Source organism: Cibotium barometz, chromosome 9 (assembly GCF_041138505.1).
Source record: "Cibotium barometz isolate CiBa-2024 chromosome 9, ASM4113850v1, whole genome shotgun sequence".
Classification (NCBI taxonomy): Eukaryota; Viridiplantae; Streptophyta; class Polypodiopsida; order Cyatheales; family Cibotiaceae; genus Cibotium; species Cibotium barometz.
Genome location: NC_141054.1, coordinates 20,319,947 through 20,389,671, shown reverse-complemented (window position 1 = coordinate 20,389,671; position 69,725 = coordinate 20,319,947). Strand labels below are relative to the sequence as shown.

At 41.3% G+C, this 69,725-nt stretch overlaps 2 protein-coding genes across 2 annotated transcripts; one reads left to right on the top strand and one right to left on the bottom strand.

The window, feature by feature from the left end:
- Positions 1–11,364: 11,364 nt before the first annotated feature.
- On the top strand, positions 11,365–31,560 carry LOC147635323 (uncharacterized). The gene is made up of 9 exons (XM_086802567.1): positions 11,365–12,420; positions 14,451–14,649; positions 14,808–14,900; positions 14,997–15,125; positions 16,107–16,160; positions 16,287–16,364; positions 16,457–16,519; positions 16,626–16,747; positions 31,323–31,560. Exons 1-9 carry the CDS (start codon positions 11,666–11,668, stop codon positions 31,426–31,428), a joined length of 1,599 nt encoding a protein of 532 aa, XP_086658693.1. The 5' UTR covers positions 11,365–11,665; the 3' UTR covers positions 31,429–31,560.
- A 20,633-nt stretch (positions 31,561–52,193) lies between these two features.
- LOC147635322 (cryptochrome-1-like) lies at positions 52,194–58,564 on the bottom strand. The gene is made up of 5 exons (XM_086802566.1): positions 57,522–58,564; positions 56,777–56,998; positions 54,652–55,358; positions 53,735–54,562; positions 52,194–53,585 (listed from the first exon to the last, which is right to left on the bottom strand). Exons 1-5 carry the CDS (start codon positions 57,829–57,831, stop codon positions 53,517–53,519), a joined length of 2,136 nt encoding a protein of 711 aa, XP_086658692.1. The 5' UTR covers positions 57,832–58,564; the 3' UTR covers positions 52,194–53,516.
- Positions 58,565–69,725: the final 11,161 nt, after the last annotated feature.

Genomic DNA, 69,725 nt, shown 5'->3' with positions numbered 1-69,725 from the left:
AGAGTCATTTAGGAGCTCAATATGAGCCAAAGGGGTCGTGATCCCTTGATTAGGTATCATTGGTGTGATTAGCAAGATTCTAGGGTTGGTGGTCACTTTTAGGTGCTTGAATCTAGGAGGGAAGGTGGAGATGATTTAGATGATGATTAACACCTAATCTTGAGCTTAATCCTCATGTACTTCAGCCTATATAAAGAGGCTCTCATCTATTGAAATCAACACATTTTTATTGCCCCTCACTTATGTTGTCATTATGCTCATCATTATGCTAATTACTTCTTGATTAGTAGCTTAACTTCATCTTCTTCATTTCTATTCAACTATGCAATGGAGCTAGTGTTTGATCCTCCTTAGGATGGTTTTTAACAAGAGAGAGAGAAGTAACCATAGACGGAATGCCAAGCTCCTCATCAAGGCTCTGCTTAGAGCCACTAGAGTCACCATCCACATATGAGTGACCTACTGACAGATCAAGCACAAAAGGTTGATCTACCTTTTCCTTCCCTTTTCGTGATACATGTGTTCCTCAACCTGCCTAACATTGGATCTACTGCTCGAGGACTCCCCAGGTCCACTCAGCACCTATGATTGCTGCTCTACATGTGGTGCAACATCAGCAATTCTTACATGTGCATCTTATGTTGCCTTCACTACTGGTGCATACCAGCTACTCATCTCATCGAAGACAACATCTCTGCTTACTTGAATCTCACGAGTGGTAGGGTTATAGCATCTATAACCTTTTTGCTCCATAGCATAACCAATGAAGAAGCGTTTCTCTGCCTTTAGATCCAACTTTTTTCTCACTAGGAACATGTACATATACAATACATCCAAACACTTTCAAGCGAGACACATCCGGTCTTATGTGTGTAAACTTTTGTTCAAGAGTCATACCAGGAACAACTGCAGTGGGTGTCCTATTCATACTGTACACAACAGTTGCTACTGCTTCTACCCAAAAGTAATGTGGCATATTCTTTTCAACCATTAAGACATGTGCCACTTCTGCAATGTGCGTGTTTTTCCTTTCTGCAACACCATTCTGTTGTGGAGTGTACCTGCACGTAAACTGCCTCTTGATTCCCTGCTTTCTCAAAAAATCGTTGAACTCATTGGAGAAATATTCTCCCCCACCATCTGATCTTAGGCATTTTATTTGCATGCTTTTTTCTTTCTCAACCAAGGCTTTAAATCTCTAAAAGTGAGCAAACACCTAACTTTTCTCCTTCCTGAAATAAACCCACACTTTCCTAGTGTGGTCATCAATGAATGTAACATAGTACATGCAACCTGCAATTGTTGTAGTCTTGGTCGGTCCCCATACATCTGAATTTATGACATCCAATGGCCTTGCACTGACATGCTTTTCATGTGGGAAATCATGTTTGGCATGCTTACCAAGTTGGCATGCTTCACATACCTTATGCATACCGTCAACCTTAAACTTTGGCAAACTTGCAAAAACAATATTTTGGGCCTGCATAGACTCCAGTCGTTGTACATTCACATGACCAATGCACTTGTGCCATATGTCAATATCTGCAATGACACATGTTCCATGGGCAAACATGACAGCCTTTCTCTCATGCATGTTCACATCCAAAGTAAACATCATGCCATTTCTGTTATCCTTTGCAACCAAGCAACACTTATTTTTGAAGTCTTCCACAAAACATCCTTGAGGATTAAGCCTCACTTTGCAGACCTTGCTCAACCATCTATCCAACAGAAACTAGGCTCTTTGTGATATTTGAAACATGAAGTACATCAATCAAGTACTTCATTTTGCCATCCTGCATAGACAATGGCACTTTACCAACATGCGCAATGAGATGCATAGTATCATCACCTATTTCTACATAACCTAGTTTTTTCATTTTTTGCATATCTCTAAACCACTCAGCATGACTGTTCATGTGGTTAGAGGCACCATAATCCACATACCATATATCTTGAGATCCTGACACAACCCATGTTATGGAACTAATCATGCGTTGCATCACAAACAGCTGCATACTTATGTTATCACCTCCATGTTTACTAGATGATGCATAGTTGCCTTGCTGTAACTTCCCACTTTTAATGTCATTCTGCTTTTTGTAGGAGTCCTTTGCCATGTGTCCTGGTTTTCCACAATAATAACACTCTATGCTATTTGCATTTTGATTTCTTTGCCAGCCACCTCAGCCTCTTTGGCTCCTCTTGCTTGCCTGTAGATTGGCCTCTTCCACCTGTGTATGATTGCTGTTGTGAATCATTGGACTGTTGTTGTCTAGAATTCTGATTTCCTTGTCGGCCACCACCTTGGCCTCAGTCGAACACAACCTTTACCTGAATTAGAGTAGAAGGCATGTTCCGATGTGTTCTTGCTTTGTGAAGAATAATCCTCACCTAAAGCCTCTTTTTCTATGATCAGCATAGGTATCAAGTCCCGAAAGTTGGGAATATTCTCCCTAACTACAATGGAGGTCTTGAATGGCTTGTACTCTTTGCCGAGCCCATTCAGACAGACACTCACAAAATCATCATCATCCTCCACTGATACATTGATAGACCCAAGGGATTCAACAATGCTCTTGATCTTTAAGGTATATTCATTGATGGACATGCTTTTCTTTTCCACAGTATGCAACTCTTGCTTTAACTGCAACTTCCTTGCCTTTGTGTTAGTTTGGAATATCTGAACCAGATTCTGCCATGCAACTACTGGAGTGTTTGCATCTTGTATGTGTCCTATCATAGTGTTTGTGACACTAATTGAAATCCAATACATGACTTTTCTTGCACCCTGATTCCAATCCTTGAATGCCTTTATATATGCAGGAGTGGCATTCTCCTCAGATAACGCCCCGCTGGAGGCTCTTCATTGTCTTCTTCTACATAATCCCAAAATCCTTTACCCATTAGTCATTCTGAACTTTCAGGTATGGAAGTTATTCTTATCCAGCTTCTCAGTAACAATCTAATTAATTCCGTCAGACATGTTTTCCTGTAGCAATCAAATAACCTGCAAACAGACAACTTCTGTATGCAACCTGTAATACATTAGTATCTCTTGTAACTATTGCAGCAACGGTACTTCAGCACAGTCTATGTGTCACTAAATGTGACCAAAGTACATGTACATACACCCAGTATCAACAATACATGTGCAAACCCTGTCTGCACTTCCAAAATGCACTGCTACACTACAATAACTAGATTTCAAGCAGAAGCAGTTCTCTACCAGAACTTCCAGAACACTGCTAAAAATACCCTACAATGACGAAACGAGGCCCGTAACGTGCCTGAAATGCGAATCTGGCTCCCGAGAAGAAAGCTCCTCAATTGGAGATGTGTAGCTCCCAAAGCTACTGAGGGGGTGTTGTACCTAAACCAAGAAGGGAAAAGAGATGGTGGTGCTCTTACCCGTGTAGTACCGCTTCCTTCCTTGCTTGTTCTTGCCTCTTGCTTACCTCCTTATCTCTCACACGAACCAGGCTCTACTACCATAAAGAGAATGTGGGGGAGAGGGAGAGCTTCAAACCCTAGCAAGCAAACACACACACACAAGAGAGAGCAAGACATAAGAGACAGATGGATAGCTGAATTTTCTTCTATCTTCTTCTTCTCTACTCAACCAACATAACATAAAGATAAGAGTACACACTATATGGGTTAGTACTCAACTACTACAACATACAAGGGTCGGTCCATAATGTGAACCTGACTAAATGAGCTAGCGCTATAACCATGCCAGTCTCTAGTAATCCAAAATGGCTGTCACACGACCTGTCATCCCACTGGCCATATATCACCCATAATCTCGCTAACCATGCCAATGGTGTAGATATGGAATCTATCACCCAGGCAAGTTATCAATGTCCGTCGTCGTAGCACTAGTTAAGCTCGATATCTCAACAGACCCCTTCTATGGCACAACTAAATGACCACCCTCCATGCCAAGCAAGCTTTTAGTGTCAAAATTATGGGGAGTATGCACAACGGAAGCAATAGTTTATGGCAAGATAGAGCAACATATGTGAGAGAGAGAGAGAGAGAGAACACAAGATGTATAGAAAGCTTCTATTTTACCTTCTATTTCAGCCACTCCAAAGTTGGCTTGACCTTCACCTTCAAGTGTTGGTTGTGTTATGTTATTTGTGTTATAAAAAGTGAGGTTTCTTGCCCTTTATATAGGGTCCACCAAGGGCTAGGGTTGGGCCAACCCTAGGTACCTTTTACACTTTTACACCCACATGACCACTTTATTTGGGGTGTGTTCACACCTACATGACCTCTTTCTCTCGCCCTTAGCACTTGTACATCATATATTTCAACACCCCCTCTCAATGCCACCATGGAAAAATGCCAAACATGGAGCAAGGTAAGCATTGGACATACAAGAACAAAATGACCCCCTCTCAACCATAGGATAGATGACAAGGTAGGTAGCCTTTATGAATTAGGCTTTTACAAAAGTGATGAGCTAGAGAAATGTGGTTCACTCCCAATTCTAGCAAACATGCTTCACTCTTCAACTAGAAGAGTTGCTTATCATGTGAGGAACTTACAAAATTCCCCTCAACCGTAGAGTAACATCTTTGGTACCATCTCTTCCATAGTGGCTTCGTGCACCACCCTTGTTGATCCTTCGCTTTGATGAAACCATCTTCTTGAAAAAAACAATCTTTAAGTGGGATTTGGATGTACCATTCTTCATTACATTGGCTTCATTGGTTGCATCTTCGTGCTTCTCCAATCCTTTCTCGTGGTAGACATGCTTCATGCGTACATGTCTCCTTCCAATCATGCTAGCTTCCTTAGTCCACTTGCCACATAAACCAACACATGGCTGCCACCCACATTTTAATACCTTATGCATGTGCTTCTCAATATGCTTCTTGCTTCCACCTTCCACTTCATCAAGATGAAAAAATACATACACCAATGTGAACATTGATTTAGGAGAGGTCTTACCACTTGTTTATCAACACAAGGGCAGTGTCTAACTCCATTACAATACAGAAGACAACTTTTATGCATATGAGTTCATTAAAAAATTATAGGATCAGATTTTATACTTGATGTGTCGATTTGCTTAGTTTCAAAAATTATGCATACCTTGCACTTCCCAAGCGCAAACGACACAAATAACTTCTTCCTTCGCTTGCCTCGAGCTTGAAAGAAATGAGGAATAAAACCTTGAGTGCTTTAGACAAAACTAGCCGTAGAGCAAAAGGTTTAAAGAAACCCTTGTAGAAGGGTTAAAAAGAGACTTTTGAAAGGTTTCAAGAACCTTAGAAGAGACGTTAAAAAAAAACCTTAAAGAATAACTTTTGAGGGTTTGATATTAAATTTTTTTTTCTGAAGAAAAAAATTATAAACCATGATCTGTGCTACTTAAACTTCACGTCCTCTATTCTGTAGACTAGTGGCTTGACCCGTCCCCCTGACGGGCAAGAGTATTCTTATTTGTCGATCACAAATCAGTGTAGTAGAGAGAGGTGTTGCTCTAGAGTCCCAAGATCACGGGTTCAAGCCCTCATTGCGAAAGTGATGGCACGCACGGATGTGTTTTTTTTCTTACTTTCTAATTCCAAACAACTGAAAAAAAAAAGAAGAAATGCTCATCTTCGAAGGGTAGGTAGGGATAAGCCTTATATTTAAAGCCCATGATAGGCCCCATGGTCCCTAAATTGCCAACCTATATATAAACACACCATGCTTGCCATATATATACTCCTAAAGCTCTTAATCTCATTGAATAAAGCACAAAACTTGGCATTAATAAACACCCAAAATAATGTTGACAATCTCAACACACATGAACAAAGCTTTAAAACAATTTGCGGCGGACAACTGGATTATCTCTCATTGGAAGCCTATACTCCTTGCCTCCATCTGGCAAAAAAAACATTAGCTAGTGTAAGATTAACTTTTCGTGAAAAAAAAGAAGGAAAATAACAAAACCATATAGAACTCATTTAGTGGATCAATATTTGAGGCGAATGGGGTTTGAACAGGCTTGTAGACAACAAATCGAAAAATTTTGTATTGTCCAATGCCTATGACTCAAAAATCTAACCTATCAGGCTTTTCATAGTCTACAAGCATTACATGCACATGAAGTTGATCCGCGATCTTTTGTAATCTCATACTGTAGCCCAAAGCTCTCGTTGCGTAAGGGTCTCGACCATACAAACCCAACAATAATTTGGGCTCTAAAAAATAAAGATATTCCCTGTTGCAAAAAGAATGTATCAACAGCAATACAAATTCACCAAACAAAACGCAAAACCCACATAAAAACAGGTTTCTACTTATACCGTAAAACACCGGTGCTCTCTAACAGTTCGATAATTAGAGATGCTGTTGCTTGTCCTTCCCAAAATGGAGGGTCTACAATTCAGCCATGAATACAACATAGATTATGGAAAACAAAAATACATGAACTATAGCAATCTCAAAAATAATTACCTTCAATATCTTGGCCATCACTATAAACAAATGAAAATGATCTCCTTGCCACCTCCATCCTAAGAAATATACCCCTGATATCAAATATAACACTCACAACACTAATAATTTACATAACACTTTAAGGTCTCCCTCTGTCTCTCTCTCTATATATGTTTAGTATTTTGTGCGAAGTAAGAAAAATAAATAAAAGCAAGTTAAAAGTAAACGTTTGCTTATCCAAATGTCCAAAAATAACAAATAGGAACTCACCAACACCCATCCGCCATGTCAACAATTAGAACCACCTCTTAAGCAATGACGGGGCACTCTCTTTTGTGGATCTACATGGTATATTTAGCTAAATGCAAGTAAATTTATACACATGAATTCAATAATACCAAAGAGAGAAGCATCAATGTGAAAGATTGCATAGAAAGACAACATAGATTACACATGTTACATAATTGGAAACATTTTTTTCATTGATACAGATATATCTATGATTGTAGTCTCCAGCGTTTATAAGCTGCTATATCAATAGCTTGTTCTCTACCTTTTAGGCATAGATTAAACTTACATCCTGGTTTATGCCATTTGGAAAACCTCCTTGTAGACAACATTGGTTGTGAAGACCTCGCTTGAACCTTCTATGCTGCTTTCCTGTTCCATATGATGATTTACACACACTTTCACTGCATCAGATGATCTAGCACGTGACATAGCAACGTACAACTATCCATGTGTGAGTACTTGGGTGGCCAAGTAAAGTCCCAATACACTCAATGTTTGTCCTTGGGACTTGTTTATTGACATACCAAAGGCTAAACCTTACAGGAAATTGTCTCCTTCTCATGTCAAAAGGTAATTGTAGCACAGTAGGTATGAATGTTATCCTGGGAATAAAGACCCCGTCTCCAATGTTGGTACCTGTAATGATTTATGCTTCTATCACCTTTGAGTAAAATTGCTTACATATCAATCTGGTACCATTACAAAGTCCCCACCGAGGATCCAAATTACGAAGCAGCATGATAGGAGCATTAATCTTTAGAATCAAGTAGTGAGGAGGGTAACCACCACCTAAGTTCAAACTGTTCAAGTACTCAATTGGGTACAATATCGCATCATTCTCGAAAGAAGCAACTGAATCAGCACTGAGGTATTCTCTTTTAAGACCCGGGCAATGCACTCAAGGCTAGTTCATTAACCTCATCAAACTTTAGATTTCGAGGTGCAAGTATAGCACGATCTTTAAAGAAACATCCATATTCCCCCACCCTCTGACGATCTTTGTATACCCATTCTACCAAACTCAAAATGGAGTTCCCATGGATCAACATTTGTGGTAATATTACCACTCTGCCTTCATTGTTTGGATGGCCTATAGAGCCGTCTTCAATTTGTAATGTCCATTTGACAAATTCTTGTTCCGTACAATCATAAGAATTGTGTCCAACCCGCATGTTTTGGGTGAGCTTTAAAACTTTCACATATCTCCAAATATGTGACCGGTATAATATTACATCAACAATGTCCTCACACGATCCCTTTGGCACAACTGATAAGATTTTCCTAAAGTCACCACCAAAGAGCATAACTTTCCCACCAAACACTGAATCACTCTGCATAGTGTCTTTCAATGTCCTATCCAATGCTTCATATGCGTACCGATGCATCATTGGAGCCTCATCCCAAATAATTAACCTTGCAAGCTTCAACACCTTCACTAATGGGTTGTTAGCTTTAATTCCACATGTGCCAGAAGCATTGAGCACTAATGGAATTTTAAAACATGAGTGCGCTGTACGACCGTTTGAAAGCAACAATGCAGCTATTCCAGATGATGCACATGCCAATGCAACTTGTTTCTCTCCACGTAATTGTGACAGTAAGGCATTATAAAGATAGGTTTTGCCTGATCCACCTGGTCCATCAAGGAAAAAAACTCCATCCTGGTTCAAAGAAACAGCCTTAAGGATAGTGTCAAATGCTCTTGATTAACAACTATTTAGACTCCTTTCCATGGAAACGGACAAAACAGCCTGCTGAACAGAATCAAAGATCATCTCTTCCATCAGCAAACCATTGTTGAAACTGGCAACACTTGATTTATTGGGAATAGCAATCCTTCAAAATCATGCAACCGCTTTCCATACTGTTGTAAGAGGTCTTACATTTGCACAAGAGAGCTTGATTCATTGCTATAGAATGACAAACACCAACATCTGTACACCCTCTCTGCTGTGCAAGGTATGGAAAAAAATCATCTGAAAGCTCGGTGGAGAATTCATTCCAAAGGTGTCCAGGGGATATAGGCTCACAAAAAACCATTATAATGACAAACAATTGACGCAGCTAGAATCCTATTTTCTGAAATGCAGCTTCTTGTTGTTGGAGACACATATACCACTCCTCATCGCTCTCTAGCATTCATCTGGCTTCACATGCAGCCTTAAAACACGGATACAAATGTCCATCCACCATTTGTAAATCCTCAAAAGATTTAGAATCTTTGCACACAGTAAGTAACATGCGTAAGTAATATTTGCACATAGTAAGTAACATTGCTCACCTACACTCGGAGTAACATTATACATACGTCCGATCACATTTCCCCTTTTCCTTTTAGTCCATGAGCGCAAAGCTGAATTCCACACTCACTTGCAAGGGAAATCAACATATAGCACGCTACTTGCATCCGTATACAATTGATTAGCTTTGAACCATTCAGTCTCAAAGATGTTCTTTGGTTTCTATCACAACTAATCACATCACGCAAATCATCCTGATCATTGAATATCACATTGTTATGCATTAGGAGATGGATATGCAACCTTTGTATATCATGCTTTTCATCATGCAAATCATATTGGTATATGCGTCAGCATGCCTCTGACACACAGACACATACCGTGCATCCAAATATTGACTAACCTCATCAATAACCTTGTGTGAGTCTTGCAACTCTATAGTAGCTCTATCATGTCCTGGAACAAAAAGGTGCATTACCTATATTTACATTGATTTAACCATGTGGATCTACATGCTTCTGTGAATAATGAAACTTAATTCTTGATTAATCTTTTCAAATATTGGATTTCATATTATATTATTGAAAGCATATAATCTTCATTACATGAGTAGCATAACATCGTTTTATCAAATTCTTGAAGTACATCAAAACATGTGGCATGTTATCTCCTCTCATCTATGCAGTCCATATCTAGCATATAGCTCAATCTACTTTCTAGCTCTTTTAGGCATACTTTGTCTACCTCAAAAGCATCCAAAACTTAAGAGCATCCTTATGACAACATAAGTTCAATGCTTCATCTTATGTAGTACTATAAAAATGATTCACTCTTTGAAAGTGTCTTCCTTAAATGGGAGAAGGGCATATTCTCCTATAAATTTTAGAAATTGTGCCACCTCTCTACCATACACTTTGTATGATCTTTTTTTTTCACACATCACAAAGAACACATAATCTTTTAATGTCGAAAAAAGTTTTAGATGACTTGAATACTTTCTTGATACATATATTTTTCTCTTACAAGGGTAAGCTAAAAACAACCTGCATTATCTTACAATTTCAACAATACAAGGATCTTTTGTAGGGATAGTGCTCTGTGAAAAAATAGTTATCCACTTTGGCGTACATCCACAAAACCATATTTTTTGAGACTTATTTATTATTAAAAAATAGCATGCATTGCACTTACAAAATGCATACTCTTTTAACTAAGACATACACTAGCCTTAGAGAACTTGCTAGTTGTTTCATGTCATTTCACTATACTTGGAGAAAAAAAAATGAACCTATGAATTTTAGAGCTTGGAACAATGCAACCCCTATATAAGAACCGATTAGCAATGAGAAGAGAGAGAGCCAAGCAAAGAGCTCGTAGCAATGAGAAGAGAGAAAGCAAAGCAAAGAGCTCTTGCAAGAAAGAAGAATTTGTTGAAACCTTATATTTTCTTTTGTACCTTTGTGAAATAATAAAGACAGATAGAATCGTCAATGTAACTCAATTTTAAGTTGCATTGAAATGTGCTTAAGCTACAGTAATGTTGCTTTTGATTCTAGGCAACTTTTTTCTATATTAGTGTTGGCTAGTTTGAGTACTTTACAAGTCATGCATACAAGTATCATTACTTTTGTTTGGCATGTAGTGAGGTTATGTTTGTGAGCAGCTTGCAAGACGACTACTTTAATAACAACTTGGCCTTGCAATCCCATGCAATAAATACGTGGCAATTGTAGTGGTAACATAACTAGAATGACCAAACAGCTTGGAATTTTGTCATCCAGATCTCATCACATAGCAAAGGGGATATCAATCGATAATCCAATTACTATCAAAGATTTCCTTATAGTTTGTAAAAATAGTTTTGTTTTACTTGATTTTTATCTTCTTCTTTTTTATGTGAAGGATGGGTATTTGTTGGGGAGCGGAGTTCAACTTGGGCTCTTTATTTGAGAGCCAATGAGCCATAGCAAATTGCCCCAACTCACACACCCTACTTGATGTTTGTCATTTGAAGAGAGGGTATGCCAGAAGGGAGAACCTGCACCCCCCTTTTGAGAGCCAACATGGTGAGGCAAAGTGCTATATAGTATATATTTTTATATAACACATTGTTTATTGTTTATGTTTACTAGTACTCAACCCGCGCATTGCTGCGGTATGTAAAAGACATTAAGAAGCGAAACGCAGGAATGAAAGCCTAAATACAAAGGGTTTATCGTCGAGGATTTCTTTTTTCTCTTATCTCCTTGTACATTGGTTGTCGATGGTTAATAATATGTAATAGATAATAATAAAAATCTCAGCTAGACAAGGTGGGTCACATAAAAAGTGAAAGGAGAGTGGGGGTGCCACGTGGGAGATAGAAGGGATGCAAGGCCAGTTCAAAAATGTAGAGCGCGTTTGTGTTTGTTGTTGCTGTCAGCGGCGAATTGCCAGCCCCCTCCGCCCGGGGGGTGTGCTGCATTTTCTGTTTAACCGCATGAGATTATCTAAGTGCTAATCAAGACGAGTCTTTCCTAATACAGGCACTTCAACCTCTGTGAATTGAAGAACATGTTTTCTTGTAGCAGGTGTTGATACTCTACCTAGGAGCACAAATTGAAACCATAATTAATGGAGGTGATTAGACCCTAATTGACCCACTTCTTCAGACATCTCAATCCGTAACGGAGTAGCGAGAAGAATTCTGCATGCCTTTGCAAGCTTGGACCATGGCTTTTGGAGCATATAAACAGATCTCAAGCTCATTAGCTTTCATGCCTGATTTCAACGAGAAGCTGCAGGAGAGATACCCTGCAGGGTGGGATAGGGTCTTCTGCCTGCAGAAAAAGCCTTGTGGGAGTAAAAGGAGAAAAGGCTCTAATGGAGCTTCAACACCACCAAAGGCTATCAGAGAGCATGCCTCTGCATCTTCATCACATCTTGCTTCTTCCCAACAAGGGTTTACTGTACTTTTTGACAGAGAACCCCCAATCGCTCCACCCATGCAGGCATGGCCTGCCCTGGAAGAAAAAGGAGAAGGAAGAGACCTCTTGACAGAACTCCAAAGATCCCTTCTGGAAAGCCAATGGGCCTTGACAGATGAGCTTTGTCACATCATACCTTCCAACGTTAAGGAGGCACGAGGCAATTCACCATTGCCATCCAGAAGGCTTTCAGCTCGGCAACGCCGCATTCTGGGCAGAAAACTTGAAAACACCAGCAGCACTGTGCCACCACCATCACCACTGCTGCCACGGGTCAATGTGATGTCCACTTCCCCGGCTCCTCTGAGCCCTAGGGCTGGAAACGGGAAGAATCCCACTATACTAGAGGCTCTGCAGACTGTCAATACTCTTGGCTTCATGAGAGGCAGTGGAAAGAGAGAGCTCCTCACCAAAGAAGAAGAAGTTATACTGTCCAAGAAGATGAAAGTGGGTCAGAATCTAAGAGCTGCTAGAAAAAAGTTAGCTTCCTATGCCCTTGACTTTGATTTAAGTATGGATGTAGTGCATACTGTTTTGTAATTGGGGCTCTTCTTTACTATGTGTTGTACATAGTGATGCCCTTTGACATTTTGTATATCACTTCATGTAGTATTGTTAACAATGGCCACTAAAGCTTTAAAAAAATGGTTGAATTATCATTTTGAGGCTGGCTACTCAACAACACCTACCTGTCAGCAGGGACCCATCCAGGGTGCCCCTCGCCATGAAGGATGGGTGGGCAATCTTTCCTGTGCAACTCCCATTGTCACATGGGCGGAGAACACTATATTACTTTGAAATAAGAAAGCATCACGTAAGTTTGCCGATCGGCAGCCTACAAGTCCGAGCCCACTAAAGAGTTGTACACAGTAGATAACCTCTGCCTTCTCAGTGATGTATTTCCCCACCTTGTTGGTTACTTCATTTAGCTCAGTAGCCAACGTGTACTCAATGGCCCTGCCTGCTTGAACCCCCAATCCATAAAATTGGTGTAACCAACCCAGGAGGCACGCACTTCATCCTCTTAAAACCACAGGCACACATAAGAATCTTACACCACATTGGGACCACAATGGGCTGGCTTTTCCCTTGGAATCTATGTCATATTATCAAGAAGTGTTTATCTGTTACAAGCTTTGGGGGTGCTTCATGTGTCTAGCACTAGGTTATTCCAGTTTACAAGTACAATGTTGTCACATGTCCATGGATTCAATCTGCAGATCTCTCATGAGATCCTATCGAGGTTCGGGCAGCTGCCAAGAAAAAGGCAGCCAAGAATATCTCCAGTAAACTCCACCTAGCGTGAGAGTAAGGCCACCCCCCCTCAAGCCAAAGAGTCATGGTGTTCCACTCAAGAGGCATAGGTACCAGCCCCAAAGGGAATCCATAAGGCAAGGATGCCTCTAACATGTTGGTCTTCGAATTCTTCATAAATTAGTCCCATCCTCAATCTGAGTCACAAGACGAGAGTAGCCCATCATGTGAGTAGAGAAACTATCAAAGAGCTGGTTTGACAACACTTGAGAAATATCCTCCTCCCACGAGTGGTGTGTGAACACTAGTAGCAAGATAGAAGCAGGTACAACCACATCACCACCATCACCATGGCATGCTGTACACCTGATTCTGTTGCTCTGCTGTACAGACTGTGTATGGACAGCCTGGACAGCTAGAACAGGGTCACGTGGGGTGCACCTGGAGAAGGGGGTCAGATCACCGTCTTCTCATTATCCTCATCATCGTCTTCTCCACCAAGAAAAGAGCACCAACCTGACAAATCTGTATAGTGGGCCCTGCTGAATCCATGTAGGCCATTGACGTCATCACTGCTGCGCCTGGAGATTATTGCCGTACAGCCATTTGCTTGCTGTCCGTACCTTTCTTTATGGCCTGTTCTGCTGCTAGTAGCCGCTTTTCCCTTGTACCTGCTGGTGGAGGGAGCTGTGAGTTATACCGTGTGTACTTGTTGTACATACTGTACTGTCCCATATTTTCTGCATGCTGGGGGTTCACACACAACTATTAGTTACAATTGGCCAAACTCTGCAAGGCATCTGGAAGGGCCTCTTGTATCACGCATTCATTCTCTGAGCACTCTATGTTAGCGGCCCACCAATCTTCTTGCCACCAGATCAACTGCATGCCTCATGGCCGCTCCTCTGTCTACCTTTTTGTCCTGCAGTTCAATGAGCATCTGATGCACAATCTCATCGATCTGCCTGTTCATCCTGTCTGCGGTTGCCCTGCAGAGTCCCAGATCTGCCCACTCGCTTCTGTGAGCATGCTGACTTCCATTTCTAAACATGATTATAAATATTTTTGATTCAAGTCATGGGACAAAAGGGAACACACACAATGGTTGTGGAGAATTTTGTTATCGAGCATATTCATATTTTTGCCATGAGAGGTTCTGGATGGCATCTAGACAGGGTTTAAATACACCTCACAATCACCACTAAGTGTGCTTTATTTAGCTCTAGGAACTTCATTTATCATTGTATGGATGCAGGCTGGCAAAGACCTTAGGACACGAGCCTTCGGATGAGCTATGGGCCATGAGTGTGAAGCTTTCTTTCAGAGAAGTGCAGGCAAAGCTAATAGAAGCAGACAGAGCCAGAGATCACATGTTTATTTCTAACTTACGGCTTGTGGTGTCGGTTGCAAGCAAGTACTCTAGCCTCGGGGTTAACTTGGCAGATCTTATTCAGGTACTCCTTTGCTCCATTTCCTTTGGCTTGCAATTTCTATGAAAATACTGACATTTGTGTTGGATTTTTTTCCCCTTTAGATTAAAAGTCAAATTAAGGCTAGCCTAGACCTTAAATTCTTTGCAAACTTACTGAGAAAGGGTGCTGCCTTATGCTAGGAAGGTGCCGCGGGGCTTCTTCGAGGACTTGAAAAGTTTGATCACAAGAAAGGTTTCAAGTTGTCAACGTATGTGCATTGGTGGATTCGGCAGGTAGAATGATGCCTCTGTATGTGGGGAAAATAAAAGTTTAGAGTTTCTCAGTCTCAATCAAGAGCCTTGTGTAAATGGTTACATTGGATGCTGCAGGGTGTAACACAAGCCCTCGCACAACATTCCAAAACAGTGAGAGTACCGGCATATATGCATGGAAAATTAAGTCTCCTCAAGAGAACCGTGGCTAGATTTATGAAGGAGGGCACACCTGTGTCAGTAAGGGTATGTTGATTTGTCCATGAGACTTTCTGTGCATGTTTTTGGGAAATAAGACATAAAAACTCACTGACAAATATGCATATATTATCCCCATGAACTTGCTTTTTTACTTCATAGCATTAGACAAAAACGAGTCAAGTCAGTATTTCAAGGAAATGATAGGATTCAGGTAATGATACAATCCCCCCCCGTCCTCCCCCCATGTGTGGGGCACAATTCTTTCTTTTTTTCCCCCCCCGAAAAAGAGACTTCTATTAAGTATGAAAAAAATTTACAAGAACGGAGACTTCAGACCAAGCAAGGGGGAAATCTCAACCAATCGGGTGCCTTGTGCTGCCAGCAAGGCCCCATATGAGAGTGAAAAAAAAGCCATGATCCCATTCTCTCATGACTTGTCCATGTTTTCTCTCTGCAGCCCTTGAAGATCCCTGAATCCTGGCCCAAGTGGCCATGAGCATGTGGTTAATATATCACCAGATTGTGCAAATTCACTGTGTATCATAAACCAAAGTGCCCTTCATGGCCTCAGTGCATCTCGCCCTCCATATGTGCTAGACTGTGATGCTAGCAATGATCTCCCATGCAATGTCCAATGTCTGTGCTGGAGGCTTGACTCTGGCATGTCCTGAAGACAACACCACCGTAGTACCGACCCAGTCCCTAGGTAACCCACAGGATCATATTTCTGTCATTCCCGACTGTGTCGACTAAACAATAGCACCAAAACAAGGCATCCCTCCTCATCCTTCCAAAAAGGTGTGCTATTGCAGTCCAAATCCAGTCTTTCTTGCTGGTGGGGTGCTTCTGTTTCGAGTTCTGTATTTCTTCTCTAAACTATAAAGTAGGGGAGATGTTTGACCTGAGCTTTATTTGTTGGCTTGCACTTTTCTTCTTGCGACTTAAGCTTGAATGCAGGTTTTGAATTGGCTCTAAAGCTACTTTGAGCAGATACTGATGGAACCTGGTGGGATGATGTCTGTGCAGAGCCTCGCCAATGCCTTAAATATGCCAGACGAAATAGTGTCTGTTGCATTGAAGGTATTCTGAATGCTTCTAGAAAAATAGTTAGTGATTACTTGTATCTATCTAGTGTTAATATGGTGGTTTTTAATCTTCTTAGCTCCCTGAACGCTTGCTGAGATTAGCATAGTGGTTTCCCTGCAGGCTACGAAGAAGATGATATCACTTGACAAGCCTAAAAGATGGGGCAACTTCAATCCTGAAGAGGATTCTATGCATAATGTAAGGCCCTTGGTGGAGAGGAATGTTAATTCTTATTAGAATACTTTCTCCTGGTTGTTCAGTCTTTGATGATGTCGTGGACCTTATTGCAGTATGTTGCCGATCCATGTACTGAAAACAACCCTTGGGATGTTGTCGACAGGATGTCTTTGTGGGTAAGTACATATAGTGTTTTAGAACCTGGGACACAAGACACTGCCATACCAATGAAACTTCCTTTGTTTGTGAAACTACCTCCTGATGAGTGTCTTCTTTCTTCAGGAGGATCTAGATGCACTTTTGGCCTCTACACTGGGCAAGAGAGAGCAGGATATTGTCCGGCTATATTATGGATTTGATTGTGCAGGCGGACAGGGCATGTCACTGCAGAAAATCAGCCACAGGTAACGCGACATTGAGTAAAAAATCGGAAACTTTGTATATATTTTTGAACATAGGGTATGCCTTATGATTGAGCTTGGTTTTAAATATGCAATTTTTTTTCCCTGAAAACATCATCCTTCCATTAGCATGGAGAAAACACACATACAGATATCAATGCTCACAAAGTGGAAAAGCCCGTAAAAAAGGAGGGATGGACTCTATCCATGGCTGGCTGATCTCAGGGAGGCTACAGCAGTACATCCATACCTACATCCAAAGGAGTGAAAACCCTCCGAGGAAGAGATTTGCCACTTCATGCTCGGAATCGTCTTGGCCTTGCTGAGAAGCACGAGCCTCAGTAGAACCCAAATCTGGAACAATAGGCATGCGGGGCACCATCTCTAGCCTATTGAGACAGATAGACATGGCCTCCATATTTGTGTTTCAGGTGGCGCTGGAGCAACTCTGCAAGATGTTCAAATTCCATGGCAAAGAACTAGGATCCCATGAGAAGAGAAGCCCAAACCCAACCTTGAGCACTCCTGGAAGCTTGGGGCTCTACCCTATCCAAGCACCAATGCACGGGTGCCTGAAAAGGAAAAATTTGCATGTTCCCTAAGCTCTGATACCAACTGTAAAGCTCTTGTGCCTATGTGCTAGAGTTGGAGAAGAGAGAGCATCAGAATTCAAACACACAGCACACACTATAACCCTAAACTACTGATTTGTATTATGTACAAGAAAAGGTATTACAACTTTATTCCACGTACAAAAGACAACTGTGAATGTTGACCATGATTCACACCCAGCGCTCTGCTGTAATTTCCCCTTGGCCAGCCCTTGCACCAGAGAGTCACTTTGTAGGCTCTAATGCTGAGTCCAATGCCCTGCTGTAATTTCTGCTTGGCCAACCCTTGCACCAGAGAGTCTCTTTGTAGGCTCTAATGCTGAGAAAATGCAGATGAGAATGATGTTTTCCACGCACGTACACATAGCACCTTCTAGTGCTGGTCAACCTATAAAAAGACTATCAGCATGTTCTCAGGACTGCCCACAACCTGTATACACCTCGCTGACCTGTTGTTTGCTGGCCGACTGCCACATGGCACCTGCACCTGTCCAGATGGCTGCACCTGCTGCCTGACCAAAGTGATACAATAATGTCCATGGCATATCTCATCATGGAATGGAAAATAAAACAGAATGAGAACATAAATATAGCTATCTCACTGGGGTGATACAAACTGTCCATGGAATATTGAGAACATAAAAACATGGGAGCAACCTCAGCTCCGAGTAGATGGTATACCACTCTCCAAAATGTCAAGCATGGGGCTGACGAGTATGGCCGAGAGGTCTCCCTCAGCTATGTCACGTGGAAAGGTAGCTTGATGGCGGTGGAGCATGTCTTGGATCTGGAGCTGATGATGTGATCATAGCCGACGGGGGGGTCGAGGGCGTCGGGCATGTTGGAGTGCAGAGGCTCGGTCCGAGGTAACTCCTCGGGCGAGGTAGGTCCGGAGCAGCTCGTGGAGGGTCCACAAGATCCACTGTGTCGGTGTCCTCCACCTCTTGGGTCCGGAAGAAACTGGTGATGGTTGGTTGTCGAGGGAGGGGGCAGGGTGGCTGGGGCTTGTGTCTCAAGAAGGTGTCCCTATGTCTGCGGAGCTCAAGCAGGAAGAGGCCCAGGCAACGCTGGTCCTGGAAGTCAATGATCCTGGAGAGTGGACCAAATCCCTCACGAAATAGACAGTGAAACCTCCCGCAGATCTCATAGTATACTGGGCAGTGGCATATGTAATGCTCCTCCGTCTCAACCTCTGTGTGGCATAGTATGCAGATCCTCTCCTCGGTGTCTGTACGAGCTTCCCGGCTTTGAAGATGCACTCAGCTCTACTTGTCTCCACTCTGAGGCGGTGGGAAGAAACCCGTATCTGGCCAATCGCAATCCGCATGGCATGGGACATGTGAACACTCAAGTAGCCCAGCTGTGCTGGATGAATCCATCCTTAGTGAGTGTGGAAGAGAGAGAGAGAGAGAGAGAGAGAGAGAGAGAGAGAGAGAGAGGAATTGCTTCTGCTATGGAGGCAAGCAATCAGCTATTGTCATGTGCACAGATGCCCATGGACAAGTTCCTCAGCTAGTCCAGAAAAGGCAGCCAGAAAAAGGACCATTAGAACCAGAAAATGGAGCACAGAGAGCTATTGGTAGTGTAGACTGGAGCAGGGCTTGGAGAGCAAGAGGAAAAGCCTGTCAGCTGTACCACAAGGGAGTCGGCTGTACCAGAGGTGGAGGCGGCTGAACCAAGTTGAAGGGGGGGCTGCAGGCGCATCATCGAAAACAAGCATTAATGCCTAGTCGGCTGAATTAAATAAACTTTAATGAAATTATGACTGGCCAGCAGTCGGCCAGCATAAAGGGGGTCCAAGACCCATATAAAAAGGCCTAAGTGCTCCTCATTGAACTCATTCAATCCCACTAGGGGTTTGGATCCTTAGAGGTCCCATAGGGGACAGATTTTAGGGTTAACCAACTTTTTTATGAAGGCAGCCCATGGCTGCTAGGTATGTACCTTTTTGTACCATAGTATATACTGAATTTCCAGCACTTCTCTCTCTCTCTCTACCTGCGTTTTTGCATCAGATGGTGCGTTTTTGCATCAGAAGGTTTCCAAGAGTGTTTAGGGCTGAAAGAAGACTATCCAGAGCTTCCGCGTGTTACATTGATATCAGAGCATCAGGCTCAGCAAAGCTAAACACTGATTCAGTCCCAGATGATGGTGTACAGGTCCAAGGTATAGGAAAGTACACAGATTCAAAGCCCAAGGCAAGGAACACAGATCGGGAAGAACTCCCAGGAGGTTTGTTGGTGGTGTTCCACAGTGCCAGATGGGGATGGCAGTTCCGTGAGCCAGATAGGTTCTCAGGTAACGGTCCCAAGGGAGGTTGATCCTCCAAGGGTGATGTGAGAGTGCCAGACTCAGTTCCAGGAATGAAGACCAAGAAGGTGTTCAGAGTCAGGGCAGGAATGGATGGTGGACTAGAGGAAACCAGATGCATAGATCTTCATCAGAGACAGAGTGGTTTGGAGAACACGCCGGGATTTCAGTGAAAAGGGTTTGCCAAGGATGGATGATGACAGAGGGACTTCGGGAAAAGGATTGGGATGATGACAGTCATCCAAGAGCAGGTTGGAATCCCATCATCAAGTTTAGCAGAGGGGGATGTCATGTGCACAGATGCCCATGGACAAGTTCCTCAGCTAGTCCAGAAAAGGCAGCCAGAAAAAGGACCATTAGAACCAAAAAATGGAGCACAGAGAGCTGTTGGTAGTGTAGACTGGAGCAGGGCTTGGAGAGCAAGAGGAAAAGCCTGTCAGCCGTACCACAAGGGAGTCGGCTGTACCAGAGGTGGAGGCGGCTGAACCAAGTTGAAGGGGGGGCTGCAGGCGCATCATCGAAAACAAGCATTAATGACCAGTCGGCTGAATTAAATAAACTTTAATGAAATTATGACTGGCCAGCAGTCGGCCAGCATAAAGGGGGTCCAAGACCCATGTAAAAAGGCCTAAGTGCTCCTCATTGAACTCATTCAATCCCACTAGGGGTTTGGATCCTTAGAGGTCCCATAGGGGACAGATTTTAGGGTTAACCACCTTTTTTATGAAGGCAGCCCATGGCTGCAAGATATGTACCTTTTTGTACCATAGTATATACTATATACTGAATTTCCAGCACTTCTCTCTCTCTCTCTACCTACGTTTTTGCATCAGATGGTGCGTTTTTGCATCAGAAGGTTTCCAAGAGTGTTTAGGGCTGAAAGAAGACTATCCAGAGCTTCCGCGTGTTACAGCTATATATCAGCCCTGGAAGGAGTTGACCAGCCATGTAGAGCTGTTGTGCATGCCAAACTGACATTTGTCCTCTAACCCTAGAGTGTTCCAATCCAAAAATAGCTGGAAAGGGGACGCCTACTTGCTTTTGGCTTCTCTCTCCCACAATAGCAACTCGTGGAGCTATTATTGCATGATGGGCTGCCCACTTTGAGTAATGGCCAAGTTTCATTAAAAACTGGTCCACTTGATGTGAACACTTTATAAACTGTCCGCCCAAACTTAAGTGTATGTGAACACTTCATAATTTGTCCGCCCAAATTTAAGTGTATGTGAACACTTGCACTCGTAAACCTTAGTATAATAAAATATAATCTGTAAATTGAGTTTGGGGTCACTTACCACCTGCAAAACACATAAGACCACCGCCTCATTCCCAAACAGGTGTGCACACACGTCCACAGGTTTCCAGCGTCCCCGGAGCCCATGGACAATCACAAGCAAAAATACCAGGCATTGTCCATGCAGCTAAGACAAGTCATTCATGCATGTCAAAACACACACAAATGCTTTATGCATATCATTTTGGATTCCATCTGCCAACTTATTCATCTTGTACAGAACTCGTCTCGGGACTAAGGAGGCTCGTGGGTACATTTTTGAATTACAATAAAGGTAGAAGGCCTAGAAAAATATAGATGGTCACGTAGCGGCTCCCCATCTCATTGGTGAGGCAGTCACTTAGTGGCAGCATTGGTCTAATCTCTATACAGACCAGACCACAGGTGTCACAGGCTGGGATACCTTTGTCCATGACCTGAAGACCAAATTCCTCCCGCCCCAGTACATGACCGGTCTGGCAAATGAGTTCTATGGACTCAGATAGAACGGATCCCCAATGCTTCAGTTTTTCGGCAAGGTTATCACTTTAGCACAACAGTTAGGGTTATCTGCACAGGCCAAGATGGAGCAATTCATTCGTGGATTGGATCCTAACATTCGGTTCACTGTTCGTAACTTTGAACCCAGTACATATGACCGGGCTTTGACTCTCTCCCAGAATGAAGATGAACGGAGGCAAGCCCAAGCAGTCATCTCAGTCCAGTACCAAACCCCAGCAGCACCAATCCACTGCACAGCCAGGGAAAGGTAACGCATCTTCTAAAGATGCTAAGAAGGACGGCAGTAATAGCTCCAGTTCAGGGGGTAAGAAAGACAAAGAATCTAAGCCTAAGAAAACCCCCGATGAAAAGGCTAAAGCAGGCATTACTGGAGGTTGTCTTCCTCCAGAGGAGCAAAAGAAGTATCAGTCAGAAAATAGATGCTTTTTCTATCACATCATAGGGCATGATAAGAAGGATTGCCACAAATGGCAAGCAGAACAAGCCGCTAAAGCCTCTTCTGCCACAGTTGCCACAGCCTCCCCAGCTCCTCCAGCCCCGCCTACTACCACCAATGCGGTTCAACTTTTACCTGCTATGCATCCTATGCCATCAGTGGTATTTGATGCTAAGCAGGAGGGTGAGAGCGATGCTACCCAAAAGAGCCTCATCCGAGCTTATGGCTCTGCCCAGGGCCGACAGTTTGTAGTCCTTTTCGATATGGGTAGTTTTGAAGACGCCATCTATCCCCAGTTGGCTAATAAATTGAACTGCACATTAGTCCCATATCATTTGGATGTGGACGGGTTTACACCTGGTCTTCACACCCACATTTCCCCAGAAGGCACAGCAATTTGCCTTTGAAGTTCAAAAGGCCTCATTCCAACGAGATTTCATCGTCTCGCCTCTGTTGGGGTGCGACATGATCTTAGGAATTCAGTGGTTCCGTCAGTATGAGCCTATTCCCGATTGGAGACAGGACACTTTTATTATCTGTAAAGGTTTTCCTGAGCCTGTCATGATTCGTGGGGATAGAAGCATTCTTGGCATCCCATTGATTTCGCATCTCCAGGCCAGACGAGCTATCCGCAAGGGAGCAGAAGGAGCCCTACTTTATGTTCGTGCTCAAACAACCTCTACCTCATTGGTAGCATCCATTTCATCTTCGGTCCCTCAGTTAGCAAAGCTCCTGTCCAGACATCAGGACATTATGCTCAGGGACGATCTCCTGCCCAGTCTCCCACCCTCTTGCCTTGAGGACCATCACATTGATTTGGTCCCTGGTTCAGATCCTCCTAGCAGGTTTTCCTATCGTATTTCCAAGACTTTAGAAGGCGAGTTAGAAAAGCAGTTATCTGAGCTTCTCCGAGCCGGATTCATTCGGCCTTCTTCCTTCCCATTTGCTGCACCTATCCTATTTGTCCAAAAGAAGAACAAGTCTGCACGCCTTTGTGTAGACTACAGGGCATTAAACAAACTCACTATCAAGAATAAGTTTCCTGTGCCAAGGATAGAGTACATTTTGGAGCATTTAGACGGTGCTAAGTTTTTCACTAAGATCGACCTCAAGAGTGGTTACCATCAGGTCTGCATTTTTGAAGCTGACATTCCAAAAACAGCTTTTCGGATAGAGCGTGGTCACTACGAGTTCGTAGTCATGCCTTTTGGACTTACAAATGCATCCGCAACCATCAATAAGATGATGTCTAGGATTTTTGCAGTCCACATTGGGAAGTGTGTTTTCATATTCCTTGATGACATACTAGTCTTCTCAGCCACTGCAGAGCAGCATGAGAAAGATGTGGAGGAAGTCTTGCAACTTTTGCGAGATAATCAGCTCTACATAAACGCCCAAAAGTCTGTCTTTGGTGTTAAGGAAGTTCAGTATTTGGGCTACATCATCGGTTCCGATGGGATTAGAGTGGATCCATCAAAGGTTCAGGAGATCTTAGATTGAGACATTCCTAAGACTGCCCAAGAAATCCGTTCATTCGTAGGTCTTTGTGAGGCCTATAGTACCCATGTCCATCAGTTTTCCAACCTTGCAGCACCTCTTACCGACTTGCTCAAGGGGGTGAAGACTCGCAAGCAGAAAGTCTCAGTTATTACAGGCAAGGTGCTTGATGCATTCCGTGCACTCCAGAAAGCTGCCTCAAAAGCCCCTGTGTTAAAGTTAGCATCATGGGACGAACCTTTCGAGGTCATCACCGATGCCAGGAATGTAGCCATAGGTGCAGTCCTTCAGCAGGACAATAGACTCGTGGCATATTACAGTAGAAAGTTGGATGTCCCCGAAAAGAATTATTCGGTATATGACAAAGAGCTTCTGGGTGTGATCACAACGCTCAAACATTGGAAGCCTTTTCTTTATGGACAGGCTTTCACAGTGAAAACAGACCACCAAGCACTTAAGTGTCTTCAGACTATGCCAAGTGCCCAGTGGAGTGATCGACAGGCCAGGTGGATTCAAATCTTCCAACAGTAGTAGCAGATGCTCTTAGTCGAAAGTCTAGCATCCAGGTAGTCCAAGAATCTACCATTCTCGAAATCACGGGGAAGGACTTAGATAGTATGAAAGACCAATATGTCGACCCCCCTGAGTTTGGTACTCAGTACAGTTTGGCCCTTAATTCTGAGCCTGGCTACTATTCAGTACAAAATGGTTGGTTGTTCTACAAGAACCGTCTATGTGTTACTCGGGAAAAGCGTTCCGCTCTTCTCCACGATGCCCATGACTCCTTAGTTGGAGGACATAGGGCTATCAACAGTATCCTCGACAAATTAGAATGGTCCTTTTATTGGCCAAAGATGAGGCGTGATGTCTATGCACATGTACAAGCCTGTAAGATTTGTCAAAAAGTCAAGGTTCCCCATACAAAGAAGGCAGGTTTACTTCAACCTTTGTCTGTCCCCAACGGACCTTTCATCGACATATCTATGGACTTTGTAGGGCCTCTACCAGCATCCACCGGATCCCGTAACACTCACTGTTTTACCATTGTGGATCGCTTTAGTAAATTTTGCATGCTCATCCCATGCAAGCATACGGCTACAGCCGAGGACGTAGCCCGTCTGTTTCTCAAGCATTGGTATCCAGTTTTTGGTTTGCCTAGCACCATAACATCAGATAGAGATTCCAGTTTACCTCGCATTTTTGGAGGGCATTATTTGAAAACTTCGGAACTAAGTTACAGATTCCATCCGCAGACAGATGGCCAAACAGAAATTTATAACCAATTGGCCTTTGATGTTCTCAAGTCATACTGTCATGACCAACAAAACCACGGAAGCATTTTCCAAAATCATTGAGTCAGTCAAGGATCGCTTGACCAAAGCACAGGAAACATATAGCAGACAGTCGAACAAGTCTAGACGAGATGTCCATTTCAAGGAAGGAGATTGGGTCTATTTGCGTATCATGAAACAAAGATTGAAACAAGTGGGCAAACGTTGTCCCAAGCTTTCATTTCGTAGTTTTGGCCCTTTTCCAATAGTTAAGAAGTTAAGTGATGTCTCCATGAAGTTAAAGTTGCCTACCAATTGGACAATGCATGATGTTTTCCATGTTTCTTGGCTAAAACCATATGTTGGTCCAGAAGTTAAGAAGTTTTCATTCCGTAGTTTGGGTCCTCAACCTCCTCTCAGAAGCTATGGAAGTTTGATCCTCACTTACATTTTTTTTTGCTGAAAACCCTAATTTCAGCCCTCCTTTCTCAAGTTGAACCATAGGGGAAGCTTTCCCAAGGTTCGCTTCATCCTCTTGAAGACTTTTGTCGCGCGAAGAAATGCGACAAATCGAAGATCTCATCACTCCAAGGACTTCCATCGCTCGCGAAGACTTCCGCTGTCATCGACTCTACTTGCAATTGGTAAGCTTTTATGCTTAAATATGGAAGCAAGTAGCAGGAGGGAGGAACTAGATTACAAGATCAAATACCGTGTGTAAGTTACAGGTACAAGCAAGGCACTTGATACATTCCGTGCACTCCAAAAAGCAGCCTCAGAAGCGCCTGTTCTGAAGTTAGCATCTTGGGATGAACCTTTCGAGGTCATTACCGATGCCAACAAAGTAGCCATAGGTGCAATTCATCAACAGGATAATAGACCCGTGGCCTACTACAATAGAAAGTTGGATGTTGCCGAAAAGAATTATTCGGTTTACGACAAATAGCTTTTGGGTGTGATCACAATGCTCAAACATTGGAAGCCTTTCCTTTATGGACAGATTCACAGTCAAAACAGACCACCAAGCACTTAAGTGGCTTCAAACCATGCCAAATGCCTAGTGGAGTGATCTGCAAGCCAGATGAAGTTAGATCTTCCAACAATTTGGAGGAATTATCAAGTACATCCCTGGTAACATGGTTGTTTTCGTATGGTGTAGGACAGCTTATCGTATGGAATACGGTACGGTACGATACCGTACGTACTTGTATGGATTTTTTCAGGAAAAAATAATCTTTTTTTCGAATTATTTTTTTCAAAAAATAATTTTTTCCAAAAAAAAAATATTTTTTTCGGAGGCAATGGTCCTTTTTTTTTTGGGCTTATCTATGGCTGTTTGAGCTTCCTCTGTACTATGATGCTATCCTCCTTTCTAAAATACTCCATATCTGGACTTGGAAATACCTAAGTTTATAAGTATTTTTTTAAAACACCATATTTTATCGTACGATAAGAAAAAAATTTATATCGTATCGTATTTTTCCGTACAGTATCGTATCGTACGAACCGTACGTTATTGTACCTGACAACTATGCCTAGTAAGCATAACTCAGTCAATGCTCTTAGTCGAAAGGCCAGCATCCAGACCATGCAGGAGTCTACCATTCTCGAAGTCACTGGAAAAGACTTAGATAGCATGAAAGATTGGTATGTCGATTCTCCTAGGTTTGGTACTCAATATAGTTTGGCCCTCACTTCTGAGCCTGGCCATTACTCAGTGCAAAACGGTTGGTTGTTCTACAAGAACGGTCTCTGTCATTCGGTAAAAGAGAAATTTCCTTTTATTGGCCAAAAATGAGGCGTGATGTTTATTCACATGTTCAAGCCTATAAGACTTGTCAAAAAGTTAAGGTTTCACATACAAAAGAGATTGGGCTACTTCAACCTTTGCGTATCCCCGACGAATCTTTCATCGACATTTCTATGTAGGGCCTCTACCAACATCCACCGGATCTCGTAACACTCAGTGTTTCACCATTGTGGATCGCTTCAGGTTTCACACAAAGCAAGGCTTCTTGCAGATTAGGGTTAGATGCAGGAAGAAGAAGCTCACATAAAGAGAGAGAGAGAGAGAGAGAGAGAGAGCTAGACACAAAATGTGTGGTGATCACAAATGCAAGTCAACCCTTGCATGTGAGTCACATCCATATAATATAGAAGTACAAAAGCTATATGGATAGAGTGTCCTTTCACACTTGATATCCAAGGGGAAAAACCACATGGGAAGAAGTGCCCTTGTTTAAGCCTTGTTCACACGTAGCACTACTATAAGTGAGCATATGCCTACAAATCCCCCTTGTAGTGGAAGTGTGAACCTGTACAAGGTAGCAGATCACTCTCCGTATAAGAGTAAGCCCAAAGCTTTGCGGAAAGCTTCAAACTTCTCTTGAGGTAAAGCCTTTGTGAACAGATTTGCAACATTATCTTGTGTAGGGCAGTAAGATAAACTGATTTCCCCTGCATGTAGCCTCTCCCCGACATAGTGATAATGAATCTCAATGTGCTTGGTACGTGCATGAAATACGTGATTTCGTGCCACGGCCATAGCACTCTGGCTATCAGTGAGAATGGTGGTAGGTATCTGTTGACACTCACGAAAATCAGCCAATAATCTCCTCAACCATACACAATCTATTGTAGGTGTGAAGACTGCCCTGTACTGAGCCTTACAAGTAGATGTGGCAACAGTGGGTTGCTTTTTGCTCAACTAAGATATGCATGAACTGCCAAGAAAAAAACAATTCCCACTGGTGGATTGCCTGGTATCATAATCACCAACCCAATCCAAATCACTGTTTGCATAAAGCTGCAAGCTGCCCCCCTGGGATAGAACAAACCAAGATCCAGGGTACCCTAAAGATAACGGAAAATGCGTTTGATTGCTTGTCAATGCTTTGTGCCTGGGACTGTGCATGAATTTTCTCAACAAAGACATTCCAAAAGATATGTCAGGCCTCGTGTTACACAAGTAAATGAGACATCCCACTGCCTGGCTGTAAATGCCGGCCTCAAAAAGCTCTCCAATATCATGCATAGTAAGCCATACACCTAGTTCTACTGGAGTAGAAATTGGCTCATTCGTCCATGTGAAACCTTTTTATCAAACTTTTTATGTACTTAGTTTGCTGCATAACAATGCCATCATCTCTATGCATAAACTGTATGCCGAGATAGTAGTGTAAAGGCCCCAAATCTGACATATCAAATTCAGCTTTCAAATCAGCCTTGAAATCTGAATTTTGTGCTTTGCTAGTCCATGTTATGACCATGTCATCTACATATAAGATGACTATGAGAATATCGGCATTGGTTTTCTTCACATACAATGTGCTTTCAGCTGGACTATTCACATAACCTTGGCTGGTTAGACGAGCATGTATTTTATCATACCAAGCTCTTGGAGCTTGCTTTAACCTATACAATGCTTTGTGTAACCTGCATACTTTATGTTCCTCACCAGGAACTACAAAACCAATGGGCTAATTTACATATACTTCCTCCTGTAAATCCCCATTTAAGAATGTAGTTTTGATGTCCAATTGATGCACTTTCCATCCTTTATGCGCAGCCAAGGCAATCACTAATCGGATTGTAGTCATTCTCGAAGTAGGAGCAAAAGTCTCCTCATAATCTATTCCCTTTTTTTGAGAATAGCCTTTAGCCACAAGTCTTGCTTTGTACCTGTCAATAGTACCATCAGACTTCCTTTTGACTTTGTACACCCACTTTGTTCCAATGACATTCTTGCCTTTTGGCAAGTCCACAAGATCCCAAGTATTGTTCTTCATGATAGAAGAGATTTCATCGTGCATGGCTTGCACCCAGTGCTCATTCTCCTGTGCTTCTTCATAAGAAGAAGGCTCTTTTGAATCAAAGAGACCACCCATGGCTAATGCAAACTCCCCATGATGCATATTCAATGCATGGCTGGAACTAGACCTTGTTCTACCTGTCAGTGGAGCTGCAAGTTTGCTATCTTGCAAAGTTTTCAGCAACCATCTTGGCACCGGCTTGGCTATCTATTGCTGTTTGCTCTTCCCTGACAGGATCTTCAACTTATTCCATAGAAGGGGGCTGAATTGTTGGCTATTCCACATGTTCCATATGTGCATCATAAACACGCTTGTCATAGCTGTCCAGCTTATACAAGCCTTTGTATCCTGTTCCAGAAGTGACTATTTCATAACCCTTTGATGGGTCTTTTACCAAACACTTCCCATCTTCAAATTCAACCTTTAAACTTGGTCGTTTGTCGTTGAGACGGAGAGCAGATTTTTCTTTATCCCTTGAACATACAACACATTTGTCATACATATATTGGCACCATTGGCTGCAACAAGTATGACATTGCCAATTCCCTTTATTGGATATGTGGTATGATCTCCACATGATACAGTGCAGCCATTTGAAGCATAAACCAAGTGCTGAAATACATCTTTGCATGAAGTGATGTGGCTCGAAGCACCACTATCAAAATACCAAGATACATCCTGTCTGTCTGATGTCAGATGCAATGCAAGACATATCATTGTATGAAGAACTTGGGTGTGTCACTAGTGCATGTGACCAAAAAAGTGTACTCTTCCTGAATTACATTAGCCGATTGATGTGCTTTGTCATCAGAAGAGTCTGCTATTGCATTGCCTGCATCTTTCTTTTTCTCTTTTGCAATCCGCTTTCTACATTCATTGATGTAGTGGCCAAGCTTATGGCAGTAGTTACATTTTGTCACCATTTGGTCCCTCACCCGCCGTCTCGACAAGTGTTTTATACACTAGGTGGAACCAAGGTGTGAAGGGGGTTCTTTCCACAAAAGAAAGTGGGAGCATTAACCAGCAAGGTTTTGGCCTGGAAGATGGCATCTGGACAAAGATGGCATGGGATTTTCATCATTAAAGTGATGAGTTAGTGTTCTCATACACTATTAACAAAGGGGTGGACATATTAGTATTTGGGCATGACTCAAAAAGTCAATAAAAGCCAGGTGCCTACCTTTTTATGAGGTATTTTTATAATCTAGACTCTAAAGATGGCAAGTTCGGTCATTAATAGAGTGATTGGCTATATAAAGCACAAATTTGGATATTTTTATGAGGGAAGGCCACTTTTAGCTAAGGAAAAATCGAATCCAATCGTGTTCCCGAAAGTAATCCCGGTCCATCACAAACCACGAAGTGAATAACTCTCTTTGACCCAAGTCTAACTTATATAGTGACTATTGTTGGTATAAATAACTGTCCGGTCCATAAATAGCCACTACACTTGGTATTTTTAACCATGAGCCTTAGCTGCCTGTATCAACCTGTTTCCTCTAATCCCAGGGCTCCCCTAACCCTACCGGATTAGGCCACTAATCCTGAGGATTAGCATTAGGTACGTAACAGCACGCAAGATTAGGCATACTCATAACATTATGATAATGGTCGTTTTATAGGAGAGACACCCCTTTACAAGGTCTATACATATGCTGCCACCACATATGCCACATGTTGAACTATGATGCCAAGTGTCCCTAAGAGGTGTCACCTACATATATCATTGCTTACATAAGATCCTCTTAAGAGGTTTCCACACACAAAAGAACCCACACTAGTGGTTGTTCACACACACTAGAACTGCTTTATTTAAACCTAGAATACTAAGTTGTTAGGTGCCAGCTTACACAACCACCTAGCACCAATTTATTCCCGCATTTATCACTATTAATATTTAACAATTGTTATAATACATTCATCACCAAAATGCACACCCTAGACGAGGACCTGGCTGCTGTGAGCAGTGGAGTAAAGACAGATGACTTCTTTTCTATCTTTTCCCAATGAGTGGATCCTCCTGTAGTCACCTGGTTTGGTACCCACCTAGAGACCATGTGGTCTACTCGCTCAGAGGCTTTACAACTTGTCATCACAAAGTGGCCACGATACCAATGTGGGCCTGCAGGGATTTGAACTTGCTGGGACCTATCCTCCCAGAGTCACAAGTCCTCACTGCTGGGCTACATGCCTGTTAGCAAGAGCAAAGACTCCTTGTACCCAAAGTTCTGAGAAGACAATCCTGACCATTGTACCCTAAAGGAAGACCCAATCAACTCTGTCATAAGCCTCATCACAGTCAAGGAGAAGCAGTGCGAAGTCCTGCCTTTTGTGTCTTGGTCGATGTGGTGGCTTTTCAAAAGGTGAGGATGTTTTCCAGGATGCTTGTTTCCCAGATGATGTCTGGGAGGTAAGGCAGCAGTCAAAGGCTGATGGCATTTGCCCAGATTTTGTACGGTGGCTGGTTCCCCTGGCAGATCTCCAAGGAATCAAATGAATGAGGTCCTCAGAATTTGATAGAAACTCAGTGTAGTGGTTTATCTTTATGCACGAACCTACACCTACTCTTGGGTGCTGATGACGTAAGTGGGTTACAGAACCAGTCCACCGATTAGGGGGGGAGCCATCTTGGCCATGCGCAAGGAATGGATATGAAAACTTGCCCGTCCAATTTCCCACCCATCGGTGCGGGGGATTGTGGGGGTCTTGCAGAAATCATCTATAACCAGCCTAAGCTTCATGTGTATGCATGTTCTAAATATGGGTTTCAACCTTTGAGGTTATTTTACATCAAATCTATCCAATGGTGACTGCATTGATAGTTTCTTGGTTTTTGCAATTATCAGGATTGGGATCTCAAGAGAGAGAACCAGGCAAGTCCAGGGGTGTGCATTGCGCAAGCTTGTTGTAGCAGGTCAACAAGTGGACCTGGGTGTGCCCCTTACTTATTAACTAGTGCTGAAATTGTATCAGATGTAATTTATTGATATTTGGTACATAGTAAATAATTCATGGGAATGCATAATGGCCTTGTAATAATCAATGGATTCGAATCTCAACTACAAATGCCTGTTCTTTTCTTGGCCCAGTTCTCGTATATTTTCACACATGACAAAGGATTCTAAGTTGTAAGTTGGGGTTTTATAGCATGTACTATGGAGGTTTTGATATGTATGATGGACTTAATTGCTTGAGGCCTCCCTCAAAGCACATACTTCTAGGAGAGATTGATGGACCTGCAGATCCATGTTCAAAACTTTCTTCCATTGAGTAACTTGAAAAGAATCCAGTAACTCAAGGGACTGTCCTATAAAGCAAAGTTTAAGCATCATTAGTATTTTTTTCCATTGAGCGGGCAAGCTTCTCTCAAGGGACTGTGCTATAACACAGTAAGCATCTCCTTGGTAGGTAAACCACCCACCCACAGGGGAAAGAGATAAATCAAACAACGTTATTAGAACTCAGAGGACAATGGAAAGGCCACCAACAACAGAGAACTTGCGCGAAAACCTCTTAGTGATGGTATCTTGGAGCCATTAGTGTGACGAAGCTTGTGGTTTAGGGAAGGACAGAGGTCTCTGATTAAGCATCCCAGCCATGGAGAAGAAAAAGAGTATCTTAGTGATGCGTCTGCTCATTGGCAATATGACTATCACGTAAGAGGTGGAAATTCAGAAAAGCCCAAGCAAGGCGAGCTGATAAAGCTCCATATGGAAGACAGAGAAGAAAGACAAGACAGTTCTAAAAAGAAGAGAAGACGACTTTCACGGAAGCACTTATGGAGTGCCACAAGCAATAATCTTGATTGACAAAGGATGACCCCATTTTGTACCAACCAAATGGTGAAGGATTCTGCTTGTGTCCAACGTATAGAAGTTTTTTTCATGATGTTGTTAGTTCATTTAATGATAAAAACTTTTCATGCATATTATTTTGAGCTACACATGCACTGGATGAGTCTTGTATCGTGGAAAATCCTCTTGGGAGTTGTTGTACCCAATCCCAAATGACAAGAGTAGCCTACTTGTGGGTTTTCCAAATTTGTCATTGCATGATTCTCTACTAATAGCACATTCTTCTACGTACTGTGAGGCTCTAATTTACTCATTTATGGAACTTGCACTTAGTTAAACTTAGCCACAACGGAAGAAACGAAACGAAAACACAGAAGGAATGTTTCAGTAACTTTGAAGCCTCTTCGTACATAAGAACATGTGTGTGATGTCCACATACATATTAAAATAACACTCATGATGATATAAAATACAACATTAAACCGTGAAAGAGACAATGATTCAAATCATACACAAGACACAATGATAATCCTCAATGCAATCAAAGGACATGCATCTCTACTAGTTAAAGTAGTGCAATAACTGAATTGGTTGGACCAATCCACTTTCTTTTCATATGCATATTGGAGGATTCCTTCTAACCTTGACTTGTGCACCCATCTTCTATAATTTTGCTTTGGAATATAAGAATTAGTTCTCTAACCTTTAAGGCCTGTTGATTTTACTCGACTTACCTTTTAGGGTTCCTTCCAATTTTGACTTTATGTTGGTGCACATCCATTATCCTTGCATCCTTATAGCATTGACTTCTTGTTAGTGCGCATCCATCCTTTATCCTTTTGCTTCCAAATATAACAACTTGGTTCTCTAACCTTCAAGCCCTTCTTTGGTTTTCTTGACTTACCTTTCAGGGTTTCCTTTTAATGAGTAAAATTTGGCATTGATTCATCTACCACTTCCCGCTTGTCATGGATTCGGAATGGTACACACTCTTCTTCACATGCATGGAATTTGGTCTCACACATCATGACACCAAGGTAACTTATTATGGTCAAATCTTCTCTAGTCTTGGTACCTCTCTTTGACTTAAGTTTTTAACTTAGGGTTAACTTTGTTATTTGTCTTTAAATCCCGGTTTCAAATTGGCCACAACCGATTAGTTTCAATCATAATACACTCGTAAACCTTAATCAAACATATCGTCTTAAGGAATTAATATTATATGTTACAGTATAGGTGCTAAAAAAACCTCTTAATAAATAGAATTAAGAATGGGATTAAAAGTGAACCTTGTCAACATAGACAAGTGGCATCAAGTAATCTTCGAACTTTAGATATGCCCTCTACAATCTTTCTTTCATATCCATGTAATGAAGGGTTGACTAATCCATCACTAATCCTCTAATTTGTAGAGGGTTTAACCTATAAATTCTATTCACTTTGAGCTCCTGATATCATCTAGTGTATTTGGCCCAAAAGAAAGTTTTTCGATACGTAACATAAGTTGAAAGATACAGCTTCACTAGTTTGCACTATCTCTATACAAATTAAGATGATTAGATCCTTCCTAATATCTACTTTTTTAAGATTAACTACTGTAAATTTTTGTCTAATTAGACATCCCATATGCTCCTTTTAACTCCCAAAATAATTTACAATTATTTTTAGATTGTGCCTAAATATTATCCTTCTAGTTCAAGATATTCCACATATAGTGTGTGTATGTTTTAGCTTGAAACTCATAGGAAATCTCACCGTTTTCCCTTTTTCTCACATGATATGTGTCCCTCTTTGCTTAGGATTTCTATCTCTTTATCACACATACCTTCTATAAAACTCCCAAAAATCCTATAGATAGCAAAGTGATGCATATACTCCATCAAATGGGAGAGAGAGAGAGAGAGAGAGAGAGAGAGAGAGGAGCCATCATGTTTTGGTGTTGTTGGTTCTTCGAGTTACATGTTGCCTTGTGGGTTGTGCCTCATATGTGTGGTTCCCTTGGTTTTATGTGGCTCCTCGTGCTATCTATGGGAGCTCTTCTTGGTGGTTGGACACTTTAGTAGGTTCCCCAATCCAGTTTGTTGGTTGGGCCCTCAACACCTTTCTTTGAACACAAAAACCCCTAAATAAATTTCCTCCCTTTGGCAGGAAAATTCCCTTCAAATTTTCAAGGTTCCTTTTGTTAAATTACCATGGTTCACCACTTGTCCAAATTATAGTCTTGCCACCATCCAATTTTGTGGCTAACTAATGTTGCATACTTGAGCCACAAAAATGTGGAGGTAACTCTAGGGACCATGCACACCCCAACAAATCAATATTTACTAATTTATTCAATCAAATATTTATCCAAATATAAGAGAAGGTTCACATGCTCACCTTGTGTCATCCTTAGCTTTCTCATCCAGACTCTATTTCAGGGTCCATCTAGTCTGTCAGGTTTTAGCAAACCTTGGGCATATTTAAACACACATCCACACACATGAATTTTTTTTGAATAATCACTTGCATGGCCTTTTATTATTTGTTATGTTCCCACACCTTGGTCTTTATTTTTCTATCCTTAAACTCACCCCTCCTTCAAAGGGCTCTATCCTCATAGATGGAAGGTGGTGCTCATCCAAAGCTCCATTGCTTTAAATGTAGCTTGCCAAAACTTGGACATGAATCTAGAATCTCTATTTGACACTATGTTCTTGAAATGTCTCTTTGACAAAGAGCTTGGCGACTTCTAGAACCATATTTGTCTTTTTCATAGGAAATAAGTATGCCATTTTGGAAAGTGTCCACTACCACAAAGAGTGCACCATTTTGGAAAGTATGTCCACTACCACAATGTACCACAACCTCCTCAAGCTGTAAGAAACTAGGTGATGGAATCCATTGAAATGGAGTACTCCCATATTTTGATTTGGAACATCTAACAGTGATGAAATCCATCAAAATGGGCTCCTCCCAATCCCTCCCATGTTTTGATTTGGAACATCTAAAGGTTCCATTTTCCTAGAAACTCTTCTCCCTATGTATTGCTTCACTCTGGCAATGTAGAAAGCCTCTAAAACAAGTCTAGTTCTTGATTCTTGGCCATGAAAAAAGGTCTTCCAATTTGTCTTATTAAATTTAACATGTCGAGAATAAGGTACATCATGACAATCTTTTCTAAGGTCTAAGGATTCTCTTCTTGATGTTGGGCGCATCGGGTATGCAAATTCTATGTTTAAAAGTACAGGTTTTTGTTATGTGTCACATACTTTTTAGGTAAAATCTCATCAATTCCCATCACTAGCCTCAATAGGGAGTCAAAATTGTTGGAATAGTTAGGGAAACACCCTGCCACTTGTCACCTCCTACCGGATTCTAGGGCAAGTGATGATGGGATGGGGAAAATCTAATTCTTTTTTATTGTCACCTCCTACCGGATTCTGGGCTGGGGAAAATCTAATTCTTTTTTATTGTCTTCCTTTCATAATTTGGAAAAATGGAGTGAAGAAGAGAGAGTCCATTTAGTCTACAAATTGGCCCCTTTGTATCTGTGTTATCTTTGTTTTTGTACCATTGTGAGTGGCATACATTGGGAAAGAGATAGTAACATTGTTTTTGTGACGCTACAATTTCACCTTACCTTAAGTAGCATAAGAGAGAGAAATGCCATCATTTTTTCAATCTCTAAGTGCGAGAGAAAAGGAAAATTTGAGTGAGAGAGAAAGGAGATCATTTTAACATTCTCTGAGTGAGAGAAAAGGAAAATCTGAGTGAGAGAGGGAGACAAAATTATATGAGTAAGGGATACAAATCAAACTCTTAAAACAATAACAACCAGCATCACAACCACATGTGTCTTGTTTAAAAGGTACTTTAGGGCCTTGTAATGATTAGTGATAACAGCAAAATGATGACCTAATAGGTAATGCCAAATTTTATGAAACAAAAGCACATTGGCCAAACCTTCCCAATCTTTTCGTGTAGTAGTTTCATTTGGCCTTTTTGATGACTCTAGCATAATGGATTGTCTTATCCATATTAAGTATCTTGTCTGGCCAAGAGTGCTCCCATCGTGACTGCACTTGCGTCTATGTGTACATGGAAGATGATGTTGGCCACTAGTTTTGGGGGGCATGCACTAATATGTGCTTGAGACTTTGAGACTTTAAGACTTTGAAACCCAATGGAAAGGCACCTCTAGATGAAGAAGGCGGATCAAAAGAAAAAAATAATATACATGAATCCTCACAAAAAGAGGTGCTGATATCATGTGTCCTAGGAGTTCTTGCACCCCATTGGAGTTAGAGAGAGGGAGAAACCTAAGAATGACTATGTTTTTCTCAGGGTCAGTAGACAATCCTTTTATTCAAATCACCACATGCCCCAATAGAGATACATTGTTCAAGTCAAGAGCTTACCTTAGCCTTGCCAAAGCATGTGTTGTTAGATCTTATCTTAGAGTCGCAAACTGTAACTTCTCTATGTGCACTAGCTTGTCCATCGAATCCTCACTCCATTGTCACGCCAGAATGATCCTTTGCTAAAGGAGTGATGGGAGAGCTTCCTATGCCTAGATATAGAGGAAACAATGGAGTTTATAAGAGATGGTCCTTTGTGATGGTTCTCTATCACAAAAGGTGAGGAATGAAGGGGATGTAATGAAAGAAGAGAACCTACAACAAAACCTATCTAGCATGCAAGATTCAATGGTATACAAGCAAGCAAGAAGAGGGAAGAGGAGAGCTCACAAGTAAACTATTGTAAGGGAATGATTATGCATTACAAGGGAATGACTTATACACAAGTGACTAGTTTTCACACTAGGTCAAATAAACTTAAAAATGATATGGCCTCTATTACTAGTCTTAAACAAGTATGTACATGAATTCCTTATACTTTCCTTATTTGACATAATTGAGCATAAGGTAAGTTCACTTTGTATGTTTCAACACGTCATCTTACAAAAGATAAGCACTCATTTGAGCATGTAAGATGGCCACTCAAGGTAAGGCCACTTTATATGTCCCAACGTCATCTTACAAAAGATAAATGCATGTTCGAGCATGTAAGATGGCAAAGCACCTTATGATAGGTCAAGCACGTGAAACAATGTTAATCTATGGGGTGGTTAACATACCCCCCTTTCTAATGGCAATAGAGTTGTCCTCGCGTCACCCAAGTCTATGTGAAGTTAATGCTAAGGCAAAAATGTGTGGATAGTCGAGGGAACACCACGAAGTGGGCATGCGAGGTTAAAATGGTATGATTCGAAACCAATCTGCCACACCGCCCATAGCCAAATACAAGTCAAAATGTGGTAAGAAGCTTCGGGTAGCCATGGTGGTATATATGTGTGTTGGGGTGGCATGGAAAGTAATAGGAAATGTAGGTCGTCTTCATACGAGGCTAGAGATGTGCCTAGAGGGTCAGTGGTGTTGATGAGGCTAGTTATAGGTGCATGTGTTTGTGCGTGCCATAAGATATGAGGTATGAAAAAAAATGTCATCCCCATACTGAAATATGCAAGTGACATGCATGGAAAATGGGCGGAAGGTGCACGTGCCTATGTGTGTACTCCATTTTGAAGATTTCACCAACTCAGCTACTTTCTTTGACTCATATATTTGATTTCTTTGATAATTTCTCTTGGCATTCCTTTTTGTGGGAAGCCATGATTGTTAAATTATTGATGCATGGTAGGTGGCTTTTCCCATAGCTGTGAATGGAGCTGGGCATCTATGACTCGAGGGATTTGATTTTAGCAAGCACTGGGGATAGAGACAATGTAGATCAATAGGTGGTGGGGCCTAAGAAGAGGCCACATAAGGTTCTCCATTTGGAAACGTACGTAGATAGCTATCGACGATGGCTTAATGCAAGTGACTGAGATATCAGTGCATATTAATTTGTCTACTAGATGTAGAGCTCGTGTGTATACTGTGCATAGACATTGGGCAAAAGGTGGGCTTGTGTAGAAGCTCCTTCATATGAAAATCTAGCATAACACTGATTTTCAATTATCTGTCTACTTACTTCGAATCTGGCACATGGTTTGAGATAGGAAATTAAGTGCTAATTGTGTAGAGAGGTGCCGATAAGGTGAGTGTGAATGAGGTTGGATGGTCCACCATGAGAATGGAAGAATTTAGGACACCCAATATAACATGTAAATTGGTAAACTAGACATGCACCGAATGGATCTAGGTGATTCTTGAGCCTCTTTTTGAAGTGTTGGTGGCTCTTCGGCCCACTTGCTTAAAGCATGGCAATGTCAATAGAAAAAAGTGAATGCCAATGAATGTTCCTTGGAGAGGGTTAAGAGAACAAGACGATGATGATTGGTCCCATGAATGAAACTTGAGAAATAAATAAAGTGAGGGCTTCAACTTTTTCTTGGTATTTCTACATTTTAAAGGTCCCTCTCTCTCTCACACACATGTGCACGCGCATGCACACACACACACACACACACCCACACACACACACACACACACACACGCACACGCACACGCACACACACACACACACACACACACACACACACAATCAGAGAGTCGCACTTATTTTAACTTCTCTTGGTATTTCTACAGCTTAAAAGTGTTTATTTTTTTCGTAATAGAAGATATATTACCAAAATTACTTTACAAATGGCCACATGGCCGTCATGTGATGTACTACCTTCCCCTCACTAATTACTCCAAGCCACAGGTATAGCTTGTAGTACCCTCATCCAATTTATAGCCATTTCATTCTCCACCAAATAAACTGATCACAAGGAAGAGACTTGCTCCAAACCACAGGTATAGCTTGGAGTACCATTGTCCAATATATAACCGTTTCATCTCACCAAATGAAGTGACTAGTGCAAGAAAAAGACTTACTACAATAGTAGCCCTTTTAAAGGTGTCTCTCCCTCTGTCTCAGAGAGACTCACATACACACATACCCCTCGCTCCCCCCACCCACAAATACACACACACTATATCAGAGAGTCACACATGATTGGATTTATTCCCATGCATAAGGCTTTGGCCCTCCTTGAATCAATCAGCCTTAGTACTCACACGGAACAGCTATTGGGCTGAACTTCAAGTGTGGTGAACCTCATTCGAGAGACGAATGCAGTTTCAAGCATCGGAAGAGAGACATCACAACCCTTAATTGCACCAGTTTAGCTGTTAATCTCAGTGGCTCATGGCTCCTAATCACCATTTTATATCAAATTTTATAATATAAATATACGTATTAATATTTAATATAGGCAAGTTTTGCGCCATTGACATGAGGTGGTTTTTTTTCTCAAAAATTTCCAACTCAAAACATTTTGTTTTTACACTTAGTTCCTTTCTTTTTACAAATTTCAAATAAGGACCTTTTAATTTCAAAATTGCATCAAGGCAAGTAACCATGCAACTACCAAATGACTGATGAGAATTGTGGTTTAAGGGTAACACTTGGATTAGCTAGTTCTCAACTTTCAAACATTCTGATAAACTTTTTTCTATTATTGGTATTACATGGTTTTTCTACAAATATATGCACCAATGCATATATTTGTATACTATGATATCTACATTGGTGATTATATCATAGCACACAAAAACAATATTGTTTCATGCAGCTCACGGAGCATCAAAATGTCACTCATATAGGTGTAATTAGAAGTAGAAGTATTGTGCCAAAAGTCAACTGCAATAGCTTTTGAAAAAGAAAGAAAGAAAAGCTTTTTTTTCTAAAAGGCAAGTCTTTTTACATGGATTAATATACAAGTTCTATGGAAAAAAGGTTTGTTTTATAGCTTTTTAAATCAACAATGACAAAAAGGTTAGTTTTATAGATTTTTAAATCTTTTTATAAGTTCTATGGAAAAAAGGTTGGTTTTATGGCTTTTTAAAACAATGAAAAAAAAAGGGAAAAACTTTCAAAATGATCCTTTAAAGCAAGCTCTTTTAAAGAGTTGTTCTCAACACACAATAGTAGCACAAAAAGATGTTAGGGATCCAGAAACTAGAATTTTCATATGACATGCATTCCATATGCATTTTAGAATTTCTTATAACAATCTTTGTGTTTGAATTTTGTTTTGAAAATTACATAAAGGTTATCTTCATCACAATCATCCCTTCTGCTTCAAAAACATATTTCATATCATTATAAACTAGTAGTGTTTACTTTTTCTTGATTGAAGATACACGCATATGGATGTGATAAAAAATATTACAACATATGGATGTGATACACGCATGTGGATGTGATAAAAAATATTACAACATTTGCATGACAATGGCTATGAGATTACCACATGGGGTGCTTTTAAGGACATTGCCATGCAAAATGCCTTTACTTCCAAGTTGAGGAATGACAAGTTGATTGGTGAATGGTATGACTTGGAGCAAGGGTTTGGCAACGTCAAGGACTACACACAAATGTTCTTGAAGCTTATTATTCATGTGGATGGATTTAGTGAGAAGTTTAAGATGCTTAAATACATCAAGGGTCTCAAACCAATCATTGGGGCAAATATAAGAGCGCAAAGACCTAATAACCTCCAAGAAGCTATTATGTATGCCGAGATCTATGAAGACAAATATGCATATAGAGGGTAGGCAAGAAGTGGAGATGTGGCTGATTTGAATGCCCCAACTTTTGGGAAGTTTTCAAGAGATGCTTGTACAACTCCCACCATTCCTAGATATCCAACCGTCTATGGTTGTGGTGCCACACCAAATTTTAGATTTGGGTCAAATCCTTCTTATGATTCAAGTGGGGATGGAAAGCCACCCAATGGTGGAGTCAGAAAAGCAAGTTTATGAAGAAAGACCGTATTAATGAGTTGAGGAATAAAGGGCTTTGCTACAAATGTGGTGAAAAGTGGAACAAGGATCATTTCAAAACTTGCAAAGACAAAAATATCACCGTCAACATGGTCTTGGCTGAGGCTATTGAAGATGATCATGAAGCATATCACTATCAACATGGTCTTGGTTGCTGAGGCTATTGGAGATGATAACAAAGCTTTTGGTGATTGCAATGAATACTTAGAAAGTGATGATGATCAAGTGCTTGAGGGGAAATTTCCTTTTGATCCTGGTGGCACTTTGCAAGAGGCTAGGTGTAAGAGCATGATGATGGATTGCCTATGTGTACTTTTGGGGATACAAGCATGATGCCAACTTTGTGTACCTTGTCGCCGCATGATTCTTATGCAAGATGCAAGGATGCAAACACTTTAATGTTTAAAGCCAAAGTCAATGGTAAAGTGGCTCATGTTTTGGTGGATAGTGGAAGTACAGATAGCTTTGTGAACAAGAAGTCATTGTGCGGTCTCACATTATAGCCCATACCTTTGGCAACTTTTCATGAAGTTCAAGTGGAAAATAGAGCTAAAATGGATTGCACAATGATGTGTCAAGATGTTAGCTTGGAGCTCTTGAAGGAGTATACATGCAAAGCTGATTTTCTTGTTCTTGATATGGGACCCAATGACATGGTTCTTGGGTGTGATTGGCTCTCAAGTCTTGGTTCTTTCACTATGAATTTGAAGCAAGGCTTTATGCAGCTTATGCATGGTGAAACGGAGCATTACATTGATGGGAGTGAATGCACCAAAGCTCACTTTAATCAATACTACTCAACTTAAGAGAGAGCTCAAGAAGATGGGTTGCGTATATGTATTACAGCTTTGTAAGGATGAGAGCAATGATTGTGTTGGTCTTCTTTGACAACATTTTGGTGTATAGCAAGGGTGACAAGAGCATTTGAAGCATGTGCGCATGGTTTTTGATGCTTTGCATGCCAATCAATTGTATGCCAAGGAAAGAAAATGCACATTTATGGCTAGTGAAGTGGAGTACCTTGGTCATATAGTTGGCAAAGATGGCATAAGAGTGGATCCCAAGAAGGTGGAGTGTGTTCAGAAGTGGCCTATTTAAACCAATACAACACCATTATGTAGCAAGGCTTACTTGTTGGGCCTGCCGACACTTTTGTTGAGCTTAGAGGAAACTCCTTCATGTTTCTTTGATAACTGTGTACCAAACTGAAAGTTGGGCATACACAATTAAAAATAAAATTGCCACAGAGTGCGAAAAACTTGCAAAGCCAAGAAGGGACCCAAAATAGCCTTGATTCCAAATTTTGTGCACATTGAAGTCCTATAGGCTTTCTTCTTCACAATATAATGCCTATCTGCTTCTCACACAAGACCGCTCAAGATGTGATAGGGCACCTTATTGTTATACCTACTTGCTGTGCTCTTAACTAGCAAGTACTTGTAGAGATTTACTTCCAAATCAAAGGAAAAGAGATGGAGTTTCCCTTTGATTTGCTTCTAAATAAAAGGGAAAGAGATGGAGTTACCCTTACCTATGTACCACTTCCTTTGCTTGCCTCTTAAGCTCTATTTATGAACCGACACTCTGATACCATGAGAAGAATGTGGGGAAGAGGGTGAGCTTGAGCTCCTTGTAAGCAACCACACACACACTGGATGGCCGAATTTTTTTCTCTTCTCTACAATGATAACAGAAAGATAAGAGTACATACTATAAGGAAGATTACTCTACTACTAAAACATACAAGCTTGGTCCATAATATGAACCCTACTACATGAGATGGCGCTATAACTATGCTATAGCTCTAGTAAACCAAAGTGGTTGTCTCATAGATTATAAACCAAAGTGGTTGTCTCATAGATTATAAACCACTAGTGGCATATCACCCATAATTTTACAACCCATATAAGTGGCAGAAGTGCGGAGCTGTCATCCTGGGGTATCATCCATATCTACACTAGTTGAGCTCGATACCTTATCAATATTTAAAACTTGACTTTGTGACCAAAGTACACAAATTGTGAACTGTACAAAGGGAACATTTCATCCTCCGCCTTCCTCTTTTCAATTTCATCCCATCACAAGCGAATATGACCACCAATTGGTTTCACCATGGCGCAAAGATATACTAAAGTCAATAGCCAAAGTCACAGTTAAGCATAATAAATGATGATAGCCTTGGCTCACCAAGAGAATGTCTCGGTCCACAAAAAAGCATCCATGTGAGTGTCTCCAAGTCATGGTACTCCATCAAGTACATAGATCTCCATTTTCCTCACATAGATCTCCACGCATGATCTTTCCTTGGGTCTTAATAAATCTTCCTTAATTGATCTTTATAGGTAGTATTCTGGCATCTTCCCAATACGTAAGTCTAAGAGTATCTTCACTTGATAGACTCCAAAGAACAACATCATGAAGAGAAAGCACATGATGAATAATGATCATAACCACCAAAAAAAGTAGTCCCAGAACCATCTAAAGCAAAAGTTTCTCCTTTAGACAATGGAAATTCCTCATGGATAGAATCACCAAGGCATGGCTCCATAAGAGATCTTCACGCATAGGCTTCTTAGAAAATGTGAGAAACTTATTAGCATCCTCCATAATTTTGTTATGAAATGAAGGGGATTAGAAGTTGAAAAAATGACAGCTCTTTATTACTCATCATTCCCTCTTAATCTCGTCTCTCAAATCCCTCTCAATATCATCATGAACAATTTCCATACTTGTGTCCTACTTATGAGCTCCTTCCATCTGTCATTACAATCCATTTATAAAGCATCAAGGATGTTACTATACATGCAATCCCCACCTCTCAGCATGTACCTCACACATTTGTAAAGGTCCCCATTATAAGGAGAAGCCATTGCTGCATGTGTCTTTATTGAGAATCCTTGCTGCTTAGACAACAACAATGGGGTCGTTATTGTGACCATTGATGGTTAGGAGATGATCAAGGATTTGAGCACCCCCAATCCAACGGTATGGATTCATAATGTGGGCGGTTGGTCAAATTTAAAGGGGGATGATTGTATCTATATTGCATAACCACCCGCATTGTATACACGCCTACTACCACACTATATATGAACATAGTTATCACAAGCTAACGTATCCAATGCTTTATGAGTATCCACACCCTCTACACTCAGTACATCCTCCATCCAAAGTCTATCTAGATTCATCTAAGCTCTGCTTGAGAGCGCACGGGTGGCCAACACCATCACATTGTACCTATCTTAGAATTTTAAATTCTCTCCATTCTCCATCTATTGCATTGTCCTTTATTTTTTTGTCTATCTTTTCGTTGTGCTATATTATTATATGGTATCATAGCTTAGGTGCTTTTAACAAAAATAGTGCATAAAGCCTAGTCTTTCTTTAAATACTGCTACAACTACTGCATCAGTCTTGCGCATTCGTCCACCAGCCTTCACCTTGATGGGAAAATTACACTCTCTAAAAGTTCACAATCAATGCCATTCTAGACTCTTAAGATCTAGAAATTATTCTTGAAATGGATACATAACCACTATGGATCCCCGACCCCATCCCAACAATAGTGCGAACACACTTCCACCAGATGCTACACTTCTTCGAGCATGGAAGAGGCATAATGCTGACACACTTTGTGCCACCATCACTAGCATACGTGCTTCTACTTTTACTATGATTCATCACACAACTAAGACATCACAAACTTGGATGGAGGCTTGGTTCATACTAAGGAATAAATATGGGACCTAGAATCAAACCAAGATTCAAAACCTGGAGAATCAGCTTACTTGAAAAGTTTGTTAAAAGAGAAGCTACTCAAGCATTTATCACACATATCAAAAATATGCAGGATCAAATGGCTGCTATGAGGAGCTAGCCTAGAGTTGCATCTAAATTCTTCCACAAAAGTACGATGACTTAACACTCAGGTTAGAGAACCACCTCTAGCATTTAAAATTTTTAGCGCTATGTTGCTTGAGAAGAAGATGCAGCTGAAGGCCCACAATGGAAATGATGCTACATTTTTTGCCAATGCTAAAGGCAAAGGCAAAACTGCAAAAAGAAGTAGATGAGAAGAACAACACATTGAAGTTTTCATGGAAGGGAAAGGAATCTATTAACAATGCCGAGACCGAGCTTGAATTTTGGGTCACCATTGATGAAGAGGTATGTTCATCTGCTCAGGCTCTACTTGTTGATAATTTGTGAATTTTGGATAGTGGAGCATCTCGACACATGACTAAAAGGACTAATAGGTGAAGAAATATTAGCCCTTTTAGTCATGTGAATAATGCTTGGAAGTCTTTATAGGAACCCATCAGTGTTGTGTTGGGAATAATGCTAAATTTCTAGCCAAAGGGTATGTAACCATCTCTTTTGTGGTAGCTATAGGTGAAGAGAAGCTATCAAACTTGCTCTATCTACCTCGAATCAAGAGGAACTTGCTGTCAGTTACTTACGATGAGACAGATCGTGGACTTGAAGTACACTTCAAGAAAATTGAAGCAAAAATTCTAGATGTCACTGGCAAGTTAGTCAGCAAATTAGTCAGCAAATGCGTAAGGCACAACAATCTGTACAAGCTAAGTGCCCTTACAATGACTACAGATAAGAACACGAGCAAGCTTTGACATGAGCAATTTGGTCGCATTGGATTTGTAGTGCTAAAGAGATCTAGAAAAAGAGAATGGTAGCTAATTTGCCTACATTTTTAGAATTGCAAGAATTATGTGAGGCTTGCATGATGAGCAAGCAACAGCATAAAGAATTTTTATAAGAAAGCAACAAAACAAGATAAAGACTTCTCTAGGACGTGTATATGATGATCTCTGTGGTGGTAAGATGTGTACTACTTCATTGGGAAGATCTTCTTACTTTATGCTGTTAGTCAACTATTACAGTAAAAAGATTTGGGTTTATTTTCTTTAGAATGAAGCTAAAGCTTTTGGCAAGTTTAAATAGTGGCATAAGCTTGTGGAGAAAGAGACATGAAAGTACGTGAAAAAGTTCCATAGTACACACGAAGGAGGAGAATTCCTTTCAATGGAATTTAGAATTCCTTTCAGCCAAATTTGATAGCTACTGTAAGGAGAATGGCATTAAGCGCCAATTCACCACACTGATCACACACCTCAACAAACAGAATTATAGAGATCTTCATAATCGAACCATCATGGAGATGACTCGATGCATGTTAAAAGGGAAAGGATTACAAAATACTTTCCGAGGTGAAGTAGTAAATACAACAGTTTATATCCTCAATGGAAGCTATAAAAAGACGCACAAGAGGCCTACTCTGGTAAGAAACCTTCAGCATCTCATTTCAGAGCATTCTGTCAATGTTGTGTGCGTATACCATATGCATCCAGGAAGAAGCTTGACGCTAAAAGAAAGAAGTGTATCTTTCTTTGGATACAATCAAGAGTCGCATGCTTATGGACTCTATGATCCATAGGTGAAGAAGATCATCACCAGTCGAGATGTGGGGTTTATGGAGAAACCACACTCAGTGGAGAAGACATATCCATCCACTCTCGTCAGCCTAACAAATAATTCAACCCACCAACCATATTTCCTCTTAAGGAGGATTTTTCAGAGGACAAAGACCCACACACCACACTAGCCTGCTGCTCCACCATACGGAAAGCCACTTCCAAAGTGGACACAACATCTCTTTAATGAGCACAACCTAGTATCTGAGATGCTAGAATCTTTAACGGATGGACCACACAGATCAAAGAGAATAGAGGAGAAAAGAAAAGCATTTAATCTCATTGTCAACATGGCCTTGATAGCTAAGATAATGGGAATAATGAAGGAGCTATAGTTGATGCCATAATCTTTAACGGAGAATAGAGGGACAAAGAAGAGCATCTAATCTCATTTTCAACATGGCCTTGATAGGCTGAGATAATGGGAACAATGAAGGAGCTAGCCACCTTGAACAAAGCCTTCACATCCAAAGTGGAAAGCCGCGATGCAATCTGAGTATGACAGCATCATAAAGAACAACACCTATGAGCTAGTTGACTAACCACCAAACAAAAAGAACAACACCTATGAGCTAGTTGACTGACCACCAAACAAAAAGGTAATTGTTACCAAATGGATTTAGAAAGCTAAGTTCAAGGCTGATGGTCCACTTGAAAAATACAAAGCTAGGTTGGTTGCACTAGGATTTTCTCAAGTGAGGGTTTTTATTTTGCTGAAACCTTTTCTTCCATTGCTCACATGACAACTAGCAGGGTGGTACTTGCCTTGGCTCCTCATAAATAGTGGCCAATTTTTCACATGGATGTCAAATCGGCATTTCTAAACGGACATCTCTAGGAGTAGCTCACCCGCCAGGTTTTAAGATACCCAAATCAAAAATCAAAGTTTGCAGGCTGAAGAAGGGATTGTACAGGCTAAAACAGGCCCCAAGAGCATGGTATCACAAGATAGATCAATTTTTCAAAAAGATTAGATTTACTACTAGAGAAGTACTTCTGATTTACTAATTTGTATATTCTAAAAAAGGCATGGCGAGATTTCTTTGGTTGTCTCGTATATGTAGATGCCTTAAACATCACAGGTGACAATAAAGAATTTATCTAGCAGACAATGGATATGCTGAGCCATGAGTTTGAGATGATGAGACTTGGGTCTTATGCATTTCTATTGTGGGAATTGAGGTCTAGTAGGAGTAAGGCAAGATCTTCATATTGCCAATAGAAGTATGCTTGGGAGATTCTCATAGCACTTAGGATGATCGACTGTAAACTTGTGCCAACACCTATGGGAGGTGAACGTGAAGCTTTCTATAAAAGATTCTTCACCATTAGTAGACAGGAAGCTAGTGGGGAATTTAATTTTTCTCACTAACACTAGACTTGATATCAACTTCTGAGTTGTTGGTTGATTTTTCAACAAGCCACAGAAGAGTCATTAGAAGCAAGGGATGTGAGTACTTAGGTACATCAAAGTTACTCTCAAGTACGGAATCGGTTGTAGTGCAGGTGAGACTCTTATGGGTTACTATGTTTCAGATTGGACATGAGATTATGAATCCAACAAATCAGTTTTTCTAGATATTATTTTCCACTTGGTTTCGATCATTTCCCTTGGACCAACAAGAAGCAACCTGCAGTGACACTTTCTTCTACAAAAGCTGAGTATAAGGCAACTTGTTTTGCTGCTTATGAAACAGTATGGCTGAGGAGGATTTTAGTGGATATGGAAGTTCATATTAGTGAGGCTACAACCTTGCAAAGCGATAACCAGAGTTGCATGGCTTCATGCTCGAATGTAGCACATTGAAATTCAATATCATTATGTGCAAGAGCGATTGAGGATGAGATAGTGGAGCTGGAGTACTGTTCTACGGACCAGAATTATGCCGACATCTTCACCAAGGCTCTTATATAAAAGGCTAGCTCACTGGGCATCTTCATCGACTTGGCATTGGGCCATGAACATAATCAGCCTTTAGGCAAACATTAAGGGGGGATGTTAGTATACATTCAATGCGTGTCTCTCAGCATGTATCTCACATCTATGTATGGTGCACATTTATAAAGGCCCTCATTATGAGAAGAGGCCATTGTTGCAAATGCCTTTGGTAGGAATCCCAACTTAGACGCCAATGGGATCATTATTGTGACCATTGATGTTTAGGAGGGATGGTAAAGGGTTAGCAAAGGGTCCAAGGGCAAGAGCCCCTAGTCAAGCGATATGGATCTATTATTAGTGATGAGCGATGGTCGGTTGGCCGTGTTTTGAGGTCGATGATTGTATATATGCAACGTGATCGCCTACATTATGCACCTGTCACACCACTTGCAACACTATATATGGGCATAGTTATCTCAAAAGCTAAGGTATCCAATTCTTGTGAGTATCCACACCCTCTACATTTAATACATCTTGCATTCAAAGTCTATCTACATCACCATCCAAGTTCTACTTGAGAGCACATGGGTGGACAACACCATCACATTGTACCTATCTTTGAATTTTAAATTTTCTCCATTCTTTATCTATGCATTGTCTATTACACTTTATTTTGCTATCTATCTTTCCACTGTGCTGCATTCTTATAAAGAATACCCTCCATAAATAATGCACGTGTGCTCTCAAAAGGTTTGGTGGAAGGATCTCGTGCCCTTCTTATTATTCCTTGTCTTCTTTCCTCTTCTTCTTCTTCTCTTTGTTTTCCTTCTTTCCTTTCTCGCCGTAAATACTTTCTTCATCAATATTCTCTTCTTTTTTTTTCTTTCTTGTCTTTCTTCATATTTATTTCTTCTCTTTGTTTTCCTTCTTTCCTTTCTCGTAATAAATACTTTCTTCATCAATATTCTATTCTTCTTTTTCTTCCTTGTCTTTCTTCGTATTTCCTTCTTCTCACTCTAGTTACATTTAGCTTTCTTAGCTCTTCTTGCCTCATGCTTCCTAATTGCCACCTCTTTTTGATGTGCAAGTGGATTCTTCCTCCTTAGTTTCTCCTTCTTGTCACTCTAGTTTCTTACATTTAGCTTTCTTAGCTCTTCTTGCCTCATGCTTCCTAATTGCCACCTCTTTTTGATGTGCAAGTGGATTCTTCCTCCTTAGTTTCTCTTTCTTCTTTCATCACTCCCACATTTGTTCCATTGGTGGAGGATTCCCATTTGCCACCTCCTTTCAATTAGCAACTAGCTCTTTTTCTTTTTCTCTCTCCCAATGACTTGGTGGAGCTCATCATTCTTCTTTACATGGCAACCCACCATGCAATTATAAGCACATTGCTTTCTTCTATCTTTGAGTCCAATTGCCATGCTTTCTTTTCTCTATCTTTGACCTATTCGGTCTTTCCATCCTCCTCTTTCTTGTGCTATCCCTATGAAGTGCACCAAAATTTCATTCACACACACTTGCACACCCTTATAATTTATTATTGACTTACCTACATAGCTTTAGTGCCCTCTTTGATGTTTTCAAGGAGTTGATAAGGCGGTCCACAACCTTGGTATTCCCATTTCTTTCAAAAACTGGATTTTTTTTTTTTGCTCCCTCGAGTTTCTTTCGCCTACAGGTTATTGTGCAGGAACAGGAGATGAAGCGCTTCTGTGCTAGGCTCTAGATGGCGCCTCAAAAATCGTCCTTTCCTTTCTCCATGGCTGGGATGCTTTAAAGAATCCCTCTAGCCCCTTCCTTGATCACGGTTTAAGAAACCATCGCTTAGAGATTGCACTGCGAGTTCTCTGCTGGTGGCCTTTTCTGCTGAGCCAAGCTCGTGGTGCTTTGGCGATGATTCTCAGAGTGAGGAGCAAATGCTCTGCTCCGCCGAGGAACAACAGCACCTGCACACGGCCCTCTCTTCTGAGCTAGATGCGTACTTCAGTACTTCAAGCTTGGAAAGGCCTCTGTTTCTCCTTGTGGTAGCTTGGTTAATGCCTCAAGGTTCCAAGCCTTTCCTCGCTGGCCAGAAATCACAATAGCTTAGGGCTCCAAAACACCGACCAGCCCCTCCTTTTGTTGATTAGTCTCCACTAATCTCAAGATTAGTGAAATTTCCCTAGTCTTTTTCAAATTTTGGAGCGACTACCTCAAAAATTTCAAACCCATGGTCCCAAAAAAAATTAGAAACAATCAAGATTAAAAGATCCACCCATCCAATTTTCTAATTTCCCATCTTCTTGATGATCAAGAAAATCAAGAAAACTAAAAACATTTCAAAAAAATTCCAAGAAAATGGATCAAAATCAAAGCTGTGATACCAAAGAAATCAACACGTAACCCCTCCTTATGTAACTAATGAATTCCAAGCAATAGATATAGATTTATTTGCTGAGAGTTTCATGAATTGCTTGAAAATTACTAGCTTTATAACTTTTTGAATCCAATCCACATAATTGTCGGTCTAAACTCTTCAAATATGTAAAGTCTTCTTGCAACTTGAAAAATCGACTTAGCTTTTCTCATTTTGACTTTTTAATCAATGGTTTTCATCTCCTCTTCAAAACTTCGGTTCTTTTTTGAAACTGTGGATGAAATGGGTTCTTTATTGAAACCTGTGGATGAAACATTCTACACATTGAAAAGTAATCCGAATTTTAACCCTATTAATCACACACACGAGTGGTCAGTGTCACAAATTCTAAAAAATAACTACCTCATAAAAACTAAAAACATCTTAACTTTAGATGAAGGAAGAAAAATGTTCAAATAGGGATATACGAGTGAAAAAAGATATTCAATTAATTAATTGACGAAACTTAATTATGTAATTTATTAAGGTTTGACTTAAGGATTAAACCTTACGTAATTAAATTTTTTAATTACTGCTTTTTTTTCCAACTGTTGCAACTGCTCAAATATTTGCCCAATGAGATCTTCGTTTTTTTTTCAAGGCGTTTCTAAGGTTTCATGAAATGAAATGTTGCTTGTGGTTCAGACAAATTATTTCGATACGACAATCTGAGCTTAAGAGGGGAGGGGTATGACCCTTCACGAAGATGGGCATGCAAGAGCAATCTGAAAACAAGCAGAGGACCTTTAGCATTGCGCAGCCTTAATGAGAATAGGAAATTTTTAAAAATATATGCAAAGCTCGGAGAAGGTTCTTGCACCCACCTTAAATCATGTAGAGAGACAACGCATGGGGGGAAGAGAGAGAGAGAGAGAGAGGGGGAGCACGGTAGGGGTGTTGGGGGCTGCTGGCAAGCGTAGAGAGATAAGGGAGGGAGGTGCCTGTAGAGAAAGGGGAGGAGGAAGGAGGGAGGGCGAGGAAGCATGGAGGGCCTGCAGCGTAGAGTGAGGCGAAGGGGAGGAAGAGGAGGAGGGGCTGATACAGGAGGAGGAGAGTGGAGGTGGAGGAGGAGAGGGAGAGGGGAGAGGGGAGAGGGCTGGGGGTGGAAAAACATGCTTCCATGGGATTTTTCTTTGGATTGTTTTTTATTCATGGGATTTTTCTTTGAATTTTTTAAAAAATATCTATGGACCAGAATCGTTGAAATCTCCACGTATTGAAGAGAGATTAATTTACAGAAGCAGCAAAGCGAGTAGGAACAGACATTAATATAATTAGTATGATTTCGGGCAGTTTCACCCATATTAATATTCGAAAAATCACGACGATTTCACAATTCGCTAGCCTTCACAATGATTCGCTGTTTATTGTAAATAGACATTCACAAAGGCGGAGACACACAAACTCTTGCATCTCCCTCTACCTGTACATTTTGAATGTACATACATACATGTACACAAGAAACAGTTGCCCAAGCATTGTAGTTGAGGTTATGTAGAAAAGCGTTCCCCAACTGTATATACGCTTTTTTTAACCATCTTAAAACACACCGCACCCGTCAACACATGCCAGCTATTCAATTTATTTGCAGTCTTATGGATTAGTTCATTGGACACGTATGAAATCTCAGAGACCACTGATGCCCCTGATCATCAATCTGCAGCGAAGATTTGCTTTGCCAGGTTGGAAAAGCTTTAGGCATAGCAAGAGCTTATGATGCAGATTTCTCGATTAACACTGCCAGCACATGATCAGTGGCCTCCATGATGCAGATTTCTTGGTTCCCTCTCTATGCACAATGGCCCAAGGTTACCCAAGGTGACCATCCATCAACTCCACCCATCAAACCCACCCAGATAGGGGCAAAAGATGAAGTTATATCGGCTGCAGAAATGAGAGGCACCCACCCCTCATCAGCCCACCTGATAGCTCCATTGCTTTTGCGAAAAACACAGATGGTACAATGTGAGTCTCACAAAACATGAGATAAAATTCACACAGTGCAACACAATTTTTCTGAATTTGCTGCACCATTGTGATAGCCAGCACAAATTTGCAAGGCCAACGCCTGTATATACAGAACTCAGCCCACTACCATTCAGAAACTTACCTTGGCCCATGTATAGCACTCTTTTCCCAAAACTTCAAAAAGAGTGTACATAGTTGTATGCCCAGAACAACCAACCACCCCCCCCCCCCACCCCCCCCCCCGCGCCGGTCCCAAAAAAAAAACCTCTTTTAGTTGGATTCAAGCTCCAGATTTTCTTTGCAAAAGGAGCTTCAGATATTTTACATCAGCCCAAAAAAAACCAGTCAACCATGCAAATAGAGTACTCTTTCTTTTTCATACCACCCAACCCTCCCTCTTTTTGTGACATCTAGTAAAGGCAGAGAAACACACGACTGTTCAGTTATGAAAACCTCTAAAAGAGCTCCAAACCAGGGGGAAGAGGGAGTGAGGGGTGTGGAGGATGATGATAATGATGCTGCCTATCCTCAGCTGACTGATGAAGCATGCATCTCTCATATAGAATAATCTACCTCACTGCTTTCTGCTTTCAGACCTTTACATGTACCTAAAAAGGTCCACTTATATCACCACTTATATCACACTGAGAGCTGAAAAGGTCACAAGAGCTACGCATGTCCTCACGACAACTAAGTCTAGGCTCTAGACTTCCGTTTACCTCCTCGTAGCCACCGGACACCAGAAATTTGGGCCCCCTCTCCCACCTGGTCAATAACCATTACTACACCCCATGAGAGAAGGGCACAAAGCATAATAGCCTTATTCACACACACACACACACACACACACACACACACACACATATATATATATCATAAGCTGCAATCATAACACAAATTAGTGACCATAGTACCTTGTCATCAGCCCTAGAATGCTGCAGAGAGATCACGTGCTTTCTGAGTTGTCCGGTATCACCTGCATAAGGTACACATCCAAAGTCTGATGATAACCGTTGGTGGTCAATTGCAGGCACCCACACTGAAAGGGTGTCATTTTTGTTTTCCACATTTTGTTTCTTGGGGGATGAGGACGACTCTGCCGTGGAGTTCACATCAGAATCCGGAGGAGGAGTATACGTTGGCATCGAGGCTTGATTATGATCCACCAATTTACCACAACTATCTGGTGAAGTTTGAGGAGCTTCCCTTGTTACAGATGGAAGAGTGGATGGAGGCACGTTATCTTGTTGAGACGACACTGGCACAGCTGTTGAATATAGACCTCCAAATGGAGACCCCTCATTCATTTTCAACTGTTTTGCAAAGGTGGGCACCATTTGATCACGGTGTGAGCTTCCTGAGGACATCTGCAAAGCTCCGCTTGCTGCCTTTAATGGTCCTGCTTCTGCTGTCTTCAACGGTTGAATTGCAACCAACGGCCGAGTTATTACCTTCACCTCCAAATTCTCACCTAAAGCCTCGTCATCACCATGAACTCCAGCAGCCTTCAGAGCTGCCTCCTGTTCCCACATCTGTGAAACAGCTTGCCGCAGCCTTTCCCGAGCAGCTGCTACTTCCACGATGGGTCTAGGATAATTAGAACCTAGCTCAACACCAGCAGCACGAAGGACAGCTGGAGGAGCATCCCATGGATGATGGATCCATTCTGTAGGCAACCGGACAAGTTCAGGCAGCCATCGCCGGACATACTCACCAAGAGGGTCATGTTTATATCCTTCTGTCTGAAAATCGCATACAGTAACAACGACTCAGCTTAAAAATTCCTCTTACAGAAATTCTACTGGACAAGACAAGATGACCCTACAAATACCTGAGGATTATCCATTCGGTCCAGTTCATGGCCATCTGGTAGGCTTCCAGAGATATACTGCCAACCAAGCACATCAGATTCCAAATCTGCATCTAAAAGAGTGTCCCAAAAGTATTTCATGCCCCATCTCCATGGTAGCTGAAGAAACTTGACACAAAAACTGGACACTATCACCCGTACTCGATTGTGTAGCCATCCTGTAGCCCACAATTCCCTCATTCCTGCGTCTACCAGTGGATACCCAGTTCGGCCTTGCCTCCAGGCTTTGAAAAAGCCCTCATCCACCCTCCAAGGGAATGACTTCAAGTTTGAGAGAAGGGACCTCTCATGAGTGAAAGGGAAATTAAAACTGAGATACCTTGAATACTCTCTGAAACCGATAGACCTCATGAAGAAGTTGATACTTTCTCCCCCCAGTATAGAACCATCCTTGGCCCATAGAATTTGCATTCTTCGTACTGAGTGATAAACTTTTCGAACACTGACTTCCCCAAAGTGCATGTGAGGTGACAGTAAGGAAGTTGTAGGACCATCTATTTTGTGTCTATTTCTGGAATAATCAAGTAATGGACCAGACAAACAAGCTTCGAGTGCTCGGTCTGCATTACTCCAACCTGGTGCCCAAGCCCTTGCCAAAAGAGCATTGCTGCTTTTCTCTGTCTCATCTTCAAGTCCTAGCTCTTCCGGAGTACAAGTAGAAAGGTTACCTGAATCACAAGCAAAAAAGCATATATCAGTAAATGTGATTGAAGCACTCATAATTGACTCATCGAAATATTTCTGATTCTGCTAACAAAGGCCACAGATGCAAGTATTTCCGTTGAAAAATAGCAAAAGACAGTTCAGTATTTTATAATCAATATCAAGGCCGCAGATAGTATAGAAACTCCACTCACTGCCGCAAGTCATTCATGAGTGTCTAGTCCACCTCATTTAATAACCCCCAATCCATCTCTTCCAGTGTCGTGTGTTCTTTATGAAGACACCCTATCTACATTCTGGAAGCATGCACTCAACTGCTTACCATTTAGGAGACAGAAGTATGAAAAGCCTCCACCCCAATTTCCATTACAAACTCTTTAATCTCCTGGTCAACTGTACTTAGCTAACATTACTAAGCTGAAACAGCTCAGTGCTGTCAAAAGTGACAAGAGTCTTTTAGTCCACTCATTGACAGGAAACAGGTGTGCCTGTAAATCCCTTCCAAATTTTGAGTCTGGTAACTCACAAAAGCAGTCATTGCTTTCATGTAAGGGCAGGCAGACGGAGGACTCTATTCTGACCAAAACCAGCCTGGTAGACTGCTAAACAATTAGGCTTGCATGTCTTTTACCTGACAGTGCTAACAATCAAATAAAAATGTAATGTACCTGCTTTTGCAACCATCACTTTGTGCACAAATCCATCACTTGATGTACTCAATTGGAAAAACAAAGAAGCTACCCAGCTTGCTGAATCATCAATTCTGCTCACTTAACTGTAGGAACTGCCATGTACCTAAAACTTGTTCTGCAGCAAGCTTAATCCCGGCAATAAATTCTGTGTGCCAGTTCCAACCAGCACCCTGGCCTCTGAAACTGGATAATACTGCTACATGAGCACTACTTGGAAAGGACTTCTGTGACAATAAAATAAATAAAGCAAAGGACCTCAGACTCCAGAATACAACACATAAATATCCCAATGACTGGTATGTCTTTAACCCAACCAACACAATGTTGTCAGTTGTCATTGAATTCGAATCCTCGTGTGTCTACAAATTACATGAAATTCCCCTCTTATCTTACCATTCAAAGCAGACTGCCTACAAACATCTGCGAGTCCTCTCCTCCATCATAGCTCTCCTGTGCTTTTTCCACACTCAAATAAACTGACATCTTGAAAGTGATCAAGTCAGGCTATTATTCTTAGGTCTTATTAAGACAGCAAACAGAAGACAGTATTATGTAGCACATTGATGACCCTTACTGCTTCCTAATGAATGCATGCATAAGCCAAAAAGTAAGGCTACATCCACAAAGCCACTCTCGCCATAAGGAGACATGTAAATAATGCAGCACTTTCCAACAGGCACCTTCATACAGACAACTAAAACAGAATTATTCAACTTCCTCGTTCATAATACCTGGAGACATCAATCGCCTTGGGGGTAACAGTGGAGAGTCGGGTTCAAAAGGCATGTTCAGGCACTTTTGCCAGTAGCTCTCGAAGGATGTGTACGGTTTTCCATCTTCATCATACACTTCCCAAGGCTCATAGAGTAGATCACCATTGAAACTCTGAACCTGTATACCCTTTTGGGCAAGGCCCTGCTTAACACGATGATCTCGAACAAGAGATACTGGATCTACAAGTCACAGACAAAAACGCATTTTTAGATTACCAATAATTACATTTACTTTGCATACTTCTAGAGAAAGAACACTACCAGGTTATGGTGGCATCTACTTCTGAGGGTAAATGAAACAAGCAATGCCATGTTCATTGTCCTTGTCACAAATATATCCCTACTTCTTGCCCAGTATCGTCTGGCACATGAAATAGAATACAATCCATTTTTTCCAGAAGAGAGTGGAATATTGCATGGACGAAGGAGGCATCCGAGAGCTGCATACCCCCCAACATCGACAGGCTCGAACAGGACAAAAAGCAGGTACAGAACAAGACTGACAACAGCTAAAAACAAAAGCCGATGACAGAACTGCGTGCACTATTGACGAAGGAGGCGTCCGAGAGCTGCATACCCACAGTCCCAACATCGACAGGCCCGGACAGGACAAACAGCTGCTACAGAACAAGACTGACAACAGCTAAAAACAAACCTGAATAACTCGGAACACAGAATGCTGCACAGTGCATGTAAAACGTACCGTAAAGATGGTTGTAAAAGACTTGACTCGCTCCGGTAGTCTGGACGAGCTCTAAGAGGACGGAAAGAGTGTCGTTGGTCTTTCTCATCACGAGACGAGCACCTAAGCTCCGCAGGGAGATGTCGAGCTGGATGAGGCTCTGCTTCAACCACCATCGCGAAACACGTCCCGGGCGGAATTGCCCGTCCTCCTCCGGCGACCAGATGAATACCGGCACCACAGACCCGGCCCTCGCCGCTGCACTCAACGCCGGGTTGTCCTCCACCCGAAGATCCCTCCTGACCCACACTATCGTGCAAACTTTCGCCATCGTTGCCCCCCTTTCCTCCTCTTCCTTTTCTTTCCTTCTCTATACGGAGATCCCAAAAAACGTTAACTTTCAGACCTTCGTCGCAACAGCAACTGCTGCTGCCCTCAGCGCTGCCCCTGCTTCAGGAAAACCCTGGCTCAGACCTTATCGGCAGTTTCCGATCATCTGAAGGATCAACGGCAGGCAGTGACGGGCATATCTGAACTGAACAGCGAACTCTGACGGACATTTTTCGAATCAAGAGCAAGCAGTAACGGACATATCTGGATCAACAGCAGAAAATGTCGAGGGAACCCTGCGGTGGCACATATATCGATAATGATGATCGACTCACACTCCATCCCGCATGGCCACGAGCGATCTCCTGAGACATGTAAATGACGAAGACAGTACTTGCAGGGCCACAGCAATGGTCGTGCGATCCTTAAACGAAGCGAGGGACTCAAGTGAGCGGCAGTGGAAGAAGCGCTGAAGGAAACCAGGCTTCGGGGAGCACCAGCGATGGCGGGGTGGAAATCGATCGAAGAAGTCAATGAGGAAGAGGAAGTAGACAAAAAAAGCGGGAAGCGAGAGCTCGGCAGGAGATTCTGCTATGGCAATCCAGCAGAGGGATCAGCATAAGCAAGTGCAAACGGGAAGGCAGCCGTGCACAGAGAGAAACCCTGGCTTTGACGAAAATCCAACATGAGCGACAAGATGAAGTAGTGATGCCATTTCTATTTTCCTGAGAGCTCTCTCTCCTACATCCCTTCCCACGTGGACATGCACAGTGGCCGTTAAGACCTGACACGTCATGTACGTTGCACGTCATGCTGCTTCTTCACGTGGCCGCCTGTCCTCCTCTCACGTGGACTTTCCATCGTGGCAGCCTTTTCGCCACGTAAGCCCACTCATTTTTACTGCTCGCTGTAGTCACTGTCCTTTTCGCTTGCCACGCATGACCGGCCAGCTCGGATTCCCGGTCGCTATGTGCCAAGCGTCCTACTCCGTTCTCTCACTACCACGACCTGTGCGCCTCCGTGGAACTCCCTGCGCCGTCGATTCTCGCAGATCCAACGCATTGTATACTGGAAGCGTGGCACGCCCATGTTCAAGATGTGCGCCTCCGTGGAACTCCCTGCACCGTCGATTCTCGCAGATCCAACGCATTGTATACTGGAAGCGTGGCACCCCCATGTTCAAGATGTGCACCTAAGGTTGATGTATATTCGCAAAGAAGAAAACTCCAAACCCCATCATATTACATGTCAATTCTCAAACCTAACCTTATGTTCGAAAGCCGCTAGACATATAGCCCACCAAGCTGTCGGCTTGTAGTCACTAGTGCAGTGGCAAAATAAGTTGGCTCGCTCCTCAAGGGCACGAGTTCAACCCTTGCTCCACTACACCCGCAAGGTGTATGCCTCAATGGGTTGGCTCGCTCCTCTCAAGGGCACGAGTTCAAACCCCGCTCCACTACACTCTACAAGGTGTCTGCCTCAAGGGCATGAGGCACGACGCTCCACTACACCCGCAAGGTGTTTGCCTCTAGGGCACAAGTTCAAACCTTGCAAGGTGAGTTCAACCCTTGCTCCACTACACCCGCAAGGTGTATGCCTCAATTGGGTTGGCTTGCTCCTCTCCTCAAGGGCACGAGTTCAAACCTACTACACCCGCAAGGTGTCTGCCTCAAGGGCACGAGTTCAAACCTTGATCCACTACACCCGCAAGGTGTTTGCCTGAATGGGTTGGCTCACTCCTCAAGGGCATGAGTTCAAACCATGCTCCACTACACCCACAAGGTGTCTACCTTAATGGCATAATTTTAGTACCAAAAATAGTTGGCTCGCTTCTCAAGGGCATGAGTTCAAACCCCCCGCAAGGTGTCTGCCTAAATGGTATAATTTCAGTACCAAAAATCCTCACAAACCAAAGTGTATGCAAGCACATGTAAAGGCAAGAGTTATTGCCTATATTAAAGTAGATTTTCTTTAAATCACTTGATTGATTAATTGATTGAAAGAGAGACGTATCACTCGATTGGCATAGCTTGCATTTAAAGTTATCTATGTGTGTGTGTGTGTGTGTGTGTGCGCGCGCGCGAGGGCTTAGGTTGATTAAAGTAGCTAGAATCCCTTATGTTGGAACATGGTTCACACTAGGTTCCCTTGTGTTGGAACATTGTTCACACTAGGGCTTAGGTCAATTAAAGTATCTACAATCCCTTATGTTGGAACATGGTTCACACTAGGGTTTAGGTTAATTAAAGGAGCTAGAATCCCCTGTGTTGGAACATCGTTCACACACTAGGGTTTAGGTTAATTAAAGGAGCTAGAATCCCCTGTGTTGGAACATAGTTCACACTAGGGTATAGGTTATTAAATTGCAAAAGCTAGAATCCCTTGTGTTCAAACATAGTTCACACTCGGGTCTAAGGGGTGGGACATTGTTGATAGACCATGTTAGAAGCTAGCTTCATAAATGGAATTGGGGTAGTAGGATTCAATAAGCATGGATATTTGTTGTTATTTATATTCGTTTCTTTGTTTGTGTATACAATTATTTTGCCCGTTGTTATGCTTCTCTTTCTCCATATGGCCTTTATATACTGTAGCTTTGCTTGAAAGGCTGAATCTGATCTTTTCTGAGCAGGAAAGTGACCGATGGAGGGAGAGATTTCTCCTATGCACCTTAAGCATTCCTTCCTGATTTCCCCATCTTTAAGTAAATGCACATGCAGCTTAAGGGAGGGATCAAACTCTATCAAGGCCTTCCATGCCGCAGCCACCATGATACTAGAAATCTCTTAGAGATTGTTGTCAGTTGTTTGGAGGAACTAATCTATCTATGCTTCAGGTTTGACACTTAAAACATTCCCAATTGCCATTATAAGTTTATGATGTTCGTCCCTTGTCAATTGGAGTTTTCATACAAATCCCTCCGGCACTTGCTCTGGCACTTGCTCTGACAATTGCACTGGTGCTTGCTCTGACACTTGCACTGGCACTTGCTCTGGCTCTGAAAAGCTCATGGCTAAATCCAGGTATACCAATAAACCTATATGTTTGTGCGATAATGCTTATATAACCAATTTGACTACAATAACAAACAAAGGACAAACATTAATACGTGTGTATGTGTGTGTGTATTAGTGCTTAGACATAAGTGCTTAGATGTTTCAGTTCTGCGTTTCATTTTGTCTTTGTGAGACGGGGTGAAACATTTCATACCAAAACTCTATGTTTTGACATGAAACATTTCCACCATGGATATACCTAAGCTATATAGTCAAGAGATAAAGAAAACTATGGATATGCCTAGTTTCAAAGCTATAAACCTAAATCTAAAGCATGATAGAATCATGAATGTTGATTTCACCATGCATGGCTATGCAAAAGCTTATCATAATGAATGGAGTGAAAGAGAGTATCAAACTAGCTGAACTTTGATACCACCCGTAAAACAGTGGCACAGATGTTCGACTATATCAACACTGCCTCCCCCTACCATTCCTAGGGAGCATAAGTGCTCAAAGTGCCACCCGAATCAATGGCACTAAGTACAAATGCTTGGGGTGTTCTAGCAACTAATCTATATTCTAGAATCTACGATATGGAAACCTAGAAGGACAACAATGCCACCCGAACCAGTGACAAAGTTGTACACAGGTGGTGCCTAAAGAGAAGAGTGAACGACCTGGAAGTGATACATTGCCACTCGAAACAGTGACAGAGTACTCACATAGGTGAATACAAACAAAAACGTGGAAGTGCACAATGCCACCCAAAACAGTGGCACAGTGCACATAAGTAGCAAGCAAACAAACCTACAATCACCACCCGTCGCCTCACTTAGCAGTGGTGAAGTAGGCGGCAGTAATCACAACAACGTCTGATTCAACGTTGCAGTGACACTACAATGCAAATGCAAATGAAGATAATCTTTTTGTTAAATTTAAATATGCTTTATACACAAATTGTTGTCCCATAGCGGTATCCGTAACAATAGCAGAGTGGGACAACATATGCAATCCAAATGAGAACAATGCATTTTTGAAAAATTTAAAACAAATTCTAATTTGAAAACACATTTGAAAATTCTAATTAAAAAAAATTTAATTTTATTATTTTTTTGTTTTTTTTTAACCTATGCAAATGGTGAGAGAGAGAGAGAGAGAGAGAGAGAGAGAGAGAGAGAGAGAGAGAGAGAGAGTACGTGAAATGGTGAAAATGGGGGGTGGTTTCGCGTTTTTATTCAATTGAATGGTTTTCGATTGAATGGCTTTCAATCAAATCTAATGCTTTAAAAAAACGTTATTCCTTGAATTATACATTTATTCACATATATCCTCGTATTTTTTCGGTAAAATATCATTATACGAGACGTATAATGCAACTTTGTGTGTGTGTGTGTGTGAGAGAGAGAGAGAGAGAGAGAGAAGGTAAAGGCAAGATTTATTGTGCCAATTGAAGTAGATTTTGTTAAATCACTCTTCCCAAGTTTGTGGTCACTTGCATAGTTTAAACTTTACTTTGAGATGTTTCTAAAAAAGGGGAGTGGGGATCCTTCATTTATCAAAAGAGAAAGGGCATCATTGATTGCCATACCTTGCAAAAATCAACCTTATATGAAGAGAGAGAGAGAGAGAGAGAGAGAGAGAGAGAGAGAGAGAGAGAGAGAGAGAAGGGGTGCATGAGGACACACTCAAAGGCAAAATTTATTTCTGTTAAAATGGTGAAACCTTATGAAATTCAAAGGTTCCCCTACTTCATAACTTCAAATTCACTAGTTCCTACACATACATGTTAAATATACAAACACTTATAAATCAAAAGTATAAAGTCTAGTTAAAAGGTCATTTCACCATCCAATGAGTGGGGATACACTCTATATACATGAAATATATAAAAACTTATAAACCAAAAGTATAAAGTGTAGTTAAAAGGTCATTGTGCTATCCAATGAGTCCCCATACACTCCATATAAATTTAGATAACTCTTCACTCTACATCAAGAGAAGTTATATTGTGGCTGGAGCAATCTTATTGGTTGGCATAAAGAAAGTTGTGTACAATGCAAAACTTGCCATTTTGCGAGACATTATGACTCATGTCTATACTAAGAAGAACCAAACTTTCCCATCAACTTACTTGCGAGACGTTATGACCCATGTGGGAACAATGGGTTCTCTATACTAAGAAGAACCAAACTTCTAAACCCAAGATATTAAGTTGCCCTAGAAAATCAGGAGGAGTACTCCCATGTGCATGTTTACATGCACATGCACAACATTGTGAAGAAGTTCTCCACTCTAAGAAAAAAAGAAGAATCAAACTCATAAACCCAAGATTATGTGAAATAATATCAAGTTGCTCAAGACCAATCACATGGAGTAATCCCACGCATGCATATTTACATGCACATATAGAAGGTTGTGAAGAACTTCTACACACTAAGAAACAAAATAAACGAAGGGGGGGGGGGTTGATTTATTGAAAAGAGAGACGCATGGCTCAATTGGCATAGCTTCCCCAATATTATGTGAAATAATATTAAGTTGCCCTAGACAATCACAAGGAGTACTCCCATGCATGTTTAAATGCACAAGGAGTACTCCCATGCATGCATGCATGTTTAAATGCACAAGGAGTACTCCCATGCATGCATGTTTAAATGCACATGCACAAGATTTCAAAGAGATTCTCCACTCTAAGAGACAAAAGAAGAATCAAGCTTATAAACCCAAGATTATGTGAAATAATATTAAGTTGCCCCTAACCAATCACGTGGAGTACTCCCACACATGCATGTTTACATGCCCATTCACAAGGTTGTGAAGAACTTGTGCACACTAAGAAACAAAATAAACAAGGGGGGGCTTGATTAATTGAAAGAGAGATGCATCGCTCGATTGGCATAGCTTCTTATAAAAATCACCCTTTTGAAGCTGTGTGTGTGTGTGAGAGAGAGAGAGAGAGAGAGAGAGGGGCACATGCAAACATAAGTAAAGGCAAGGTTTATTTCTTATTAAAGTAGATTTTCTTAAATTCACCTTCCTAAGGTTAATGGTCGCTTGCATAGTTTAAACTCTACTTTGAGTTATTCTTGAAAAAAGTTGACCAAGGGGAGGCATCCTTGATTAATTGAAAGATAGAGGCATCACTCGTTGGCATACTTTGCAAAAATCACCCACAGAGAGAGAGAGAGAGAGAGAGAGAGAGAGAGAGAGAGGCACATGCAAACACATGTAAAGGCAATAATTATTTCCTATTAAAGTAGATATCCTTAAAACGGTGAAAGCCTGTGAAAGCGAAAGGTTCACCTACTTCATAAAAATCTAATTTCAATTTCACTAGTAGCTACACATACATGTGAAATATACAAAGATTTTAAGCCAAAAGTATAAAGTCTAGTTAAAAGGTCATTGCACTATCCAATGAATCTATAGAAATTTGGATAGCTCTTCGATCTACATCAAGAGAAGCTAGAGCAAGCTTGTTGGTTGATGTAAAGAAAGATTTGTACAACTACGATCAACTTGTGACACACTATGACCCTTGTGGTGGCAGCAAATGGGTTCTCTTTGCTAAGAAGAATCAAACTCATAAACCCAAGATAATGTGAAATAATATTAACCCAAGACACTAGGCTCTTCTATACTAAGAAGGAACAAAATCATAAATCCAAGGTAATGTGAAATATATTAAGTTTCCCTACATTAATCACATAGAGTATCTGATGCATGACATGCCTGTATGCACATGCACAAGATTGTGCACACACCCATTCACAACAACATATTTTGCACAAGATTGTGCACACACATGCATGCTTACATGCACATGCAAAAGATTGTGCATAGACACATTCGCAATAACATATTCAATCTGTAAATAGAAAAGAACTTCTCCACACATAGAAACAAAAGAAGCAGTCATTATCCTTGATAATTAATGGATTTTATTCTCACAATGCTCATCTCTCCATGATCCCAAGATAGTAGTTGCACAAATGTAGTTACAAGAAACATCCCCTTGCTTGGAATTCTAGCTAGATACTTACATGCCATAAATTCGAAGTCTAGAATTGTCTAATATTATATTATAAATATTTAATCATATCACTACTATGAGAATCTAAATACAATTTCATGTGGCCCTTTTTTTGTATCTGTTTTTACAAGGGTGGCCTTCTTGACCCAACATTGTATTTTCCCAAAAAACAAGGGTGGCCTTCTTGACCCAACATTGTATTTGCCCAAAAAACAAGGGAGGCCTTCTTGACCCAACATTGTATTTTCCCATTAACGTGTATGCTTTAGGCTTTAAAACTAACATTGCTAAATTGGAAGAATTAGGCCATATGCAAGCACATTAAACAATGACCTCATTCAATGCACCGAATCAAAGAGAGATTTCCCATGTGTGTGTGTGCGCAAGTTATAGGTTGCCTATAACATGGATGTGTGTGTGCATGCATGCGCACGTGTGCATTGTACATGTGTGTGTGTGTGTGTTGCATGCACGCGCACATGTACATGCACACATGCACGCGTACGTGTGCATGTATGTGTGTGTGTTGCATGCACATGCACATGCACACACGCACATGCACACATGCACTTGTGCGTGTGCATACGACACACACACACATGCACACGTGCGCGTGCATGACATGCACATGCACATACACACGTGTACAAGTGCGCATGCATGGAAAACACACACACGCACACACACACACACACATGCGTGTGCATACACACACACATCCATGCTATAGGCAACCCTATAACTTGTTGTCTAATGTGCAAAGCTTCACTTTAAAAGTCTAAATTAGCCCACATGGATGATGTACTCCACAAATATGAAAGGCATATGAAGTAGATAACGCACCACACAAGTCTCATCTAAAAAGAGAAAACATATGTACCTATAAGGAAGAACCCTTGTGATTTCGACACACTATTTGCAAAGCTTCATTATGTGCTCTAGGATATCCCATTCATGAGTGGAAGCAAGTAAAAGGACAAACAAAAGAATGGTCGTCTCCAAATAACCCATTAATAATTCACCAAAAGGAGGAGGAAACTCGAAAAAGGTGCCAAGGAAGCTTTTATGGATGTGAAATCACAAGACATAAAGGAAAAAGATCTTACAAGAATGGAAACTCTAGCCTGATGCACTCAACACCCTCAACATCAATGCTAAAATTTCCCTTGTTTCAAAACAACCTATGCTTGGTACCAAAAAAAGGCATACATTTCTAGCCTTAGTTTGCCATGCACCAAGAATTAAGTACAACACAAAAATTGTCATTGTGTATTGAAATACTTGCAACCCAAAGATGTTGGATTTATCTATGTGGATGCATGAGCACAAGGAAAGAAGGGACTAGGTGATTAAGACAGTCTCAGTATCTCGGGATAAATTTTTACTCAATAATTTTAGTAGAAAACTTGTATGTGGTTTGGTTAACTAAGGGTGCGAGAAACTAAATTCTACAAGAGAAGCATTCCCATGGAAATCCAACTTTTGATGTCTAGCGAGACCAGATATAGGAGATGCCAATCTAGTTGGAGATTCATAACCTCTTGATGGAGCTCGTCTAGGTGGTAGAAGAAGAATTATTCCTAACCGTAGGGGTGGTGGTGGTCAAGAAAGAAGAGGACTTGAAAGAAGACCCTACAATCGTAAGGTTAAAAGCTTAATCTACAAAACAACAAATCTCATAAGAGGACTTGAAAGAAGACCCTACAACCACAAGGTTAAAAGCTTAATCTACAAAAACAACAAATCTTAGAACTAGAAATTGACATCAATGTCATAAGAAATAGTAATATCTAAAGTTCTTACAAGAGTCTTGCTACTATTAGCCTAGCTAAGAATTTCCCACACTGTAGGTCATACCTCCTAAAAGAGCGGTCACTTTGGAGGATAACAAAACTAAATCATACTCCAACCAAAAAATGGAAGAAAAATGAAAGGAGACAAAAAGCAAACGACGGAGCTGCAGTGCAAAACCTTCCACCTCTCATACCTCACTTCAATACCATAACAAATGTCAATAAATATGTCCAAGAATAGAGGAAATCAAGTGGGCTTCCTCTTTATGCTGAAGATGAGGAAATCATATATGATCCAAAATGGACACATCCATTAGCAAGAAAAGAAAAGGGTTTCTCAAATCTTAATACATTCCTTTCTTATAACTTGAGAGGACTTACAAATTTTGTGAGAAAAGTATGGAGTGCATTTGCCTCCAATAAGTGAAACTATCATGGTGGAAATTGGTAAAGTGGCTAGAAATATAAATGTTTTGGGAATATAAGTATGACTCAACTTCAAACCTGTCTCCATTGGAGTAGCAATAGGCTTGTAGTCTTCAAGGCCAAATCTCTGCAACAATGTCTCAATATACTTTGTCTGACACAAAGCAATACCTCCATCACACTGCTTAAATTGTATCCCCAAATAATGATGTAAATGCCCAAATCTGACATTTCAAAAGAGGCATTCAAATTAGCCTTAAAATCAGCAATATGACTCTCATTTGGTCTTGTGAGCAGCATGTCATCGACATAGAAAGCAATGATTAGATGTACATCATCCACACGTTTAACATAACATACAAAGTGCTTTCTGTTGGACTATTCTGAAAACCATGTGCAGTCAAATATGCATGTATCTTTGCATACCAAGCTCGTGGAGCTTGCTTTAAACCATACAAAGCCTTTTTCAACCTGCACACTTTGTTTTCCTGCCCTCTTTGAACAAAACCACGAGGCTGCGATACATACACCATACAAAGCCTTTTTCAACCTGCACACTTTGTTTTCCCGCCCTCTTTGAACAAAACCACGAGGCTGCGATACATACACCTCCTCATGCAAATCTCCATTCAAGAACACAGTCTTTATGTCCAACTGATGTACATTCCAACCATTATGAGCTGCCAATGCACAAATGCTACGAATGGTAGTCATACGACAAGTGGGAGCAAAGGTCTCATAAAAATCAATTCCCTTTTCTTGAGCATAACCCTTTGCAACAAGTCTAGCCTTATAGCGATCAACACTGCCGTTTTAACTTAAAAACCTACTTACATCCAATGACCTTTTTACCAATAGGTAAATCACACAAAGACCATGTACCATTCTTCATTATAGCATCATATTCACTTTGCATTGTAGCCAACCAATTTTCTGATTTTTGTGCCTCATCAAATGAAAGAGGTTCTTCCTCTTCACACATACTAGACACAGCCAAAGCATAACAATCTGATGCATAAGAGGCACCTGAACGAGTACGACTAGAAATAGGTGCATCAATTTTACTATCACGCAAGGTTTGCACACGCCATTTAGGCATACCTCTAGCCTGCTCATTTTCAGCCCTATCCTCATAAATTACATCTTGTAAATTTACATCAGAAATAGGCTGATCTATGATGTCGTTTGAAATCTGCATAGGCTGAATATTTGCCTCATTAGGACTTACATTTGAATTGCCACATGTAAACAGAGGCAACAACGTATCAAATATATCCCGTGAGCTCACACTTGTCTCTTTGGTACATGATAACAAAGGTTGCACAGCATCTTCCACAAAAACAACATCTCGACTAATCAAAATACGCTTTGACTGTAGATAATACAATCTGTAACCCTTACTCTTAGCACTGTAACCAACAAAAATGCATTTGACAGCCTTATCATCCAATTTTCTACATTGTTGCACAGGCACTAAAGCATAGGCCAAGCAACCAAAGACACGCAAGTGACCAATAGAAGGCTTCTTGCCATGCCAAGCTTCGTATGGAGTAACAGACTGCAAGGCCTTAGTGGGACACCTGTTGAGTACATATGCAGCACACATGACAGCCTCAAGCCAAAACGCATGTGGCAAAGCTTGGCTCTTGACCATACATCGTGCCATCTCCATAAGTGACGTGTTTTTCCTCTTAGTAACACCATTTTGCTAAGGGGTATATGGCATTGTACATTGGTGTTTTATCCCACGACTAGCCAGAAATGCATCAAACTCTTTAGACATGTACTGCCCCCCCCCTCGATCAGAACAGAGGGTGACCACAGTACAATTGGATACATTTTCAACCATAAGCAAAAACTGTTTGAAGTACAAAAACCCTTCGGACTTTGCCTTCAGTGGATATACCCATGCATGCCTTGAGTGCATGTCTTGAGTAATCATCAATGAAAGTAATCATCAATGAAAGTTACGAAGTACAAGTGTTTACCAAATGACGGAGTTTGCATAGGCCCACATACATCACCATGTACAAGTTGTAATTTGCGAGTGGCCCACACAGAACCATCCTTTGAAAACGCAGAACCATCCTTTGAAAACGCAAAACGCTGCATTTTGCCCAAAATACAGTCTCACAAACATGTTTTAATGGTGCCTCAAGAGAGGGCATTGAAGTAACCATATCAAATTTCTGCAAATGCAGCAAACTAGCAAAGTTCAAATGACCAAAACGAGCATGCCATAGTTTTGCATTTGAAACTGCCTTTTCATCACACAGAAATTGCATTTGCTGAATCTTCCACACACTTGTCAACTGAGCCTATATAGCTTACGAAACAAGGTGCCAGATGCAATAATTATATCACCAGAAGTCAAATCATGAACAATACATTTGTCATCCACAAATTTGACTACAAGTCCAAGTCTAGCAAGCGCAGAGACAGATAATAGATTCTTCTTTATCCCTGGCACATACAAAGCATCTCAAAGTGTGAAAGCGCTGCCATTTGTAGCAGTAAGCATAATTTTACCAATGCCCTTCACTGGGTAAGAAGCATTATTGGCACATGTGACAGTATTCCCATTAGAGACAGCCTCAAGACAAGTGAACATATCATGATGCGAGGTAATGTGCTTTGTAGCACC

Excerpts from the sequence above, each read along its gene's own strand:
- LOC147635323 (XM_086802567.1), top strand. The coding sequence starts at position 11,666 with ATGCCTTTGCAAGCTTGGACCATGGCTTTTGGAGCATATAAACAGATC. Across the intron at positions 14,901-14,996 it reads TGCATTGGTGGATTCGGCAG|GGTGTAACACAAGCCCTCGC; the intron begins GTAGAATGATGC and ends TGGATGCTGCAG. Across the intron at positions 16,520-16,625 it reads TCGACAGGATGTCTTTGTGG|GAGGATCTAGATGCACTTTT; the intron begins GTAAGTACATAT and ends TTCTTTCTTCAG.
- LOC147635322 (XM_086802566.1), bottom strand. The coding sequence starts at position 57,831 with ATGGCGAAAGTTTGCACGATAGTGTGGGTCAGGAGGGATCTTCGGGTG. Across the intron at positions 56,999-57,521 it reads CTTTTACAACCATCTTTACG|ATCCAGTATCTCTTGTTCGA; the intron begins GTACGTTTTACA and ends TGTGACTTGTAG. Across the intron at positions 54,563-54,651 it reads ACCGAATGGATAATCCTCAG|ACAGAAGGATATAAACATGA; the intron begins GTATTTGTAGGG and ends TGCGATTTTCAG.